Source organism: Paramisgurnus dabryanus, chromosome 3 (assembly GCF_030506205.2).
Source record: "Paramisgurnus dabryanus chromosome 3, PD_genome_1.1, whole genome shotgun sequence".
Lineage (NCBI taxonomy): Eukaryota > Metazoa > Chordata > Actinopteri > Cypriniformes > Cobitidae > Paramisgurnus > Paramisgurnus dabryanus.
Genome location: NC_133339.1, coordinates 27,346,901 through 27,418,314, shown reverse-complemented (window position 1 = coordinate 27,418,314; position 71,414 = coordinate 27,346,901). Strand labels below are relative to the sequence as shown.

Genomic DNA, 71,414 nt, shown 5'->3' with positions numbered 1-71,414 from the left:
CTACGTCTACACAACCGAACGTGTGCTTAAACTAATTCTGATGTAAACCAGTTGTTTGGTTATTTTGGAAGTGTTATTCACTTTGTACTGCAAAGTTTTGTCACTGGTGAATGAGACGTGACCGTCTGATCTGTGCGTGTTCATGTGTTTTTAAAGAGGCGTGACTTTGGATGGCGATTTGACTTGAGGGTGGGATCGGGATTTCATTGCTAGGCGGCTACCATTAGCATTTTTCAAAATGTGTTACCCTACCTATTAGAGTTATGAAAACAGCATTTAAACATGACTTATTGGGGTCTGACGGTAATAAAAGCGTGATTTTTAAGGTGAAAGTACTGACAGTTGTTCATATGACAGGAAGTTTCGTTTTATCAGGTATGTGCCTGTACCGTATTTTTCCACTGGCAGCACGATTAACATGGCAGGGCATCTCCGGGTTCAAGGTCAGATATTATATTTCATAAAAGTCTAGTCTCAAAATGGCATAGCATTTTTTGTGCTTTTAAATAAAATGTAAAAACCGAGAATCGAATAGTGACCTTAGAATTGAAAATGTAAGCGAATCGTGGCACCCCTAGTTAGTTGGCATGTTTATTTCAAACGATCCGACTGACCGCGACCCGTATATCATAAAAAATATTTTTGGATGACTTGTGACCACAGGCAACCGCTCATTTTGGATCAAACTGCGCCTCACTGTTAACCATTAAACCGTTATTCGTTATATCTCTAGTCATATACTGGATATCGTAGGACTTCAAGCTCTATAAGAGAATTTAAATATGGACATAACCCCAAAGTATAGTCTGTTTTTATGTGTTCACGAACGTACGTGCATGGTCGAACACACAACCTTGCAAACTATAGTTTATTTGACTTGTATGTGTACACAGATGTTCAATGCATGCGCATTGCAACAAAATGCAGTCCATCTCCTGTATGTACATGCACGACAAAAATTTCAAAAATTTGACAGTAGCAGTACGCATGCACTTTTGATGACAAAAATTGCGTCACACCCATTCAATTCAATACAATTTTATTTATGTAGTGCTTTTTAAAAAATTTTTATTGTTTCAAAGCAGCTTTACATCAATAAATGAAGGAGAAAACATATAAAAATCGATGGATAACATAAGCAGCAGAGTAAAGCAGCTAAGATTAAACCGTAACACATTGTACGCAGACCCTCGCATGCGTGTAAAAGGTTTACCACGCTTCGGCCTTTAAAGTATATTATTTTGTATAGCACTGCAAGAGTGTCATATCTAAGCAGACATCAGATATATTTGTATTTCTAATTTGCCTGTATTTTAAGGTGCTGGATCCCTGGAGCAGTGCAGAAAACTCTGTGTCCGGCAGCTGTCAGTCTCTGGACAGCAACTCTGAAAGGTGAGGAGATCCTGAGAGGTACAATGTAAGATGTATTTTAATGATGCTGTAATGATCAATGTTAATTTTACTAATCACCGGTCTCTCGTACCTCATAGCCCCTCACTCAGGAAACCTCGTACACACAGAATCAAGAGTTATCCTGACAACCGGCAGGACTGTTCAGGTGCGTTTAACAAAATAAACATTTAAATATAGAGATCGGTCTTGATCTGTGGTTTCGAAGTCATTTCTCCCAATCCCCCTTCTCTTTTTCTCCTTTTTTAGACCGGGAAAACCATGTTTATGATAAGATTGTGGGGAAGGGAGGGACGTACCCCCGGAGGTATCACGTGTCCCTGCACCATAAAGACCACAGTGAAGGTACAACCCACAGTCTGTATACAGTCAAATTTATCATTGCTCAAAAGCTGCGTTTCCTAAACTGTTCGCTCAGCGGAACCTCATGACCTAAATACATAACTTGAATTCCCCTGAGATTTAAAAACATGCTAACTTATCTATAAATATGCATTCCTGAAGCGTGTGGTTTTAGCATGGGCTTATTCACAGGAAACAAACTGATAAAATGTAAAAAATTACTATAAACGTGTTAAGTCACTTAAAGCATTGATAAAACACATATTAAAATATGATATATTTAGCTATTGCCAATCATTTTAGGCACCTTATCTAAGTCAAGCAGTTTAATTAATAATTTTGATAATGTGTTTGGAGTTTATTGTTTACTCCACGTCTGGAAAATATAAATATACATTTGTCTCAACTAAATGTATAACATATACATATTGTTTATCTATATAATGTTTGTCTAAATATAATGGTTATTCACAGGTCGGCGGACATTTCCACGGATCCGCCGTCCTCAGGGTAACCTCTTTACTTTGGTGCCATCACGGCGATCGCTAAACGGCAGTGAAGAGAGTGTGGGGAGCCGGCAGTTGGTTGATGCTCAGGCTAGACTCCGCCCACAGGACCGGCCAGTCCCTCATAAGTGTACGTATGATATAGATTATTCTGTTATTGGTATTTTTTTGTTTTGTGCTAAATATAAATGTTTAAAATATATACTTATCTAAATGAAATTCTGTGCATGTTTGTAGCCCCTTCAGCTCCGTTGACGTGGCGCAGAGGGAAATTGCTGGGTCAGGGGGCTTTTGGGAGAGTGTACCTATGCTATGATGTAGACACAGGCAGAGAACTTGCAGCAAAACAGGTTCATTTTGATCCGGCCAGTCCAGAGACCAGCAAGGTACCACACACACACATACACACACGATCAAACCTTTGAAGCTATTTTCAGGGTTCCCACGGGTCCTTGAAATCCATGAAAGTTTGTGAATCTGGGGGGGATTCAAGGCCCTGGGAAGTTTTTGCAAATATACATACATAGATACAGGTCATTGAAAGTGCTTGAATCTATTTTATGCAAGAAGTTTTCTGGAAAAAAAATCATTATTAAATCCTGTGTAGTGTAGGATAATATCATACAAATTCTAGACTTTTTAAGCACAGATGCTAAACTGTTCGCTTTAAATGCTTATATCTTCTGTATGCAAATGTGGATTCATACCAAAATGCTTTTTTGCATAGTTGTGTTTGACACATGAAAACGTCTCGGGTTATGTATGTAACTGTTGTTCCCTGAGAAGGGAACGAGACGCTACGTCTCCCTTGCCATACTTCCTGTGTCCCTGTAACGCCGTCTTTGGCAATATTTCAGATAGCGATATACTTCCTGGCTCCCACGTTACCCTGTCTTTGTCGTTAAGCCTCACCATTGGTTAAATTTGATATACACGTTCAAACGCACTTACCCCTGGAGGCGTCCTCAAAGGGACTCAGAGCGAGTTCCCGCAAAGGGAACTGTAACAATGTATCTTAAAAGGTAAACTTGCTCTCACTTGAAATATGTTCCCACATTTAGTCCTTGAATTTGAGGGTATTGGACCTGGAAAGTCCTTGAAAGGTCCTTGAATTTGAAGTTAACTAAAGTGTGGGAACCCTGTATTTTAGTTTATTAGTATGGCCTTCTTAAACCCAATTTATACGTGTGCGTCGATTGTGCGGTGTAGCCTACGAATAGATGCGACGCACACCTCTCCAAAAATGCAACGATGTGACAGTTTTACGCAGACTGTAAGTGTGGTGATTTGTCTGCTAGCTAGAACCCCCCTTATCAGGTCAAAAAAAAACCAATGGTAAAAACAAAGTTGGACCAAGTTGAGGAGCTATACAGTATTTAACAACTCAAGCTGCAGCAAAGGTGCTGTCTATTTACCTCCATCACTGCTGATGCTTCTCCAACAATGTACAAACTGCCTCTTCTTCGGCTTTTGCCTTGATACTTTAACATGCCTGTGGGCATTGCCTACTAGTGATCTGCATATGTTATTGCACTTTGACATGAACAGCGACTCAGTAGTATAAATGAAAACAGACGTGTGACCTACGGCATAGAGGCTGTTGTGTAGGTCAGATGCAAAGTTGTAAATCACCGTTTTTAGCTGCAATGGTTTTTAATGTTTTGGTAACATTATTTACTTTACTTTGTATTTAAATCTAACCTGCTGCCATTATTAGATTTGCATATAAACATGATTTGTATGACTTGCAACGTAAAACGTTCTAATAAATCATATTTTCCCCAGTGATCTGCTAGATTACAAGCTTGTTTTTTTCTTGTGATTCGTGTCTCTGTCTTTCTCAAACTTTTCCCCCACTCTTTAAATCTTTTCCTGTCTGCCATTGCAAAAACATGTACTGTCACTTCCTGTATCTGTGCGTGATTGTGTGTGTAGGACTGGAGGGGGTTGCAAGGCGAAGGGAAGCGAGTAGTCTAACAACACATTTCTCATAACTCATGCCCTCACTTGACACAAGCACATACACACACACACTCGGCTCAAAAGCAAACAATCTTAGTCTCCAGGATGTTCATGCTCTCTTAACCCCAAAAAACACAGACACTGAGGCCTGTTTGGGTTTTGTGTGCTGCGGTTTCAAATGTTTTTAAGAAGAACTTCCACCTATATGGTGCGGTCACAGCCGTTGGGTCATTGCGTGACTTTTGCCCCTCTTTCTGCAGGAGGTGAGCGCTTTGGAGTGTGAGATACAGCTGTTGAAGAACCTGCACCATGAGCGGATCGTCCAGTATTATGGTTGCCTTAGAGACCACAATGAGAAGACCCTTACCATTTTCATGGAGTATATGCCAGGGGTGAGTTTTGATCAGGGCTTTGAACCAGATTTTTTAGATATTTGAAGGGCATAGAGATAATCACGTTTGATTGGAGTTGGACCGGACACATTCAACCGCATGTGCGTCTGTTCATACAGAAAATTGCTCACTTTAGCGCCTTTTTGCGGTTAAATTCTTATTATTTTAAATAAACGATTCTGTTCCGGAACATTTATTTTTTGAAAGTTTCTGGTTTTGTTTCTTTTCCTTGCAAAACATCAAAATTTTCTGGTTTTCATTCCGTGAACCGGTTCAAAGTCTTGGTTTTGATGGCTATCAAGTGTTGTGTCATGGAAGGGTTAGACAATTTGGTAAAATCTGATATATTCAATTATTTTCTCCCTGTCTTTCACTCCACAGGGCTCAGTCAAAGACCAGCTAAAGGCCTATGGGGCTTTGACAGAAAATGTGACGCGCAAATACACCAGACAGATCCTGGAGGGCATGTCTTACCTGCACAGTAACATGATAGTCCACAGGGACATCAAAGGTACCGTCTACAAATAGACTTTGCTTTCAAAAGCTTTCCAGTTGTTTGTTGAAGCAAGTCAAATTGTTGCCGTTTTTAAACCTGCTGAGCATTGTCGTATCCTAAGAATAATATTAGTAAACAGGATATTTTCATGCCAAGATCTAAGTAGATGTTGTACCTCGTAAATCTTCATGTACACATACTAAAAGGACCATTGCATGCTAACTGCGCTCCTTCCTGTTGATGATTGTGCCTTCAGGTGCCAACATCCTGCGAGATTCAGCAGGCAACGTGAAGCTGGGAGATTTCGGCGCCAGTAAGCGGCTTCAAACCATCTGCATGTCCAGCACCGGGATCCGTTCTGTTACGGGAACACCGTACTGGATGAGTCCAGAGGTCATTAGTGGAGAAGGGTACGGTCGGAAGGCTGATGTTTGGTGAGAGCAATTTTATGTAAAATTAAGTAATGTGAAATAAAGAAATGCATTTGCTTGCATCTTAAGGAGGTTTTGTGTAAACCTTAGGGATGCTCCGATCAGGATTTTTGCAGTCGATACTGATTACCAATTTGTTATCTTCGTGATCGGCCGATACAGATTCCAATACCGATTATATTTTAAGCTCATATGCAAGCTCTTTGATGACTGTAACTGTTAACATTTTTTCTAGATAAATTAATACCACAGGTGCTGTCTTTATTATATTACTTACAGTAATTAGGTATATTATTGTTTTAATAGAGAATAAAATAAATAAGCACAACAAATATTGCATATATTAATATTTAATATCTCTTTAAGAAGGTTTATGTCTATTAAAAGTAATGAAAAAAAAACTTCAGTCTTTACTGTATGAATTAAATATACATGCATTCGTATGAAGTATAACGGTTCTTTAGTCAAGAGCAGAGAGTGATTTTATTGAGAGATGAATTAGGTTACTGTAGCTTTAAGACTTGAGAGAGATGTTAAGACGCGCTGTTGACCGGAGAGCGTCATCATAGAAAATACACACATCTCTGTAAAGGCAGAGAGAGAAATCCAAATCTGCACGTCGCACAATTATAAGGAGTTTATAGTTTTTACTTTAGAAAAAGTGCACTGTATTTTACGTTATTAATTATGGAATCTAAATCTCAAAGCTACATACCTTCAAAATCTTTTTTACTGGATTGGAGAAAACAGCTGGGGTATGTAGGAGTGAACATTTTTTGGTGTGATGATTGACATCTTATATAAACCACACCATGTATTATAGAGAATGAAAACGACGGATCTGTCCTGCTTAGATAAATTGTTTATTAAGCATTTTGCTTGAGAGCCACTATACTCACTTGATTGTGACACTAGACACACTTGCACATAATTGGGAGTGGTTAGGGATTCCCCAGCCTAAACTGATTGGACCATCTCCCATCAGGTCAAAGAGTGTTGTGATTGGCTAAAAGTCAGCTTGTAAGAGTGAGCTGGAAAGTTTGTTGCTGTCTGGGTCTGCGCACACACCAACCCCTCATTGGCTTTATCAGTACTTAGCGGTGCAGGCAGCAAAACCACACTTTAATTATCAACAGCACTGAATGTAATGGTTTCCATACTTACAGTCTACGGTTTAATAGGCTGCATGATGAAGTAACTGTTGAATGTTAAGCATTACTTTGTCATTTTTCCTAAATTTAAGGAGTCTCGGCTGCACTGTGGTGGAGATGTTAACGGAAAAGCCCCCATGGGCCGAATATGAGGCCATGGCAGCCATATTTAAGATCGCCACTCAGCCTACCAACCCTCAGCTTCCCTCTCACATCTCCGAGCACACGCGCGACTTTCTCCGCTGCATCTTCTTGGAGGCCAAGTACAGACCGAGTGCAGAGGAGTTGCTCAGACATCCCTTCTCCCAGATCTTGTGTTGAGGAGGTCAAATGTCAATCCAGCTGCTTCCACGACTTAAAAGGCCCTCGGAGGAACAAATGTACCTCTTACAAACATTTTAGGGGTCATTCGATGACTCAAGCCATGATAAGCTGAGTATCAAAGGCAATCTACTTTTCCAAAACTTGTGGCCTGCTAGCACCCAGTCAGCTGTTGGCAGGATGAGGTCACGCAAGTTTTATTTATAAGGGTCTCTGCAACAGCAGGGGGCACTACAGGATACTTTACACATTTCTGTTTGAGGAATAAACAGATCACTTAACAGGATAAGCAGATGCAACAAATATAATTTTGTTGGACTGAGCGGCTTTAAACTGCACTCTACATTATTAGAATTGCCAAACTTTTCTCTTTTAAAGCCTGCATGGTTTATCTCTCACACTTGAAAGAGTGTTTAAAGCAGACATCAAGAATGTCTCCCAGTAATGAATGTTGTACACCGGGACTATTCATCTTTGGTCTTGGAAGGCCCCTTCAGAGTTTAGTTTCAAATAAAACACACCTGCTTGTAATGTAAGTAACCCTGAAGGCCTTGTTTGATGAAACTCGGCAAGGTAGTGATTCTCCAGGACTAAGAGTGAATAAGTTCGGATCAATAACAGTCCAGATCAAAAACCTCAATTTTGCTCTTTTATACAGCCATTATCCCTTTGTCCCACTGTTTAAATCTCCATGGTTTAGTGTTACGGGAAATGTAATAAGTCTGCATTGAAGGTCCTTTGGAAGTCAGTGTATCTGTTGCACTTAAATTTGTAATTGCCTCGGGCTTGGATTCACTTCATGTCGATAAAAGCTAGGATTGCTCGAGGATTGTTTTTCACAGGAATTGTGTACCTCGATTTGTCCCTTCTCTGAAAAGGTTTTAGTCTGTTACAAAATGCAGATAACTGTTATTGATACAGAGGTTATAGTGTTAAGAAGAGTATTGTACATTAATGTTCCTTGTGCCTCCTCTCCTGTAGGGGGCAGCAGTTAAGTGTTTATCATGCAGCTATTCTCACTAATAATATTCTCTCAAAGAGATTCCCATGGTAATGAAATGTTAAATCGGGAGTCGTGTAGGGTGGTGGTCACCAACCATGTTGCTGGAGATCTACTTCCAACCCCAATCAAACACACCTGAACCTGCTAATCAAGCTTTTAGGGCTACCTAAATATTAGAGGCAGGTGGATCTTAAAGGAATATTCCATTTTCTTAAAAGAAAAATCCAGATAATTTACTCACCACCATGTCATCCAAAATGTTGATGTCTTTCTTTGTTCAGTCCAGAAGAAATTATGTTTTTTGCATAAAACATTGCAGGATTTTTCTCATTTTAATGGACTTTAATAGAGCCCAGCATTTAATACTTAACTCAACACAGAGTTTCAAAGGTCTATAAACGATCCCAAACGAGGCATAAGGGTCTTATCTAGCAATACGATTGTCATTTTTGACAAGAAAAATAAAAAATATGTACTTTTAAACCACAACTTTTCGTCCAGGTCCGCGGTCCAGCGCGACCTAACGTAAATGCGTAGTGACGTAGGGAGGTCACGTGTTACATATATAAAACGCACATTTGCGGACCATTTTAAACCATAAACTGCCACAAAGACATTAATTAGTATCAGTTGACATACAACAACGTAGGAACGGTCCTTGTAAACACTTGTAAACACTGGGGCGGAGTTTCACGTTCGTCCCTTGTGACCTCTTGACGTCATGACGTATTGCGTGGGGTCAGCTGGCGCATCACGACCGGATCTACATGACGAGAAGTTGTGCTTTAAAAGTGTATATTTGTTATTTTTATTGTCAAAAATGACAATCGTTTCGCTAGATAAGACCCTTATGCCTCGTTTGGGATTGTTTATAGTCCTTTGAAACTCAGTTGAAAAAAAACGTTAAGTGTTGAGTTAAGTGTTAATTGTTGGGCTCTATTAAAGTTCATTACAATGAGAAAAATCCTGCAATGTTTTCCTCAAAAAATATAATTTCTTCTCGACTGAACAAAGAAAGACATCAACATTTTGGATGACATGGTGGTGAGTAAATTATCTGGATTTTGCTTTTAAGAAAATGGACTAATCCTTTAAGTATGCAGGAGGGTAGATCTCCAGAAACAGGGTTGGTGGCCACTGGTGGTAGGGTGTTTTGTTATTGAACTGGTTATTTTATTGAGAGCATATTTAGATTTACATTAAAACTCAGCCAAAGGAAATTTCTATATTAAAGGTTGTGCCTTAAACGTATGGCAGTATATTAGACTCATTTGGATCAAATGCACTTTTGTTAAATGAATGTTGAATTTACAGATTTTTTTTTTTCATTTGTTACACAGAATGTGAAGACGTTTTCACTTATTTATATCCCTATGTTCAGCCATTTTATATACAAATATATATATATATATGTATGTATAAATCTATTTTTATATAGTGACTCCAGACCATTTGAAATCAAATTATGCCTTAGGAGCAGAAGATGAGTCATGGCTTAGTTAGAAACAAAATGAAAAAGCAGCTGGTTTTGCAGAGACTACAACATGGATTTTTACATGTGCTTATTTCTGACTGGAAAATTGATCTGTGCGAGTCAATGTTCGTCATACTCCATGTTTTATTTTTTTGTTGATTCACCAAAGAATCAGAGTATAGGCTTTTTTGGTGCCAAAAAAAATGCATATGCAGATATTAACAATGGCTGCCATTGACTTGCACAGCCGTAAGGCTGTTTGTGTTATTCAAAGTTTCAGAATAGGGAAGAGCTAAAGACGTGTTATAGAGAGATATAGACTGATAAGTGTAAAAGAAAGATTTAGATTGAGAATAGGAAATATGATGGTATTACTGATATATGTCAGAATTGCCCAGAATGTGTGGATTGTGATGAAATATGATGTTGTGTATAAGGCACTAAGCTTTCTTTTAAAAGATATTACGAGGTATTGCTTATGTAAAGGGTGGTTAGATGCTAAGAGATGAATTTCCAATCAGTTTGACGACTTTGTTTAGCTCAGGGTGCAAGTGACAGGTGTCCATCATATGGGCACACCAACGCTGAACACAGGACCAGTTGTTCTTGTTGTTTCGAAAGTATTTTGGCCTCTTTGAAACATAACACAAATGATCAAAAAGATAGCTGCTAGTATTTTTTAGGCAGCTAGAAAGCAGTATTGTACCAAATGTCAGTCGGTATAATTCGCGACCCTGGGATAAGCAAAAGAACCAATAGGTTAGATAAACAATATATGGTTATGGTTATGTATCTTGACGTGGGACTTGCAGTGCAAAGTCCAGTGTATCTATTATTTTCAAATAAAATAATATGCTCAAAACTTTACAGAAGTCTAGTTGTCTATTTTTATAACCGTATGCCTGTATGTTAGACTCTCGTAAAAGGGAAAACAAATGTGTGTTTATTCATGATTCTGGCTAATAGTGTTTCTCAGCATCTGTCTCTGTCTCTGTCTTGGAGTCAGTCTAAACCAGTCACAATATTAACTGCGTTTCTCTGTGAATACACACCATTGTGCCATCAAGGAAAAGAGCAAGTGAATTAATGTCTTTTCCTCCCCCGCTCTAACTCTCAGCAATAAAATAGTGCACATTGAGAAAGAAAATAAAACATTATGTTAAGGAAGGAATGAGGGCCATATAAAGAACTAAGTGATGTTCTTGCCTTATTTATTTATTTATGTGTTTATTTTTATAATCATTATTATTACTATTCTTTGTTTTTTTTCACTGACTATCTTCATTTATTTTCGCATTTAAGTTCCTGTTACTCACCTTGTAGTGCTTACAATGGGTTCCCATGAAACAAATGGACTAATAAAAGTGTATAGAGTACATACATTTGTACTTTACATAGGTTTGGATTAAAGAGTCAGCTAGATGCATGAATAAATATGTAGGTTAGTTCGTAACATTTTGTCCCCAATCAAGAGGATTTTATTTAATTTTTGCTGGGGGTGAGTTATAACTTGATATGTTGTTAGACAAGTCATAAGCGAGGAATGCTGCCTTCAATTCATCTGTAAGCTGAGAAACTTGTCTTTATAAAAGCACCGATTCAATACTCTTGCAGAATGTTCATGGCAGCTTACCGTAATTTGCTTCCTCATACAGTCATGTTTTCACACCGCTTATAAAGTGAACCACACAAAACCCAATAGATAGAAATCAAATTTTCCAATGCAAATAAGAAGATGTATAGACTTTTTTTACTGTTTGTACGCAATGATGACGTGGCAACGTAAGCCCTGCATTTTGGCAATGGAAGTATGGCAAGAATTAGCAGTGAAGCAACACAGACAGAGAAAGTTATTTTAAAAAGTTGACTTATCAACTTTTTCAACACAGCCACCATATCCTTGTATATAGTGGAAGGGATAGAAGATGTAAGCAGATGTATATATATAATGTATGTATATGTATATTTGTATATTATTAATGCAACCAAACACAACAACCAGACATTTTGATGCTGGGAAACTGTTTTGATAAACTTTTTGCTAACACGTTAGAACCAATGGGGAACAACACCACTTAGATGTGCACGCAGGCTATGTGGTCACGTGAGCTGTAAAAGGGTCTATTTATGTAAGAAGCAAAATGATACAAGATTTTGTCTTGCTTACAGAGATTTCAAAACAATATTTGGTGGTTTTGCTTAAAAAACCTCTGATGATTCTTCAAAAGGAAAACAATTATTTTTCAGACCCATTGGCAACAATTTTAAGCTTAAACTTCACAAAAACCAATGATTTTGCTTTTCAAAAAAATGTATCTTGCCGTGGCGGCTGGTGGCGTCTTTTCTCAAGGGCGCTCGATGCAAAGTTCTTCACAACATGTATGTAGCCCGTCATGTGTGTAGTTTGTAATTTTTAAAATATGTGTTGTTCTGCGAGTCGAGTGATCCTAAATAACAGCTGTATTCTGTAGCTAACACAAACAGTACATTGCTGTTAAAATAACAGTTGACTGCTGTAGTTAACAAAACAGTATCATGCTGTTTTTTCTAATAACAGTATCCCATTGTAAAACCTCAGCTCACCACAGCTTCCAGCATAATACCGTCTTTTTACAGGGACATTTTTTATAGTGTCTTGTCAAAATAAGTGCCTGCTGCAGATGCGTCTAAAGGGGGTCGCACACCGGCCGCGCAGCTCAGCGTCATGCCGCGCTGTGTCTAGGCCAACTCTGAGGTATTGTAAACCGGAAGTGCATATTAAAAAGCGCGAGCTTCTTCAGCGTCTACACCAAATGCAAAATATACGTTAGCAGCCAATGTTAATCGTTAATGATTTGTGACAAATATGATGATATTTAATGTTAAACTATGTAAGTGGGACAGGGATTTGAGCAACTTCCTGAGTCATAGCTGGGCGGCGCGGACAGGCGCCACCTGTCGGCGCCGGTGTGCGTATACTCGTAGAAAGCAATGTCTTTGAGTTTTTTTAGAACGGCGCGGCACTGAGCTGCGCTTCCTGTATGTGATCCCCTTAAGGGTTTATGATAAAAGAGACGCTCGCGTTTGCCAGATACTCGCATAATCTCATGCGTAATCTGAGTTTACTGTTAAGGGAGTGTCTTGCGTGTAATTTGTGAACGTGATTGGAACTCTTTTATCTTAAACGGTTTTGACCCGCGTGCAGCAGGCACTTATTTTGACAAAACATGTGATGCACATGGTTTACATGGCGCAACAAACACATATTTTGAAAACACAAGCAACACACATGACACTCTGAACACTTATTTTGACTTTGCGCCCCTCGGATGAGCAGTCAGGAGCCACCACTGGTATCTTGTTTAAAGGATATTAAGATAAAAGTATAGAGAATAAGACTCAATGAAAGGGGACATATCATGAAAATTTTACTTTTTCCATGTTTAAGTGCTTTAATTGGTTCACCAGTGCTTCTATCCACCTAGAAAATGTGAAAAAGATCAACCCAGTAACTTAGTTTTGATAAACCATTCTCTACAAGCATGTGAAAAAAATAGGTCATTGAAATTTGGCTCCCCCTGTGATGTCAGAAGGGGATAATACCTCCCCTTAATCTGCACTATCCAACCACGGCACTTTCATTTAGTGCAGAGTTCAGCTCATTTGCTTTTAAAAGAACACACACAAAAGACTTTTTACTTACACCTACAAAATTATCTATATGCGATTTTGAGCTTAAACTTCACATACGTTATCTAGGGAAACCAAAGATTTATTTTACATCTTAAAAAAGTTTTGTGAAATGTCCCCTTTAATTAAGGGAAAATGTTCCTTTTTTTGCATTCCTCACATCTGTGATACCGTGTACACATGCCCACACACACACACACACAAAACAACAGCACACAAATGTAGTCTGCCAGATGAGAGCAGTCTGGTTGTGGCTTTGTCTTGGCAAATGATCAGTCTGTAGAAAGCATTAAGATTCTGCCGTTCTCTCTTGCTCCATTACACCAGAGACATGAATCAGCTGTTTGACTCCTCTCAAAGTGAAAGAGTAGGAGCGTGCGGACCAATGAAAAGACAGACTGAGTAACACTAACAATGAGGAAGATCTGAAGAAAAAACAACTAGTTGAGCGTGAGCAAAGACATAAACACTTCTCATACACGGCCATAGACTTCCCACTTTGAACTTTACACCTCCTGAATGCTTTGTCTAGGACAGACTTTCCCCCAGTTACCGTGGCTCAGCAACCACACTCACCTCTTTAGACATTTACTAGGAGATTGTAATTATGCCTTCACCGTGTTAGTCCTGACACTAAACTTACATAACATAAATTACAACCGGGCTTACAGTGGAAACACTATTTCAGAGAAAAAAGGTGCTAGTCTGCACAATTAAATGGTCATTTGTATTCTAGTCGCACTGTGAACTCCAGTAGCCAACATTTATCCAATTCTCATATCTTGCCTAACCACTTCTATAAAGCTTATAAAGAAATACAACCAGTCCGAAATAATTAATGATGATGATTTTATTAAATGTTTAAAGTGCGTATGCTGATTTACTGATCAGTAAGGGATTACACTGTAATTTGATTAGTTATTATACATGTCTCATTTTTATGTATAATAAGGCTGTGTGTAGACATGTTCAACCACAGAAGTCTTCAGTGCAGCAGTAGACATTGACCTCGGGTGTACAAAACTCCTCACATGTACGGGACAAGTAAGTCGCTGCAAAGTGAAATATATATTTATTATAAACAATGGCTGAACTGTAGTGTTTTCTCCTTTATAATCATATATATATAATATATATATATATATATATATATATATATATATATATATATATATAAATCCCATACATTTACATAATGCATATACTATAGAATGGAATCTATTACAATAAAAAAGGTGCCTTGCAATGGTGTAATCAATTGTGCTCCAGTTGACATGTCATATTAAATAATATATTTATGTCTTTTTTTCTGTAAAAGTGATTTTCCATAATCAAAACACAATAGCAACTATGATCTAGCTCTGTTTCTGTATAGTCTCAGATATTTTACAGAGACAGTGGATGGAAATATTTTGGCACTTACCATTGGACACAGTCTTGCAGTAGTTGGCAGATGAGGGGCACACTGTTGCAACCTTGCAGTCGTCATCCTGACAGGTAAAGCATTCAAGTGAATGTACTGCAGAGACAAAACATCACAAATGCAGGCACAGTTAATGCCAAATACATGAGTACACATACAAAATAAGTGAAACAAAACCTGTCAGTAACTAAGAAGATTATTGATGTTTATTAGCAATTTCAGAATAGTTAAATAGACAAATGAATACAAAGCAACATTTCTGATCTTTCTTGCTTTCAAAATCTTTGTGCCCTTCTCAAAAATATTATGAGCTTTTAAAGTGATCTCTGTCCTCAATGTTCATACATTTTCTCTGAATAAATCCATAACTAAAGCCCATCCGTTATACTGCAGTTATAGATAAAATTACTCACCAGTTACACTGCACAAAAGCATCACAACAAGAGCACAGACAAGAGCCTTCATGATTTCAGCTTAAACCAAACTCTTTTGTAAAGCAACAAGTCAGAGGTTTGAATATCAGCCGTTTCTGGTAAACTGCAGGTGTGTCTTTTCATATATACATGGCTAATAATGAACCTGTACAACCTGTTGAGCTAATGGTAAGGCATGAAGAGCATGCTGTAATACAGGTCAGAAAAACTTAAAAACCCCTTCCTGGAAGATTTTCTTTTTGGTTTCTTTTTATTTCTGTGTTTAAGCATGATTGACAGCAAAAAGACTCATTCCTCAATGTGTTAAAGAGCTATTGGCCCACATTACTAGATAATCAGCCAACCAACCAACCATTACACACACACACACACACACACACACACACACACACACACACACACACACACACACACAGAGAAACACAGCACTCACTAAACATGACATCCATCACAACAAACCTACAGACTTCTGGAGAGCTCATGCTCTTGGTGTGTTTGTATTTTTGGCTGGCTTTGAATCTACTTTCCTAGTGTTATAGAGTTATATAAAGGTTACTGTTTGACAGAAGAAAGATAATTGTGGGTTATGGTGAGTAAACTATTCCCATAAACAAACAAATTATTACATTTTTCTGGTACGCATGATTCACCTGCACTAAAAGGTCAGTGTTTCATGTTCCCAAATCAGCAAGAAACACTAGACTAAACTATTTTTATAATGAAATACGCAATTATGTAATCAATCCAGTGTACAGTGACATCATTAAATTTCCCTTCGGATTGGCAGGAATTCAGATAAAGGCCGAGAGAACTCTAAATTAACTCACAAGAGGCACAAAAACACCACTTCAATATGGGTCGAGAGTCGAGACAGAATTAAACTAATGCGTAAATATCAGAGTTAAAGTATGACTCTCTCTCTCTTTCTCTCTCTCTTTCTCTCACAGCAGTGTAATGAATAGGATGTTTTTGAGTGCGCGTCCCTGAACACACACACACACACACACTCACTCACTGCACATCACACCAGTGACACAGACAGAATAGAATGAAAAGAGGCAGTCAGGAGACTGCACAAACAATTTCGGGCTCACACACACACACACACACACACACACACACACACACTGGCCTTTGCCCTTCCCATTGGACCCTCTCTCTTATCCTCTCCCCCTGTCCCACTCTCTCTCCCTTTCCCCACCTTCCTATAAAAGGCTGATTTCCACCTACTCTCGATCCCATTTCCCCATTTGTTCCAGCCATGGACACCCAACGAGCTTACTCATCCTACCGAAAACGTTTCGGGACTCTGGGAGGCTCCCCGTCCATGGGAGCCACCAGCCGTCTCAGCTCGAGCCGCCTGTCTCTCCACGGCAGCCCACGGCACCACACCTCCAGCCCCATGACCCTCTCCACCTCTCGCCTGTCCTTGGGCGGAGAGCGCCTGGACTTTCCAGCGGACTCCCTGCTGAAGGCCCAGTACCGAGAAACGCGCACCAATGAGAAGGTGGAGATGATGGGGCTGAACGACCGCTTCGCCAGCTACATCGAGAAAGTCCGCTTTCTGGAACAGCAGAACAAGATGCTGGTGGCCGAGCTGAACCAGCTGAGGGGAAAAGAGCCGAGCCGCCTGGGTGACATCTACCAGGAAGAGCTGAGGGAGCTTCGTAGGGAGGTGGACAGCCTTAATGCTGGTAAAGCCAGACTGGAGATAGAAAGAGACAACTTGGCATCTGACTTGGCCTCTGTTAAACAGAGGTAAGAACACTTGCACAGATTCATTTTTTATTATTATTGTAAGTATAGAAAAATTGTGTGAACCACAGAAAAAATGATCAGTTTATGCAACTAAATTTAGTGCGTCCAATTGGTTTGCATGTTTATCTGCTTATATGAAATGAAAACTAAATGAGATGTATACAACTGCACACTTTCAGAAATAAAGGTACAAACAGCGGCACCTCGTGACTGCTCTTCCGAGGGGCGCAAATTCAAAATATGTGTTTGTTGCATCATGTGAACCATGTGCATTACATGTTTTGTCAAAATAAGTGCCTGCTGCACACGCGTCAAAACCGTTTATGAAAAAAGAGACGCTCACGTTCACAAAATACATGCAAGACACTCCCTTAACAATAAACTCTGATAACACATTAGATTATACGAGTATCTGGCAAACGCGAGCGTCTCTTTTATCATAAACCCTTTAGATGCGTCTTATTTTGACAAAACACGTGATGCACATAGGGTCACTCGAAGCGCAGAACACATATTTTGAAATGACGAACCACACACATGACGGGCTACATACATGTTGTGACGAACTTCGCATAGAGTGCCCTCGAAAAAATAAGTCACCGACCACCACTGGGTACAAAAACTGTCACTGGGCTGGTACCCTTTCAAGAAGTACACCTGTGTACCTAAAGGGTGATATTAATACCTCAAAGGCACATGTTAGCAGCTCAAAGGTAGCCAACATGATGTACTAGGACCTTTTTAAGGGGGAATCATTACAGTACACTAACCGTACTGTATAAAAGTCTAGGCCACCATTAGATTAGACATTTAGGGTTTTTTTTGGCAATGTTCTAGCGACTATATATCATTATTTCTCAGCCTCTTTGTAAGAATACAACAAGAAATGTATTTATATATAGTATATATACAGAATAGAATTATAAGCTAAAGGGTCAAATATTTAGTGTGACCTCTCCTTACACTTTAGCAATAACAGGAACATGCATATGAAATGAAACCCTTATTTCTTATTTTAATTTTAAATGACTTAAGGACTTTAGTCTCCAAAAAAGATGTGCTTAGTGCCAGAGGAGGTCACACTAAATACTGAAAATAATTACAGTTAAAAATAGCTTTTTTGGCCATTTATCATCTTAACTAAGATAACAAGTGAGCCAGGAATGTCTTTTTTTGTAAAAGGTTCAACAAAAAGATACATAGTACTGTAGGTGTGCCTGGCTTTTGTGGAGAAAGACTATACATCACTTTCATGTCCACTCCCATTGAAATGAATAGGTTGAGTTATTTTATCTACACCCATTACCAATTACACATTAAATCAAGCCTATGGCCATTTAACCTCAGAGATTTCAATGAAATAGGGTGTAGTAAAGAGCTAATTACCTTTCAACGTGGCATTGGCGTAGAATACTAAACTGAAGAAAAGATGTCAAATCAACAAATATTGTTTATGTTACCTTAACTTCACAAATTAAGTCAACTTTCAACTTTTTTTATAAGTTATGTCAACTTATATGTCAAAACTTAAAATAGTATGTTAAATTGACTTGCAAAAACAAGTTGTCTTAACTTCATGCTGCCTTTTTTTTACAGTGTAGTAAAATAGTTTACTAAGAAAATGGCTAGCACACACACCTGAACCCCAGTACTTGGAGATTTTTTATAGCAGCAAAAGGTCCTCCTTTCTATCTATTCATCTTTCTATTAACCTGCATGCTTTAGAGATGTAATAATTAAAAACCACATGTGGGTGGGGTAATTGGTTCATGATTTTTTTTTTGGGTCACACAGTGTGACGTGCATTCGTGGTTAAATGCAGAGGAATGCTAACAGCATCAAAAGAACAACGTGACAAAAAAAGTTAAGAGCCTCGTCAAAAGAAACATATATTTTAAGTGTCCTTAAGGAAAGAACAGCTGTAATGAAACTTTTAAGGATGAGCGTCTCAGCGTCTAAAGCTATCACTGCAATGTTACCGTTGTAAAATGTGCTAAATTTATAGCTTGAAAGTGATTCATGGTTTCTCATTTTTCCTTTTCCCTCACTTTCTTTCTCATTTTATCCCACACTGCCTCTCTTTTCAAACTAAAGCTTGACACACAGAATGGTATGGGGGCAGGGAGGGGCACAATACATCAGTACAGCTTCCACAAAAGCCCCACACACCCCATGCAGTTGCCCTGTTGTTAGCCAGTGAGGGAGAGAAGATCCACATTTATAACCAAATTCCAAACACGCATATTTTTAATTTTTTGAAACCTGCAGCAGTCAGGATGTTACATATACCAATAGCGACCTAATTTTGTTTGAGAACCATAATGCAAATGAAAACATACTTGAATGAGTTAACGTTATCAGCCTAGTTTACAGAGGATGTCACTAAAGTACAGTTCTCTTTACAGCTTGTGTTAAATTTTGAAAAGATGCAAATTGATCACACAAACATAACATATATGTAGATAAAACACTGTAGTATCTAAAACACAAATTAGTCAAAATTTGTAAACACAACAAAGCTTTAACAAAATACCACTGGCATAATTTTTTTTACCTTTTCATGCCGCCATGATGTAATTTAAAAAAGGTCAGGAAATAAAACTGGTTTTGAATTATTTTGTTCTGCTCTATGTAAAGCATAAGTATAGAAGAACACACCCAAATTGCTTTTGAAATGCAGATAGAAATTCAAAGAGCTTCGTTGTGATCTACTTAAACACTCCTATACACTGTAAAAACTTTTAGGGGCCTTAAATTTAAGTTTAATCAAATTGTCTTTGCAAGTTATTTGAACTTGACTACCCTTAACAAATTAGCTTATAGGCAATTGAACTTGTTTTTCATATATAGCACAGATAAAAAAAAGAGATCTGTTCATGAAAATTGGGCGAAAAAACTCCAAATAATTTATTGTCCAGAGGCCACACAAAGTGCAAAGAGTCTTGTGGACGTTAAATTCTTTTGAGCTTGCTTTCATAGAAGTTGTTTATTGTTTGTGTTGATTTATATTGTAAGGCCTCTGTCAGGTGTATCTGTTCATTCTGGGATTCCTGCATCTCATATACAAGTGTGTACGTTTACTCCACCCCGTGGGAAACATGGTATCTGCAGGTTGTGTGTGTGCGTGCGTTTGTGTGTGGCAAATGAAGCATGAGTAAACCATTGAACTATAGGTCCAGCCCCCCGTCGCAGGTCTTAGCACACTGTGATAGATCACCTCTAACAAAATATTAACCTCACTGTGAGCATTTACCATTATGCACTATTAAGTCCGATGAACTTTATGACATCAGAACACATATTAAATGTTGTTGTTATGATATGTCCATTCATCATCACCATTTGCCACCACAGACACATCCTCCCATATGTATTCAAATCAGAGGTCAACCAATGTGGGTTTTCATTTGCTGTTTCAGTTATGCTACTAAATTGCTTCACCCCATGATGAATATATATATTTAGTCTTCTGTTAGTTTTGAAGCCTATTTCAGTTTGTGTATTTAACTGATTTAAAAGGAATAATTTACCCCAAAAGAAAAATTATGTCATCATTTATTCTCCCTCAAGTTGTTTTGAACCTGTTTAAATTTATTTGTTCCGTTGAACACAAAGGGAGATATTTTGAGCGATGTTTGTAACCAGACTGTTTTTTGAGCAGTATTTTTTCCTACTATGGAAGTCAATGGTGCTCCTGTTTTCTGCTTGAATACAAATATCTTCCTTTGAGCTCAGCAAAACAGAAATTTGTACATTATGGTAACAACATGAAGAATTTTCATTTTTGGGTGAACTATCCCTTTAAGAAATTGTCACACAACTTTTATATCATTCTTTCAGACTGCATGATGAAACTGCCCTGCGGCAAGACATAGAAAATAACCTCAACACCTTCAGACAAGTAAGTAACCCTTCCATCTCATTCATGTGAATCATAAAGAAGTTAGTTTATTACTTTTATGAATCGGTCATGTGACTCTTAATTCTAGGATGTGGATGAAGCAGCTCTGAACCGCATCCAGCTGGAGAGGAAGATTGAAGCTTTGCAGGATGAAATCAATTTTCTGAAGAAGGTCCATGATGAGGTTTGTTGGCTCTCTCACTCTTTTCTGTTCGGTACATCAGTCGCTTATATTTTTCTATAGTTTTGTTCAGACAGGGAGCGAAATCTCACCTTTTCGTGTATTGTCACTAATCTCACAAAAGTAGTTTTAAAGGGGCCATGTCACTAAACTTTTCTAAGATGTCAAATAAATCTGTGGTGTCCCCAGAGTACATATGTGAAGTTCTAGCTCAAAATACCATATAGACAATTTATTATAACCTCTTTAAATTGTCACTTTGTAGGTGTGAGCAAAAATGTGCCATTTTTGGGTGTGTCCCTTTAACATGCAAATGAGCTCATCTCTGCACTAAATAACAGTGCTGTGGTTGGATAGTGCAGATTAAGGGGCGGTATTATCACCTTCTGACATCACAAGGGGGGCCAAATTTCAATTACCTATTTTTTCACATGCTTGCAGATAAACTAATTTACTGGGTTGATCTTTTTCACATTTTCAAGGTTGATAGAAGCACTGGGGAATCAATAATAGCACTTAAAGAGTAACTAAACCCCAAACCAACTTTTTTTAGTTAATGATCTGTAAGAATGATGTTTTATTAGTGCTGTTTATTGATTTTAGTAATTTTTTTTACATTTGGATATAAAGTGTTTCAATACGGCAATATATGGTGTAAAAACGTCTGAGTGCTGCCCTCTTCAGGTTGAACGGTGGCTACTGCAGTTGAATTTTCCCATTGGATGTTGGGTCCAAAAAATGACTCGTGACGTAAGCAGGTTCAAGCTCACCACGCCCTTGTTACGATCTCACCACACACTTGGTACAAGCTTAGTTCGTCCCCTCTATCTTCGTAGGGATCTGCCCACTTTTCTTGCATTTTTCAAATATTGCCAGTGGGTGGAGTCAGCCTCTGACCAGGGGTTTAGTTACTCTTTAAAGATGAAAAAAGACAAATTTTCATGATATGTCCCCTTTAAGCCTGAAAGGTCAGATTTCAGCATACTGAAAAAAATGATTCATTCAATTTACTCAATTTTTTAAAGGTAAGTGGTTGCAATCAATTTATTTAAGCTACATCAAACAAAAGTTTTTTATTTTATTTTATTTTACTATTTTTTTTAAATATAGCTTAAATAAGTGGTTTGCAACTACTTACCTTAAAAAATTGAGTAAATTAAATGAATAATTTTTTTCAGTGTATTTTTTAAAACAAATCAGATTTCTGTGTCGCATGAACAAGATAAAGCTGCTCACAGACAAACAAACAATTAATCGTACGCATCACCGTTATATTCACCTTGAAACTTTCTTTCATTCCTCCTCATGGTTTTGTTTCTTTGTATAGGAGATCAGAGAACTGCAGGAGCAGCTGATGGCCCAACAGGTTCACGTGGATTTGGATGTATCTAAACCAGACTTAACTGCAGCACTGAAGGATATCAGAGCTCAGTTTGAAGCCATGGCCACCTCTAATATGCAGGAGACAGAGGAGTGGTATCGATCAAAGGTTGTATAAACACATTGCTCTCTAGTAGATTTAGTTTTTCCTCTAGTAAGCAATTTATGTTTTGTTTAAAATGTAAAAGCAAACTAAACTGCATTTGCCCCGCCCAGTTTGCTGATCTGACCGATGCGGCCACTCGAAATGCAGAGGCTCTCAGACAAGCCAAGCAGGAGGCCAATGACTATCGCCGACAGGTTCAGAGCCTGACCTGTGACCTGGAGTCTCTCCGTGGGACTGTGAGTATTACACTTCAATCCTATACCAAACTTGTTGAGAACATAAGTGAGAAGTTGATTCATAAGTGATACATTGATTCAATCTTTAAGAATGAGTCTCTGGAGCGCCAGCTGCGAGAGATGGAGGAGCGTTTTGCCATAGAAACGGCTGGTTACCAGGATACTGTTGCCCGTCTGGAAGATGAGATCCATATGCTGAAAGAGGAGATGGCCAGACACCTGCAGGAGTACCAGGACCTACTGAATGTAAAACTGGCCTTGGACATAGAGATTGCCACCTATAGGAAACTGCTTGAAGGGGAGGAGAGCAGGTGGGGAGATCGAACTGATCATCAAATAAAGTGATCCACAACAATAATAATACTAATAAATCTATGTTCTTGTAGAATAACTGTCCCGGTGCAGAACTTCACCAATTTACAGTTTAGAGGTAACTTTACTGAAGTTGTTATTTATACAGCTTTAATGTCTCTTTATTTAATACATTCTGCATTGTTTTGTTAGAGACCAGCATGGACACTAAACTGACTCCTGAAGCACACGTGAAGAGGAGCATAGTTGTGCGAACTGTTGAGACTCGTGATGGAGAGGTAAAGGCTATGTATTGAAGGACATCAATGCTTAGATTTCAACATTGTGTGCACATGAATGCACCTCTGGTACATTACCACCAGATGGCAGTACTTTCTTTTCCAACAATCTAGTTTAGGACGTTTCATTTAATGCAATGTTTTTGTTTCGGCTAAAACTAACCAATGAAATCTCTCTTTCAAAGATTATTAAAGAATCCACTACTGAGCGCAAGGATTTGCCATAATCATTCTCAGGCATTGGATTGGCTGCTTCTGGATGCTGTGATCAAGACTCACCATGATCAAATTTCAACCTTTCATGTTTATCCCTTACTAGTGTTTTGTTAGCATACAATACAATATTTGAATTAGGGCAACTATACTGTTTGCGCTGCTTTATCTTTTCTGTCTTTATCTCTGTCTCTCTGTTTTAGAGAAGAGTCTTAGCATGAGAGTAGACTAGTTTATCTTTGATTGTGCCGGTTGGACAGATGAATGTAGGAAGTAGAGTGTAGTTTGTGGCAAGAGTGAAGGATGGGCGAGCACTTAGAGAATTTAGAGAACAGGTTTTGAAAATGTATTGTAGTCTTAGATGAGGAAGAGAAGGATTGGAAATGGCAGTGTTGAAGTAAGGCAGAAGGAAACGGAAAAAAAAACTGGATCTTCTGTGAGTTTTAAATGGATGATTTGGTCAGTGGTGCATATGAACATTTTACCTGAAGTTTCTCACCACCTCACTGTGTACATACGTTGTTTTCACACAGTGGTTAACTTTTGTCTTTTTGGACCCAGGTTTAAATGCTTTGAAATGCAGTGAAGCTTGGTTGAGAGTTGATTGACTAATGATAGATAAGTAAATTCTAACCAAATCTTACCATTCTCCTTACAATTTTCAGTCATTTTACATCTAGTAACACACTGTTACCCTTCATGTAAACAGATGTGAAAATGATTTATGTTCAATTTGATCCTTTTTTTTGCGTATTGTTACTAATGCATTTTAATTGTCTTATTGTGAGATACTGTAATAATATGTTGTGTCCTGATGAGGGATAATATTAATACTACTTTTGTGCCACTTTGTGTGAGAGCTAATATTAATAACAATAAAAATGATTTTTTTTGTAGTGTCTGTCTATGGACTGTTTAACACAAGAACAGCGGATCCTTTTTTTACTGTGTCATGGTGAATGGCTGTCTAATAATGTCCAGGGAGTCAAGCCAATGAAAAGTGACAATGAATCTGCAGTCACATGAAGTTTCCTTACTAATATCTGACAAGAGCTCAATGTGTCAAGAGGTAAAAGACTTGAGTGACAGGAGTGTGTGTGATGGGGGATTGCATGCGTTTTTGTTTTTTCAGATGTTTGACTGTCATGCAAGAACTAGGCTTGATGTTATATAAGCTGTTATTCCAGACTAGCCTAAACTAACATCATAATCCATCCAAGGTTAAGCAGGTGCAATGAATGTTCTCACCCTAAAATCTATTCACAGGTCTAAAAGTGAAATATCTCACCTACACTTGCATAACTGAAGATATTTATTTGAGAGCAGAGATTCAGTCAGTTTGAAACCAATGAGACAAGGAATTTGCAAATATCTGCAAAGTAACTTATTCAGTGGATATACTTATAATATTTGCAATACCACAGAGTACCTTTTAGTTAAATTATTCTTTCTACAATAAAGCCAAAGAGATTAAAATGTGTAAAGCCAAGGTGACACTTCGAACTGTTAAATCACTTTGTGCAAAAAATGACTTTTGACAGAATGTGCAGAAATGGCGCTATTGAGGAATAAAAATGACCTTCCACAACTTAATTTCAATGTTCCAACTTGGTTAATTAAAAAAAGTAAAAGGCAAAATCCAAATTTATGATTTTACAGCAATGTTAGCAGTCACAGGGTGCATTTCACTGCTAAAGGTCACTATAACAAGGCGTAGCTTGATGGCCGTGGGAAGTTGCCGTTGCGTCACCTCCAATTTAAATGTTAAATAAATTCAATAGGACTCACAAAATAATCATGTTCATGGATGATGTTATGAAATAAAGTTTTATAACCGTTACATTATAGCGTACGTCAATATAGTGGCTTAAAAAACAACAACAATTTAGCGTGCTAGATGCTCAACTTAATGTTGCGCCGCAAGAACTGACAAGCGAATGAGTTCAAAGGAAAAAATAGTAAAAGTGGAAATTCGGGGGAAAAGCGGACATGACACCATGGACACGGGACTTAGGAGGGACAGGTTACACAGGTTAAAAATTGGAATATCATTTTTCTGGAATCAAACATTGCTGGAAACATTTTGGGATAATGTAAGCATGTGAACAAGACACAGTATATAAAACTGTGCTAGCCAATTTTTTGCATGATTTAAAGAGCACCTATTTCATTGCTAAAAACTATGTTATTTTGTGTATTTGGTATAAAACGTGTTTGCGTGGTTTATGGTTAAAAAACACATTATTTTCCACATACCCTACATTTTTGTAGCTCCAGATATCCTGCTTTCCTCAAATGCTCTAATAGGCTTTATGCCCAGCTGCACAACTTCCTGAACTTCAGCCAGCTCCTTGTTTCCTGTCTGCCATTATTGGACAAACTGATTAATCCAGGTGTTCCTGACCTCAGTAGTCACAAACAAACTGATTAATCCAGGTGTGCCTGACCTCAGTAGTCACAACAACAATAATCAGACACACCTGGGCTGCGTCCGAAACCGCATACTGTATAGTAGGTACTGAATTAGATGAAGTACCTACTTACTTGGCGTTAAAACAGTAGGTACTGTATAGTATGAATCCTGGTAGTATGAATGAGATTCGGACGTACTACATCCGCCATGTTGCTACATCACGTGACATACGTCGTCATCACGTCATGTCATTTCAGCGCGAAAACAGCCGCGTGCCTCTTCTTCTTCTTTGGATAACTCCTCGTCCGGGGCATCATGGGATAGTGAAGCGTCCATCGTATGCACACTGCAAAATCTAACCGGAAGTAGTAGGTCATCCGGGTACTTTTCGCATACTGTTTTTCGAATACTATGTATTCGGACATACTACTCGCCTCGCCTACTGCTTTTCGCGTACTATATAGTATGTAGTAGGCGGTTTCGGACGCAGCACTGGATTAATCAGTTTGTCCAATAATGGCAGACAGGAAACAAGGAGCTGGCTAAAGTTCAGGAAGTAGTGCAGCTGGCCATAAAGCCTATTATGTACAAAACTCATCCATCTGAATAGCGCTGTGTCCCTGATTGGCCAGCTAATCAGTACGTTGTGATTGGCCTGAATACCTCTGACATCAGCCAGAAATGTGATGCTCCTTACCATGTTTGAAAGATTCGCTCACAATGCAATGCTAACAGGAGTTAATTTACAGGCTGTGAGTCCGAAGCATGAGGAATTATGATAATGTCGGTCTTGTCTACATCACCAATCATAGAAAGTAAACTGTTTTCTACAATCTGTGTGTTTTTTGTAGTCCAAGAAAAGAGACTATAAGAGAGGATTTACATTGGAGACAATAACTCGCGTCATCATTGACTTTGGGATTTGTACCTTTTGCATATCGTTAACATGTACTAATACAGACTTACACACCAAAGGAAATGTAAAATCGTGAATCGGACCATAGGAGCTTTTTAATGCAAAAATTGTACATACTGTGCCTTTAATAGAATCCTATAGGAAAACAATTTGGGCATTTTGAATGAACTGTTTTGGAACGCCACTATTGTTACAAGGGCAACTGAGAGAAACAATCACATGCTGTCCACGCTGATGTATTACAAAGAAGTTTTAAAGGCAAACAACATCTCAGACATCTTAAAGGGAATCCTTAACACATAACAACGTGTCACAGATACTCTAATAACATCTAGATGTTAAAGTGCTTTCCAAGTTAAACACACTGTATAATAAATCATTAGGCAGCTTGGTGTATTTCTGGATCAGAGGGTAACATGGGCATGAGAAACTCCAGTTCAGTAAGCCCCTGCAGTTTTTCAATATGCCACATCACATTCATAGGAAAACACTGGCCATGGCCTAGAACCACAGGTTCATTTTAGGCATGCACAATAGCTAATATCTCTAATTTTTCTAAAGTTTCTAAAGAATTCAACGCTAAATATCAGACTGCATGGGGCTGTTTTATTATAAGTGCATGACTGTCTTTATTGGTAGCAGCACTTCTAAAAGACATGGCACTCTTGATTCGGGTGTGTAAAGAATAAGATAAGAACTCATTTCCCACATTTGTGAGGAATAAAGGAAGGTGTCAGAAGACCGCTGTGCCAATATCTCTGTAGTACCCTTCAGACACCACTGGATGTTACACAGAAATGTGTTGAGAGAGATGGATTAGGGTGGTTGTAAAGAGGTCTGATATTGAATGACAGACTTGGCAGATTGTGACATGCTTCGTGCGGATTCTCCGGGTGCCTGGTGGCACTGAGGGATCAGACAGGTTAAATAGGAGGAGATGTTTGATATAGCCCTGGAGAACCGCTGTGATTCACACGTATGTTAAAACTGCCATTCCCAAAGTTTATCTAACGGTTTTTTATATGAGCTTATGTGGAAGGTGAGACTTAGAGACAAAGACTTTAACGGGACTTATTTGGTAGAGCTGCGCTGGTCAGAATACGTGGAACATTTTTTGGGTGTTACAAGACGTAGCCTGTCATATTGTAAAGAAAGAAACAAGCTTGGGGTAGTAACTCAGTTGGTTAAGCAATTCACTAGCAATGCCAGCATCGTGTGTTTGATTCCAATGTAGTGAAAAGTTGCTTTGGATAAAAGCATCCAATTTATGAATGCGAAGTGTGTGCTTTTTCTCTGAGGTTAGACTCACACGAGTGTGTGTGTGTGTGTGTATATATATTTTTTATATGGTTGGAGTTATCAGGTCTGGGGCAGGGGTTCAGGCCTTTGAAACTAGAAGTATGTGGGCCAGATAAAACACTTCAGTAGAGATGTTCTCATCTGGCAGGACACAGATGGAGGATTTTCCATTCTGTTACTGAAACTACTTGAGATGAGATGAGAAAAGGACTCTCACCGTTATTTGTGCTGTTTGTTTCTATTATATTTTATATAAACGTGGATTGAGGGAGACATTTCATTTTGAGTGTCTGTGACTGGTGGAAGCCACTTAAATAAAGCTAAACGGATATACAGTAAACACTGATTCACAACATGTATCTACCATTGTATCAAAGCATTACAGGAAATGATAAACCGACATTTTCACCTCTGGTGTCTACGTTTAGCTTTATTTTCATCAAACCCACTCAAATAATGAGGGTGCCTTATACACAAGTCATAGATATACAGTACACTTAAGTGCTTTCTGAAAGCCCCATTAACTGCGTAACATGAGTTACCAAAACAGTATGCTTTATCTTTCTGTTTTACAAAAGGTTCTTATAGAACCTTTGACTAATGGTTCTTTGAGGAACCTAAATGGTTCTTGGCATCGCTGTAAGGAACCCTTTTAAACATCTTTATTTTTAAAAGTGTACAGAATTTACTGAAGTTAATCAAATCATACTTAATACAACATATTACTTTAGTATATACATTATCAAATTGTATTATCTATATACTATATTTACTATAGTAAATACTTAAAAATTTACAGCATGAATGGGGATAAATTTAGATGTTACTAAGCATCCTTAGGATGGTATGCATTTTGCCAGCCAGTTTAAGTCGCAGCAGCTGAATGCGTTAAATAAAGTGAATGACACAACAATGAATGTTACTAATCCGAAATCATATGATAAGGGTAAATTGAGTGAGGAACACTGTTTTGCTCCCCTTGTAAACTGGATCCCATTGGGACATAACCTACCTTTGAGAGAGAGAGAGAGAGAGAGAGAGAGAGAGAGAGAGAGAGAGAGAGAGAGAGAGAGAGAGAGAGAGAGATTGGGGAGCGCGCATCTGCCTTCTGTCAAAAGTGACAGCTGCGTCCAGCGGCTCCCCAGTGAACGCGGGCACCATTATCTATAACATACTGAGCTTGAAATATCCTGTTTGAGTCAGTTTACTCCATTTTAAGTTTTTTTTATTGTTTTAAGATGTTTCGATTGTTTTAAGTTAGCATCTCCGTGGGTGCGCAGCGACATTTTATCTAACGGCGCGGCGTTATTTCTGCTGCAATTAATTTTGGTGGGGTCGTGAGAAGAACACGCGCAAATTATTCGCCTCACTTTCATTCAGATCCGCTACATTCGCATCATTCGTCTGTGTTGTTTTATGCTGTTTCCCGTGCACCATGTGTTGGGGATCTAGCATATCCTCACCTTTCTTTCTCAGTCATTGAAACACCAATAGAGAAACCACGAGCTGCTCCATAAGTGTCTCGGCTCCGTCCACGTGTGAAAATGCCTGTGCGCCGTGGACACGTCGCTCTCCAGAACACCTATCTGGACACCATCATCAGGAAATTTGACGGACAAAGTGAGTGTAAAACCTTTTGTTTCAGTACTTTCGTAGTCCGGTAGCGTATATACTGTAGTGCGCTTTGTTTTACAGTGTACATATAGTAATGATTATTCAATAATAATCGATTTTTGGGGGTCAGGGTACGCGCGAGAAAGTTATTGTTATTTATATAAAGTCATCGGAAGGAAGCGTACATGTCAGACACGTGTTCATGTTTCACATCTAAACTGCGTGGCAGTTACCCGTCAGATATCCTCGGATAACTGACTGATTTTTATGAATTGTGCACATAGACAGTAGAAAATATTCACTTATAAATATAGCATTTATTATTAGTATGCTAATATAACCATCTGGCTGTTTTTCATTGTTTTTTTTGTGCACCTGCTTTGATCATTTTCTCATGTCGTCTAATATAAACACAGAAAATCCGTATACAGTTTCACCATAAGTTACATATTGTCTTTCTTAAAATTTTCATAGAAATGTTACAGATGGGACTGGGAAGATTTTATTTATCTGATCTGACAATGTACTTCTTGGGTTTTAAGAATAGGATATGAAGAAGTGTTCTTTGATAAACCCCCCCCCCATCTGAACCCTTACTCACATCCTAACCATAATCCATATCTTTGGTTTAAATCCCCAAATAAAATCTCAACCTAAACCTTACTTTAAATCCTTAGCCTGCCCTATGCCTGCTCTGTAAGCCCCTTAACATAAGGGTTTATATTAACAATTATCGTGACAAAAGATCTTTCATCATTTCTGGACACAATGCCTCTGCTTTTGACTTTTGGGTAATTTTTGTTTTAAACCTCTTGTTAGATGCAGTTTTACAACTTGCCATATATATTTTACCATTGTATCATAAAAAGGCCTAATTCATTTACATGCATAGCATACATCAGTTATGTGTTATGTTTTAAAATATTTGTCTTCATCTTTTAAGGATGTTTGCATATGTCTGCTAGTGCATGTAGATGTGTGAGCGGGAGTCTACAGCTCCTCCCTTGCTCTCTATCAGTTAAGGCTAAGTGTCATTTTGTGGCTGCTAGGCAACCATGTCAGTGCGTTGTGTTCTGTTCCTGAAGTAAAAAGGCGATAATGAGTTGGATGCTGAGGGGCATTAAAGTTCCTGTCACCAAACACAATTACTATTCAGAGATGATGAAGAGATTTAAGATTGAGATTTAAAGATAAAAGGAAGCTAGTGTCCTTAAAGGCACAGGTCCGATAAACACATATTGTCAGAAAGGACAACGAAACATTTATCTTCTGTTTAAAGCAAAGCTTCTAACCTTTCCACAGCATGTAGATGAACTGTGTTGCTCTCTGAAGTAAATTAGAGAGTCAAAGTCGGTGTTTTTAACATGTTGATGATACTTTTGCTGATAACACAGCTGTCAGCAGATTTCCTGTTTGCATAACACCAACCACCGGATGTACTGATGTCACGTGTCATGTATTAACAGTTAAAGCTTTGAATAACACTTATACCAAAAGATATACTGCATGTATGTATATAAATAAACTAAATATGCATATTTATATATATATATATATATATATATATATATATATATATATATATATATATATATATATATATATATATATATATATATATATACTTTGCTGTACTGACCAAAGCAAATTTGTGACACTGACCATTCCTTGTATTGAAGCACTTAATGCTTTAGTGATGGAACGTTCTCAGTTCATGCTGGAATAACATCATCTGGTTTTGCTCAAACTTGACTTTGGATTCAATGCCACCTCTAGTTTACACTGCCATGACAGCTAACGCGACACATAGCTAATACTAAAAATTTTTAATATTTGCACTCTTTCTGTTAGTGGTGTTTATCCTAGTCCTGTTCCTAATCAACCCAAATTTTTGTCTTCTTCCCATCACCAGACCGTAAATTCCTAATAGCCAATGCCCAGATGAAGAACTGCGGGATTATCTACTGCAATGAAGGCTTCTGTCAGATGTTTGGTTTCTCGCGATCGGAGATCATGCAGCAGTCCTGCACCTGTCAGTTTCTTGTGGGGCCGGGCACAATGAAGAGCGCCCTGGCACAGGTGGCACAGGCCCTTCTCGGATCAGAGGAGTGCAAAGTGGAGATCCTCTACTACTCTAAAGAAGGTATGCTGGGCTCAGTGAAAGAGATAAACAGTGTGGGGATACAAAGAAGAGACTTCATGTAAAAACATGAAAGAAGGTACATGTTAGCAATGTAGTAAAAGACAAAGGGTGACTACATGGCACGAGAAGATATATGACCCTGTGTGTGAATCCAAGCTTAGGTCTTATAATCTAATTATGAGATTATGAGCATTAAAGTTTGATTTCAGTAATTGAATTCAATTTCAATCTTTGACTTGACCTAAATCAGTCAATATTAAATAGACCAAGTGTACGTGCACATTCATACAGTGATTATGCTAACAACAGTGCAAGGCTGTGAAAGTGGCTAACTGTGTGGGCAGTCGTCCCAGCCGGACCAGTTTGAGTGCCCAACCTAGTACCCAGGCTGGCAGACCAGCTAACCAGACTGTTTTGAGTTGCTTTTTCTCGACAGAAAGAGGCCAGATAAGGTTGCACGGGAAGACCAGACGTCTGTCCGCCTCCCCCTTCCTGCCTTCTATCTTCTCATGCAGAAACAGATGAAGAGAGTAGCTGGCACTCCACACATTGTTAAGCTTGTTTGTGTGTTGTAGCTCAGCTAGAAAGTGGACAGGTGTTCTTTCGGCCGGGAAGCACTGATAACATTACCATGACAACAAGAATCCAAAGCCCCACACCCCTATTACTAAACTAATGCACCGAGCACAGATGTACGCATGAACCAACATGCACACGCTCGCTCTGTTTTTATCTTTATCATATTTTTAGCGTATGAAACTTCGAGATCCGTGTCATGGTTTAGCTGGGGACTGAAGTGCACCTTGATGTGTGATCGTGTATGTATGTGTGTCTTAGTGCAGGGTCTATATATAGAGTGGTTGATGGCCTGCTTTAGTCAAGAGCTGAGGGGGGTCTGGCTGACTTTAATCATGCCGTTATTCCTCTGGTTTTCTGTCCTCCTCTCCGTCACTCTATTTGTATTGCCGTGACTCATTACATAAGTTTGCATCCCCTGGTTCTTCTTATAATCGTTTTTTTTGTTGGTAGTTGTCTGTGGGTTAAAGTGTGATGCAGGTTGCATTGATTTCCTGAGAGCAGTGTGTCATTAAAGACGGTTTATCTTTTAGTGTCTCCTAGCCAAAATATAAGTGACCTCTAAATGTTATTATACATCTGTGTGTTTATCTGAGGTGAAGAAAAAACAAAAAGCTGAAGGTTTTCTCATGGGTTTTTATCTATTGCCTTGGGGAATTTGGGTCCCAGAAACGACAGCATCTGTGTGTGGGTGTCTTGTTGCATGTGTGTGTTTGAACTACGTATGGCCCTCTGGTATTTATAACAGTTTTTCATGAAAACTAAGTTAGATTAGGCATCAGTATTTATTTAAACATCTCACATTTATTATATGACCCATTAATATTAGTAAACTCTAAAACAGTGGTTCTCAACCTTTTTCACTTCAAGGCCCCCTTGTTGCCCACAACAATATTTTAAGCCACCACCCAACACTCACTCATTTTTTTTTTTCAAATAAAATGAACTAGAGCCTGATATAACTAAACAGATGTATATTCGCTACTAAAATGGCAAAACATAAGAAACTTCTTGATTGTTGCTTCTTTTAGCTTCTTTTAATGCTTGTTTTGTCTTATATTGAAAACATTTACGTCATCTTGGGGCCCCCTTGGAAGTCTGCTGAGGCCCCGGTCCCCTGGTGGATAATACACATAGATAAGAAATATTTTGACAATACATGGTCTGTGGCAACCCAGCTAAAGTGAGTTTTTTGCGTAATTTACTTTTTTTAAACATAAAATCATCCTACATAATGTAAAGAAAATTTTATGAAAATATAACCTTTATATCTTTAATATTGAGTAAAATTATGTCAAATATTGATATTAAAGTAAAATCAACGATTGAAATCAAACTTTGATGCTCCAAATCTCATAATTAGATTTTAGGTTGAATATAGGTTGATTTTAGGTTGAATTTCATTGACAGGGTCACAGACTGTATCTAAAACTAGAAGACTTTTACGTACTATGTAAATCATTGAGATATACAAATAATTATGAGTTTGAGGTACTGCATGACTGTTGATATTGTGAATGGATTCACTGTCTGGCCACACCACACACACACACACACACACACACACACACACACACACACACACACACACACACACACACACACACACACACACACACACACACACACACACACACACACACACACACACACACACACACACACACACACACACACACTTTGTATTATTTTCATGCAGATTACAAGCATAATTTTGGGGTTGAATTCTCTTTTTCTCTTTCAGGAACTTGTAGGCCATGTCTGGTGGATGTTATTCCAGTAAAGAATGAGGAAGGAGTTGTTATCATGTTCATCTTAAACTTTCAGGAGCTCTTAGACCCCTCCCTGAAGAAAGGTGGCATCAAACAGCGTGTGACAAATAGCTGGCTACGGGCAGGTGTGTGTTTGTCCTATCATATCTCTGTGTGGGAGAGATTCTAGACTTTTTTGTAAAACAACCTTATAAGGTAAAGACAGACAAACACAGCTGTCTTTGGTGTGACGGTTGGTGTGTAGGTGTAGCCTGAGGCGGCATTTGATAAAGGTGGTGGCAGATTTTCTGTTGCATATGTAAAGTGTATGTGCAAGCTTGACTCAGAAATATTGTATGGGTCAAGCCTGAACAGATAATAATTATTATTACACACACCCACTGATAAAATGTTTAGCTTGAATGCACTTTGGATAAAAGTGCCTCCAAATCCATGAATGTAAATTTAAATTGTAAAGATAAACATCTGGATAGCATCTCAAGATTTTTGTTTTTTAGTATATCCCACAAAAATCTTTTTAAAATCTCCTTAAAATAAACTCATATATTTCTCCCTAACTTTACATCATGTCAAGCGTTAAGAAAGCCCATTTTGAGCTATTAAAATTTCACTGGGTTTATGCGTTTTGTTTGTGAATCAGGTCAAAGACGTAAAATAAAGTTCAGAATGCCTTCGCTCCGTGTCAGACGCCAGTCATCTCTCCCAAAAGACCACTTTGAGGGCGTGGTGGTGGACTACTTACAGGTACATGGCTACATGCAGCTGAAATGCACATCCAAAATCACTTTCCTGATCTACAAACCCCCTTTGTGTATCCTGCAGCCCTCTACTGATGAGGTTGTGCTGAAGGACCTCCAGATGTCATCTCAGGAGAGCTGCTTAAAGTCAGAGACCCAGGCCTTGATTCAGCAGAACCCCTCCGCCTGTGACTTCCCTTCCCCAATGTCACGGCCGTCAGATCGGTTAGACCCCAACGTACCTCAGCTCAAACACAGCCGCTCCAGAGAGAGCATCCGCAGTCTGCGCCGGGCTTCCTCGCTTCATGACATAGACGGCATGAGGGACCAATGGAGCGGTAAGAACAATAGATATTGCATTGGATCTTGTAGCTCAACTGGTATAGAATTGCATTAGCAGTGCAAAGGACATATTCATAAAACAGATAACTCAAATGCACCGGTGCTTTGGAGTGTTTGCCAGATGTGTAAATATTATATTTATATCATCTGGATTGTTCTGTGAGACTGGCACCTTCTTCAGTTTTTTTGCACTTTCAAGCTCTTTCTTTAGCTATGAAAAAGGTGTGTAACAACTTACTTTGTGTGATTTGTGATTGAGTCAAATGGGAAAATGGGCCTTGAAACCTAGGCTCCACTTCACAATATCTAGTTTGCAGACTCTGGCTCAAAATGAGAGCACCATTCTCCTATATTGTATTTTCATTTTAAGTATTTTTTACCAGAGAAATACTGCACTTACTGCCACCTACTATTAGCACAGATAATTAACACAATACCAACTTGTTTCTAATACATATTTTAGAGCAGTGGTTCCCACCTTTTTTTCGAGATGGTTCCTACTGCGGAACACAACATCCAGGGGGCGGGGTTGGATCTAGATCCAACTCCTCCCACTTTATATACTTTGTTCCGCCAAATGAACCAATATATTTGCGTTGTTGCAGCCCGCAATTAGTTGCAACCTGTGGTTGCCAATGTTTGCTCTTATCAATTTAAGTGTACGTTTGATTTATAATATAGTCGAGAAAGATTCATAATTTAGAAAGTATTCCCGACAGTGTGATATCACTGAAGGGATTTATTTGTACATTATCCCACTTATTACACAGCTATTCCTATATGAGTAAATATAAAAACAAATGTATTTGATATCTTTTATTAGCAAATAAAAAAAAAGTAAACCATCTACGAGGGAAACCTGTTTCCTAATGGCTGTAAGCAAAGATGCGTTAAAACAAGTTCAAAGTCCATACAAGATAAACATTCAATTTATTCATTTCTAAATAACACGCCATAACCTATATATTTTAATAATTATGCATATTTATACTTATTCATAGGTCTAAAACTGCATGTGGTAAGATTACTCGTAGTAGGCTTACCCGAAATGTTTTACTCCAAAACATCATAGCAAAAAACTTACATTTCACCCTAAAGGCACTACTTTTATTGTAGCCATAAGTAAAGTAAATTTTTATGTCAAAAGAATAACTTAATGTAGTTACGACTTAATGCGGAAATGGTAACGCAGCAACACGTGTATGACGTGTCTTGTGGTAAAACTGCAAACCAATGGGATCTCTGGATCTGGATCCAGCTCCGCCCCTGGATCTGAATCCAACCCCGCCCCCTGGATGTTGTGTTCTGTAGGCGCTACTGTTTTTTTCTGGTAGCCCCCCAAGTACATACACGACAATCTGTGCGTTGACAAGCACGTTTATATGGAGCAAGCAAAACTGAAAAGAATTATTTCACACAAAAGAATATCATAACTAATCTTACCATATGATTTTTTTTAAATATGTTTAAATAAAATTATATGCATTTTTTTTTTACCTCAAAGGGTATCGAATCTAGCTGATGCTGCATCTGTTTGTTGTTTTTTTTCTGTCTCGCTTAAAGGGGACATATCATGGAAATCAGACTTTTTCCATGTTTAAGTGCTATAATTGGGTCTCCAATGCTTCTATCAACATAGAAAATGTGGAAAAGATCAATCCAGTAATTTTGTTTTGGTAAACCATTCTCTGCAAGCAGGTGGAAAAATAGGTCATTGACATTTGGCTCCCTTGTGATATCAGAAAGGGAATAATACAGCCCCTTAATCTGCACTATCCAACCAAGGCACTGCCATTTAGTGTAGAGATCAGCTCATTTGCAATTAAAAGGACATTTTTGCTCACACCTACAAAGTGGCAATTTTAATATGCTATAATAAATTATATATATGGTATGGACACCAAAGATTTATTTAACATTTTTTTTTAAATGTTTCCGTTAATAAAAATCACGCCGACGGAATTAAAAACTCAAGGATGAAAGAGTTATGTTTCTATTGATCCCTGAATACATTAAATCCGCAATCTAATTAGCCTAAATATGTAACGTTTGATGAAGTAAGCTAGTATTGTTTTCTAATGGTGGTTATGGAGTAACTCCAAAACGCAGCACAATGCTCAGTGTTATTATGAGCATAACAAAGCCATCCACTTGTGCATGTTAAATTCTGAAACGTTACATCTCAGACGTGTGCAATGAGACTTGATTGGTTCCCCAGTTAGTCGGCACATGTAGGAGCCTGACGGGCCTATTTCTGTAGCTGCAGTCCTAATCAATGCTTTTGTGACTGTGATTACCCCCAGCCACCCCTGATGTGTCTGCCGTGTGTGTGCGTGCTTTATAGGGTTTATTTCTGTTGCTGTACAGACGTCTGTAGGACTCAAAGATATTTAAAGCAATAGTTCAGCCACCCAAAAAGAGACAATTCTTTATTTTTGGCAAAAGGGCAAAAGTTTGTGGGTTCAAGTCCCAGTGAACACACAAAATGATAAAACGTATACATTGTGATACTTTGGATAAAAGCTCCTGCCAAATGCATAAATGTTACTTTTCATGGTACTGTATTCATCAACTGTACATATATCAATACATGTATTCGTTATAGTTTAAATAACTTGCTAAGATGAAAATGCATGTGCCCAAGAGTCATAATGGCTGAATGTATTTTTCTCAGATCTGAAGCCCAGTAATCTAAACTCCACTTCAGACTCTGATCTGATGCGGCACCGCATCCCTCAGGTGACGATATCATTTGGCTCTGACCGCCTCAGACCCCCGTCTCCCACAGAGATTGAGATCATAGCACCCAGCAAGATTAAAGATCGCACACAGAATGTCTCGGAAAAGGTTACGCAAGTTACCCAGGTAAGCTTTATAGTCTTTGATAGGTCATTATGATACCTTACATCCAGACTGAGGTGTTGTTATGATACTGTGCATGATGCAGTGTGATATCTCTATACGTTTTGTTTTGATATATAAGAGTATAGTAATATAATATATAATAAAGAATGTAATAGTGATGTTTTTGCAGTGCTAAAAGTGAAATAAATAAATAAAGTTTCATTAAGAATTTACATCCTGAATCCGTTGCAATCTAGTGCTTTTTGTGGCACGTCTGTGCCATTACTGGTCTTGCCTGATTTGCATTTCCTTTAGTGAATCGGATGCTAAAACAACACAGACATTGTGAGCAACTTGACAGCATAGCTCCAATTCCAACGTTTTTGAGTCAAAGTGAAAATAAACAACATGATTGATTGACTGACTGACTGAATTAAAAGATCAGCAGCCAATGAGAAGACTGTAGCTTAATGACATCATCTATATGATTAACTAATAAAAAAAAACTCAAGCAGTTTGTGACCTACTTAGAGTTTTATGGCGATGTAGGCAGTGTTTATTCAGATGTTCATGGAGTACACAGAGCGTGTATGGGCAAACTGACACACTTTCCTGCTTTAGTGACTTGCTTAACAATATATATGAATATTGGAACAGAGTTTGTGCAACTGTATGAATATATATCATATTTCATTATCACATATATTTCATAAGTATATAGAAGACTGTCTTTAAAGTTTTGAGGGCTGCAGTGCAATGGAGAGAAGAAAGTGTGAAAGAGATTATTGGTGACGTCACTCTTCATGGACACAAATAGGAGACTGTGTGTTTCCCTACCAGTGGAAAAATCAATCTTGCTGACACATCTACTGCTGATTTAAGCTTGCACATTTTAGTCATAAACCCTGCTTGTGTGTGTGTGTGATATTGTTTTTCAATTAACTTCACAATGAATATAGACAGGTGTACTGTTGAGATGTACTATATGGGTTTTGGTCACTTATTAAGGGTTTCCTTGGGGAAGGAAGTGTTTTGGCTAGGACATTTGCTCTGTATACAAAAAGATGAAGAGTGATGTGAAAAGAAGAGTCTTTGAATTGTTGCAGGTGTTGGATAGGTATCAATACTTGGAAACATTAAGATACAACAAAAACAAGAAAGCACATTTTTTTAAGCATGTACATTTTTTTTTAAAGTATGTTGTACATTAAACGTATTTTAAAGCTGTGAAAATTGGGGTTTCTGTAGCTCAGTTGGTGGAGTTCATGGGTTTGATCCCACACATACTGATAAATGTATAGTTTAATTGCCTTGAATAGAAGCATCTGCCAAATGCGTAAATGTTAAAAGTATTTTAATTTCGTAAGCTTGTCCTGTGTGTGCGCGTGCATAGGTGTTTGTGTGTGTGTGTGTGTGTGTGTGTGTGTGTGTGTGTGTGTGTGTGTGTGTGTGCGAGCATGTGTGTATTGGTGACCTTGGCCTCTGGGGCTAATGGATGTAGAGGGCAGTGACAACAGGGGTCAAATAGACTGTTTAATCTGCCCGTCTGTTTCTCTTTGCACATACACATCAACAAAAGTGCACATGCAATTTTTTTGCTTTCTCTCTATCTTACTCTCTTTCTTTCTCTCTTTGTAAGTTTCTTCTGATTACATCATTTCCTAACACACATTTCTATTGAATTCTAATAGTGTTTTTGTTTTGAAACTCTGAATTTAAGTATTCAATGTGAAGCTGATTGACCAGAAGGTAATTTGCGGTAATATTATGGTAATGGATAATGTTTTGAGGGTTGTGTGTATGTTAGGTTCTGTGGTAGATTATGTGGCAGTTCCTGGCTTGATAATTGGACTTCGATTTGACACTAAGCAAGAAGAGAAATAATCATCTGCATTGATCTTTCTCACCATTGATTTGTCTACATGACGTATCTTGTTATGTGAATGGCTGTGCTGTATTAAACAGTCTGGGTAGGAGGTATTTTAAAGAGCATTTGCTTTATGAAGGAGACAAGAAGTTAAGAGTGAAACAGGGTGGCACAACTTGGAAATATCAAAATGGTTCAAAGAAATCAGAATTAATTTCTAATTGGATTTCCAGGCCTGTATATCTATGGAAATGATGTGTTATAATAGATTACAACAATTAATATACATTCTGCTTGGCATAACAGATATCACAGATATCAACACAGCAGTAGTGTAGTGAAGCCCAAAATCTATCTGTCTGTTGAGTTTGGCTTGTACCTGTTGAGTTGTCAGACTGTGATAGGCTCAAATTAGAACAAAAGGGTGAAATTATTAATGTTCAACTTGTGCACATACAGTAATACTACAGTAACATACAGTTTAAAACATCATACACATACACTGTAAATATGTTTTAGCTGCCTTAATTCTTTAAGTGTAATTGGCTGTGCAAGTCATTATAATTTACTATTTAACTACACTTTAACGTATAAACTTCAACTTCTTATAAACTTCAACTTCTTTTTATCAATTGCGATAACTTAGACAGGATAAATTTGCTTTTTATAGTTAATGTAAAAATTGCAAATAAGTTCAGTTTACAGTGTATGTGTAGCGTAGTTTATCTCTTACGATGACTTGTATCAGCTCTTGTTTCGTCCACATAGGGTAATCTTTATGCAAATCGAATGGCCTCCATTCCGTACCTTTATCCGTATATGTGTGTGTGTGTGTGTGTGCAGTACGAAGGGAAAAGGGCGTGTTTCCCAATGTGTCAGTGCTCTGTAGTTCCCTGTCTCAGCTCAGAGTGCCATCATGAGCCTGAAACTTAAACCGGTAAGTGCTGCTACTTGTCTTGATCTTTATTTACAGTATATTCGCTTTATACACCCTGTTTTCTCAAAGCTCCGCTGCGTTGGGCATCTCGCTATCTCTCTCTGATCGTTTCCATCACACACCTGGTTGAAAATAAATGGGTCAGGACCTTAATGGGCTTGAGTGACAGCTGATGCCACACATGTCTCTGTTGACTCTGTTGCGAGTTACACGTTTGACATATGCCAAATGAAACGACTCTTGCTTTCTTTTCTTTTGTGTATTTATTTTTCTCTATTGTTTTGTCTAGTTATTGTTGGTTTAATTATTTATTTACTGCTTATTTTTCCTTTTTTCAGTTTAGTTAGTTGTTGTAGCCTCCCTTTTTTGTTTTATTAAACAAATAATATCGCTATTCACCATGTTTTTTGTTTTGTCTGTTGTAGCATGCAAACATGTCCCTTCCTTTGTTTCACTTTGTTTTTTTCCTTTTTTTGTTTTGCATGTGAGGGTGCAGTGTTGAATGTGTTCTTCTGAATAATTTTTTATGTATTTTTTTGTTGGTAGAAAGAACGCACATCGAACACATGGAAATGTTACAATGAACTGAGATAAAGTTAGCAGTAAAGTTTTGTGCCGTATATCTTTGTGCGACACCGTGTTCTGCTATCTTTGAGTTTGTGGCTGTGGTCGGCATGCAGACAGTCCGAATAGATTTGCTTAGTTTCACCATTATGAAACAGAGCGTTAGATTATATCAATAAGCACAGATATCTCGCTCCAGTGAATTCGTGTGTGTGCATGTGAGCTCCTTCTGTGGACATTAGGACATCAGCACATGGATTTGAATGTGCATCATGTTAGTTACATGAGTAGACTGATAAATGAAAAAAAACCTATTGGGAGAAACGTACTATTGTCCTTTTTGTTAATTTGGTAGTTAAATTGAGGACACAGGTATTTTGTTGAGGGCATATTGTATAAGGGTGACTAAGACTGAGCTTCTCATAACTACTTTAAATGCCTGTCACTGCCTTCTTAAAAGGTATTTCAACTGTGTATACTCTGATAGTGCCAGGAAAGACTGTTTTTCTGTTACCTACACTGTACATTTTGCAGCATTTTGCTGTAGTTATGCATCTGTTTGCCAGTAACTTACTTACTATTTACTGGCAACAGTTTGTTTAAAGTTAAATGAACATTAAACATTAACAAATCTTTCTCTTTACAGAGTACAACTTTAAAATAACACCCTCACGAAAAGCATTCTGGGAACAAGAAATCCTCATCAACGTTTAATTTTATTCCTTCAGGTTTTGATTCCCAAAATGCTTTTATGAGGCTGTTATTTTATAGTTGTACTCTGTAAGAGAAATATTTGTTAATGTTTAATGTTCATGTTAATGTTAATGCCAGTCAATAGCATACATTTCATTCTACAGTTAGCTACTGCCAAACAGCTGCCAGTAATACTGTAATTTCTAACAGTGTAGGAGAAGCATTTTAGAAATGTTACATTTTTGAAGTGTTTCTGCATACAGACAATGAATCTAGATACAACGATCAAAACTACGGTTAATATATTTATATTTGAGGGATTTTCTTTAATGCAAATTAATATGTAAAGGTCACTCGGGTGAAGATCAGGCGCTGCCTGTGACATTCATGGTGGAGTGGTACATTTTGACTGAAATTTGGGCTTCTTTGCATGTGGTGGAAAATAAAAGAGAAAAAGGAATATAGGGAGGAATAGAGTTATAATTTATACATAAATAAATAAATAATTATTTAATATACTTAATTAACGATAACAACCAGTGCCGGCTTATAAACTATCCCACTTATTACATGGCTATTTACCTCAAAAGTAAAGTAAGGAACTTTAAATATTGATTTGAAACATGCAAATATAGAAATACAGACCTTCGTTTAGATAAGACAAGACATTCAAATGTCACAAACACAATTTGGTTTAAAGGACAAGTTCGGTATTTTACACTTAAAGCCCTGTTTTCAGATTGTTTATGATGAAATAGAACGGTTTTGACTGAAATTTCGACATATGCTGCTGGCCCGAGAATTTTCGGGTGTTTGTTGTTTCACCTCCCACCTCTAACATGGGTGTATAGGTGCACTGGAACAACCCTTCCTAAAATGCATTAAACTTTTCGTTTACAAAGACGTGTTCACGGATATGCTCACACAAAAATCGCTGCAAAAGATGCTTTCCAACAGGTTTTATCATAGTTTTTGCCAACTCCATTGACTTGTATTAGATGTGCTGTGAGGTACGGTATTATTTTGCTCCGGGAACCTTGTTTGTATTCTTGCAATTGGCAAAGGCGGATTATCGCCACCACCTGGGCTGGAGTGTCTATTTTTCAAGCGCTCAACGGAAGAATATACGGGTGTGAGGCGTTTGGAAAAATAGGTCCACAAGTTTACAACGAATGCTAAAACACCTATTGGAAAGCATTTTTTTGCAGCAATTTTTGTGTGAGCATATCAGTGAACACCCCTGACCACTCGGTGAGTTTCACATCTTTGTAAACAAAAGTTATTTGCATTTTAGGAAGGATTGTTCCTGTGCACCTATTCAGCCATTGTAGAGGTGGGAGGTGAAACAACAAACACCCGAAAATTCTCGGGGCAGCCGCATATGTCGACATTTCAGTCAAAACCATTTCATTTCATCAAAAACAATCTGAAAACAGGACTTTAAGTGTAAATACCGAACTTATCCTTTAATTATTTGTAAATATAATGTCATATATGTTATCTAAGACATATTTATATAAAATTTTTGTTTTACATTAAACTTTACCTGTCAAAATGATTGGCAGCTTCCAGTTAACCTTGTATTATTAGTTTTGAGCGGTTGTTATCTGGGAATAACAAACCTTTAAATGTCGTGACTGGTCAGTCAGAATCAAGCCTTCCAACGAGTCGTGTAATCATTATTTTAATTTTTTGATGTGAAGAAACTTTTATAGCATGTTTATTATTAAGAGTGCAAAGTTATACTATGGATACCATTCAAGAACAATAGTATTCATAAGGAAAATGTGACTTAAAATTTTACATTGAGATACTTTACAAGTGTTACTACAGTATGAAATATGTCACATGTCACTCATATGATGAAGATTGGGTGCAGGGGTTAAACTTCGTCATCGTACTGTCAAATGCTGTACTTTGACTACTAATGTATGTGAAAGAGCCTTATGTGTTTTCTGATGGCTTTTAGCTCTGGATTGGTTTGACCTGCTGAAAATGTTCCAAAAACACTCCCTCATCCCCTACCAATCCTGTGTTACTTTTTTCTGTAAATTAGTGCATTTAACCAGCTAATCGTGTATGGTTCAGCAGTCTAGAATTTTGTCCCCTAGGTTTAGAGAAAGCCTCATACGCTGCTGCCTTCTCTCTTTAGGGTTAGTTCTTCTGGGGGTTGTGTACAGTGGTAAAGATGGCTGAGATGAAAAACTGTTGGGGTAGAGAAAAAGGAGTTTCTTGGGAAGGCACGTTGTGGATGTTTTGTGCATGATGACTTGAAGTTTCTGGACATGAATTCTCTTATTGTCGTACCGGTTAGTGCAGGAAAAACTGCCCTTAAGCTTTGTCAGGATGCACATAGAGTAAATGAAGTTTTTATTAATCTATTGATATGATTTTAGAAATTTGGTTACAGCTGCATGATTGTTCTTGTTGTGTTTGTCTTCTGTCTATAGGCCAGATGCTGTTATAATAGACTGTTTATCTTAGTTTTATTTAATATTCATATTTGATATATTTATGCGTAATAAATATTCTATGTTAATATTTGTATTTATTTGTGGAGTAACCTGTGCAAGATTATAAATAGTAATTCAACACCCACACTTTATCAACATTCAGACAGTTCAGTTATAAATAAGGACATTTTCTAATAAAAAAGTCTAAGCAAACAAAACCATTATATAAAATGCCATGTGTATGCACTGCAAGGTTGTTGAGATTTTGTGTTATCAGTAAAAGTATCTGTGAATATCATTGCAGTGGTCATGTGTTCAATGTCAAATGGTCATTTTCTGCTTTTGGTTAACAAAATTTCTTCCCACCAAAAATGAAAAGGTTTGAATCGACCAATTTTTCCACATGATTGATATTTACTGTTCAACTTGTAGTTTCCATGGCAGCCTGTGGTTGCCATGGTCTTTTGTGCCAGCCGTGATCATTGGTTACTAATGGTGTATTAGTAGCCTAAGTTGAAGTTTTATTGGAGAAAAGAAATGGGTTTCACTGTTAAATAGCAGCTATGTACAGCAGAACCCATGCTTTAAAGCTTCTTTAGTGTTAGTGCGGATATGACTTCTCTAGTTAGCTTCTTGTTGTCTGGGCTTGTGTCCAGAGATTGATCAGTGGCAGGGATGCTGGAGTTCACTGTGACATTGTGAATTGATGAACTGATACTGAACACGATGCAAAGCCCCTGAGTCACACAATACAAACTATATGTAAATGTTGTCTTTAAATCCACACTGCATTTACAGTGGCCAAGTGTCTGTCTTTGTATTTTTTTACAAGCCTTAAAAATATTTTTTTTGTGTGAAAGATATTTATAAAACAACTACTGATCCATTTTAATCCTGGTTTGAAAGATAGGATGTGATCTTAAAGGAATATTCCACTTTCTTAACAAAATCTAGATAATTTACTTAACTCACCCCCATGTCATCCAGAATGTTGATGTCTTTCTTTGTTCAGTCGAGAAGAAATTAAGTTTTGTAAAGAAAACAGACTTCTCGTCTTACACCAGCTGTGTGACTCGCCAGCGCGACCTTACATAATGCGTAATCACGTCGAAATCGCATCACGTATGCAAAACTACCGTCCCAGTGTTTACAAGTGTGAAGAAAGAGGACCGTTACGATGTTGTTGTATGTGAAATTATACTACCGTAATTCACATTTTTGAGTCAGTTTTTTGTTAAAATGGTCTGCAAATGTGCGTTTCACATATGTAAGGTAGGGGTGAGCAATATGGGAAAAATTTCATATCACGGTTGGTTTAGGCAAAATCACAATTTTTACGATTTTATCATGGTTCTTTTTCATGTTGTTTTTTTAAAGACTATTTTTGCCATTCATGAGCTTTAATACAGCCATACTAATGCCCCCATTTAAAAATACAGTCCTATAAGGTAATATATGCATGGAAAGTCAGCTGAAGTCATTCAAAATTTTAAAGTAAATATGGACTTATCTTTTTTTTTAGATATAGAAGATACAAAAGTTTTCTTTTTTCTTTTGGTATTTAATTAACTTTGATGACAGAGACTTTTATTCGTTTAAGGCGTACAGTAACCAAAAGTTTACTATGAAAATCACCAATGCTCACCATATGAGCATTTGTCTGTTTAAGCCAAAAAGATGCAAACATAAAGCCGGTTAAGCTCTGGCTGTGCATGCACTCTTTTGGTGGGTGTAATGTAGCCTGACTACGTCAGACTTCGTACTTCCGCTAAATTTCATTACGCTACTGTACTCAGTCTGAGATACCTCCCATTCAAACCGTTTTCCTCCGGCATCGAGACGGCCGTCAAATCAACGAACAGAGGGCAGGATGAGAGCCGTGACGTAGACGCTAAGCGCCGAATGTACAATTGTAGTTTGTAGTGGACATGGAGGCACAGAAAGCTATTTGCTCTGTTGTGGAGAACCGGCACTTGCCAACTTAAGCCCGAACAAGAGTATGTTTGTTAAACATTTTGAATGGAGATTATGTTGTTACCCTACTCCCGACAGGTTTTGGGAAAAGTTTAATTTATCAACTATTACCGATCGTCAGCGAGAAACTGTGTGCAGCACAGCTTGACGTGCACAACGATTGAGAAATCATGGAAGGGAATTTCATTGCTCATAGTTAATGGTGGAGGACGTGTGCGCAAACATTCTTTGTTGACATTCCTGATTAACTAGAAAATAAGGTAGGAAGATTTAATTTACATGTGGTTATGGCTGTCTGGTGGAAGAGTTTGAGACGAGAGAGGGGCGTTCCTCCACTTAGACGTAAGTGGAAAGACACCGTTAGGATAGTGTTCAACTAGCTCTGGCCCGATTTACTTAACATAATCTGCAAAAGTCGTTCATAGCCTTGTTAACTCCGGTATTTCGCTCTATGGTTTTTTTTTCACATCATACGTGTGTTTTACAGCAGAGATTTGATGCGGCTGAGCTGGCGCATAATGCACATCATATCCAAACGTTATGTGATTGGCTTATGTTTAGACCAGACAACCCCCTCCCACGAGAAGGAAAACGATTGTCAATTATGCCCAGCCAGACTCTGTCTATGAAGTGAAGCAAAATAGCAGAGGATGGTATTACCAGGCTAGGTGTAATGCACGTCGCGCTTTCAAGTTCAATGTGACAATCCAGTCCAATTAACAATCATACAGTAGCCTATAAAGATCACTTCAAGAATAAAAACACGATCAAATATCGTCATATCACACACCCCTAATAAGTGCGTGACCTTTCGGCGTCCTTATGCATTACGTAAGGTCGAGCTGGTGTATCACGTGGCTGGTGCAAGACGAGAAGTAGTGGTTTAACAGTGCATATTTTATATTTTTCTTGCCGAAAATGACAATAATTTTGCTAGATAACACTTTTGCTAGCTTATGCTTCGGTTGGGATAGTTTAGAGCCATTTGACGCTGCATTAAAAACTGCATTGAAACCGTAAACTGTTGGGGTCCAATAAAGTCTATTAAACTAAGAAAAATCCTGGAATGTTTTCGTAAAAAAAAAACTTAATTTCTTCTCGACTAAACAAAAACATAAAGATTTTGAATGACATGGTGGTAAGTGAATTATCGTGATTTTCTTATAAGAAAGTAGAGTATTCCTTTAACAAACAGTTTTGTATATTTCAGGCTTTTATCATTGAAAGCTGACAGTAGAAGAGCTATATTTGCATGACTAGTAACAGTTGCATGGGTTTGGCACCAATGTGGAGAGAAACTGATTTTGCCTTGTGAAACTAAGCTCTATAATTTCAGGTCAGTTTAGAAAGCTATCATTTGTTACATGAATGGCAACATTATAAAGTCTGGTTTAGTGGTTTGAAAAATCCAGGCTTAAGTCTCAATCTGATTAAGTTTGATTTCAATCATTGATTTGAATCTTTGACATGACCTTACACAGTCAATATTAAAGATATCATGGTTATATTTTCACTAAATGTAGGGGTTGAAACAACCCAGCACTTTTTGTAAGTGTGTAATTTCTCATCCTCCCTCTCTCTTTTATTCTCTTAGGTTCTATCACTTGGGGCAGATGTGCTCCCCGAATACAAGCTCCAAGCTCCACGCATCCACAAATGGACCATTCTTCACTACAGCCCGTTCAAGGCGGTATGGGACTGGATCATCTTGCTCCTGGTGCTCTACACGGCCGTCTTTACTCCATACTCTGCCGCCTTCCTCCTCAATGAGCAGGAGGATGAGAGGAGGCGCACCTGCGGCTACACCTGCAATCCTCTCAATGTAGTGGACTTGGTGGTGGATGTCATGTTCATCATTGACATCCTCATTAATTTCAGGACCACATATGTGAATCACAATGACGAGGTGGTCAGCAATCCAGCTCGGATAGCACAGCACTATTTCAAGGGCTGGTTCCTCATAGACATTGTTGCTGCGATACCATTCGATCTGCTCATTTTCAGATCGGGATCAGATGAGGTGAACAGATACTGAAGATATTCTGCTATGTTGATGATATATACAATACAGAAAGCATGAAGTAATCTTTATAGAATCGGGCTGTAATAGTATGATGGTTCCTATTAATAATGTTTTGTAGGACTTAAAAAATGTGTAAATTAATTTCCTCTCAAATTTCTCCTTTCAGCCTCAAACCACCACTCTGATTGGCCTGCTGAAGACCGCGCGACTGCTGCGATTGGTGCGCGTGGCGAGGAAACTGGACCGTTACTCTGAATACGGTGCGGCAGTGCTCTTCCTCCTCATGTGCACCTTCGCGCTCATCGCTCACTGGTTGGCATGCATCTGGTATGCCATCGGCAACGTGGAGCGAACCAGCTCCTCGCGCATCGGAGGTATGAAGATCGGCTGGCTGGACAACCTGGCCGACCAAATCGGCAAGCAGTACAACGAGAGCGATATCGCCTCTGGCCCCTCCATCAAGGATAAATATGTAACTGCACTGTATTTTACCTTCAGTAGCTTGACCAGTGTGGGATTCGGAAATGTGTCTCCGAACACCAACCCTGAGAAGATCTTTAGCATTTGCGTCATGCTCATTGGCTGTGAGTACACTGAACTCACAAAATGAAACATTGTGATATTAACGACATTAAGAGTATAATGAACAATCACTTATAATAAAGGTTGACACATAATGATCTTGAATCTTTTTCTTTCAGCTCTGATGTATGCCAGTATCTTCGGCAATGTTTCGGCTATAATTCAGAGGTTATATTCAGGAACAGCTCGCTACCACACTCAGATGCTACGTGTGAAAGAGTTTATCAGGTTTCATCAGATCCCTGGAGGTCTTAGGCAGCGGTTGGAGGAGTATTTTCAGCACGCCTGGTCCTACACTAATGGCATCGACATGAATGCGGTGAGTTACGCACACGTGATGTTCAAATATACCTGCAGTACTACATAAACATAACTTGGTACCCTAGACTAGAGGAACATTTTATTGCTCTGATGTTGCTCTTTCATAGCTCAGGCAGATTTAAGTTGTGTTTTATTTAAGTGTCAACTTAAACTCAAATGTTTCTGCTAAGAATGAGCCAATTGATGAGCTCAGATGCAAAAGCAGTTAAACACCTCCTCCGACAAAAATAAGATAACGATATTAGCAAAATGCTCTCTTTCGGCACATATTAAAGGTTCATCAAATACTTCTGCTTCAGATTTGCTTAAAGGTGCAGTGTGTAACTCTGACAGAAATGCAATATAAAATACAAAACTATATTATCAGGGGTGTATAAAGACCTTACAAAATGAACCGTTATGTTTTTATTACCTTAGAATGAGACGTTTTTATCTACATACATCGAGGGTCCCCTTACATGGAAGTCGCCATTTTGTGCCGCCATGTTTTTACAGAAGCTCTTAACGGACAAACTTTTTTATTAAGTTGTCTCCGAAGATGACATGTTTGTCCTGTGGCAGCTATCGTAGCTTCTCCATGCGTTTCAGTGAACGGTGGACTGAGCAATTCACAATCTCACTGCTAGATGCTGCTGAAATTTACACACTGCACCTTTAATCCCAGCCTCAGGTCTTTCTGAAATACTGGTTTGTTGGCAGAATTTATTAAGAGTCTGATGCAAAAATGCTAATTTACAAGAAAACGTCAGAGGCACATAGAGCGTTTTGCATCTGAGCTTTTCAGTTGTTAAAATACATTAAGAGTATGGATGTCGTGTGGGGAAGGACAGAACCCAATTGCAGACAGCTTTCGAACAAAAGACTTTAATTAAATAACAGAAACACCCTCGAGGGGGCAAACAAAGACAATACAATCAAAAAATAAACATGACAGGCAAGACATGGTGGACACACAACAGCGTCAAAGACACAACAATCCAGCATGAGACAGCAGACACAATTAAATTAGAGCTGGGCAAAAAAAAATTAAAAAATCACCTGCGATTCTTCGATTCTCATGCATGTCTCATCAGAAAAGCTGATTCAGTGATTACTAATAAATCGCAATCACCTGCTTTCATATTGAGAGGCATATACTACCCCAGAGCTGAATTTTACAGAGAAGATCACAAAATCAAGTTCATAATTGTGGGAAATCACCTCCGATATTGTATGCGATCTTCACAGTGAAATACAGCTCTGCGTAGTAAATGCCACTCCATCTGAACGCAGGTTATGGTGATTTACTACTAATCACCAAACCGGCTTTACTCATGAGATACGCATGAGAATCGCAGGCAATTTTTTGCCCATCTCTAAATTAAATAGGGGACAACTAAACTAGGGAACGAGGACAGACAGGTGTGGGGAGTTAGCTAATAATGAATAATTAACAAGGAAACAAGGGGGCGGGGCAAGACTTAGGACAGGAGAGCACGAGGTACACAAACACAAAACACAGGCCAAGTGACAAAACAAAACAACAATAGGGCATCCCATGATCCTATCGCATGAAACACATAAAAAGACATAGAGGGCTGACATGATCATGAAAATGGAGCTGTAGATAATCTGTTTTAAATAGTTTAACTTGTGACATTGTTTAGATCTCTTCTGAAACTCTAGTGGAGACATTTGTAAGGTTTCTGCTTAAGATAATTTGCTGGTCTTGGTTTGTATCTGGCCTTGGTCATGGCTTGTATGGTCTTCTGGTTTTAGAGGTGTTTTGGGCACTAGAAGGCTGACCATCTGCTAAACTTTAGTTTAGTGAAATAAAGTAAACCAGCTAAAACCAGTAAACCATTCCTGCCCACATTCAGTTGATAGGTCATTTCCAGGATCAAGTACAGGCTATTAAATAAAAAATGTGTTACTGGGTAAAACAAAAAATAATATGTCATTTTTTTCCCCATCTGCTTTAGGTGTTGAAGGGTTTTCCAGAGTGTCTTCAAGCTGACATCTGTCTGCATCTAAACCGCAGTCTGCTGCAGAACTGCAATGCCTTTCGCGGGGCGAGTAAAGGCTGCCTGCGAGCTCTTGCCATGCGATTTAGGACCACTCATGCACCACCTGGAGATACTCTAGTGCACAGCGGAGATGTACTGACTGCTCTATATTTCATCTCCAGAGGATCCATAGAGATCCTTAAAGACGACGTGGTGGTGGCCATTCTAGGTTTGAGAAGCATATTCTAGTTATTTGCTTTTTCAGTTATTAGTTTACTCCATCATGATTGGATGGATAAATACTCATTTTAAATTTGGTAATTGTTTTTTAGCTATGGCATACTTTGTTTATTTTAGAAGCATTATAGTAACTTTGGGTAAAATGTGTATCCCATATAAAATTCATGTCATTTCTTATGTTGCTGACTGTATTTTTTCTTTGTGTCTGAATAGATATTTTTCTGCTTTGATGTGCACAACATTGTGTCATATATCATTGATTCATTCTCATTGATTATTAACAGGACAGACAATCTGTCCCTGCAGCTCTTGGTATTGTAATGTGCCATGCGGATCAATACATAACAAAGCTTTTGCCATGTTTCTCAATACCAACAAAAGCCTACCACCACCTTACTTATGCTGGGTACTCACCAAAAGATAATCGGGCTGATTTTGTGTGTTAAAAGTGTCCGAACCTGATTGGAAGAACGTCGGAGCTGCCCCGATCTTGAATCGTAAATATTAAACATGTTTAATATTTACGATCAGAAATCGTGATGTGTGGGGGGAACCCCGAGGACAAACGCGCTCATGCTCTTGAGATTATCATGTGAAACGAAACAAAATCTAATCAGAAAGCGAAATGTCGGAAGAGGGAACAGTCATGGAGCAGCACACAGTGAAGTTGATGCAGAGTGAACTTGTACAGACTATGTTCCCGCTGTCTCCATGACTTCACCCAAACCATTTTCTTTTTTTTCCCCTTGAATATTCTGTGAAAATTATTCCAAACACTATCATTGATAATTCTTTCTGCATATCGTCTGCCATGCTTAATCTGAAGTCTCGCGAGATTTTCCGAGATTTCCTGTGTTCACATTTTAGACTCTGGTTGAAAATCTGTTTGTGTGTGGTGTGCCGTCTTTGACACATTATGGCACACCACACACTATAGGAGCAAAACGGTTAAATCTAGGATTTTTTTATCCTCATGTTTATGGTCTATCACATTTTGAAAATCTTATAAAATGTAAACAAATCTTTTGTTGTGTACCCTGCATTAGCAAAGTTGGTACCTGTGTTTTCAAAAATCTCAAAGTGCAGCTGTATAGCACCCCTTGGTGGTTCATCTCTCACACCATCAGCTACATAGGATATTTTGTCCTAGTTTTTCTTCTCCTGTAACTAATAGTAACCCCTTAACCCTTTATTTTCTCTCTGCAGGTAAGAATGATATTTTTGGAGAGCCTCTCAGTCTATACACAAGGCCAGGCAAATCAAGTTCAGACGTGAGGGCTTTGACCTACTGTGACCTACATAAGATCCTGAGAGACGACCTGCTGGAAGTGTTGGACATGTATCCTGATTTCTCCGACAGCTTCTGGAGCAACCTAGAGATCACATTCAACCTTAGAGATGTAAGCCACACCTTCACATACCTGAAATTATAATTGTTTGTATGCGATATTCGCATCCTTACGGAAATTAACCATGGTTTTACTATAGTAAACATGGTTAAACTATGGTGACTGTAGCAAAACTATGGTTAGTTTGGCTAACCTGGTTTAAGCAGCTGTTATATGAGTTACTGAAGCTTGTGTGTATCAGGCAGACAGAATCCTCCATCCAACCCCAAGCGAGGACTCACATTGTGGATTCCGTCGGCGCAGACACAGAAGGAACCCCTTGCAACGCAATCGACCTGGTAAAGATTGAATCGTTTTTCTAGTTAGGCCACAAGAAACCACTACAAGAGGAATGTAGTTTCATGCCTGTTCTGATCTCTGCTGTTACCCTATACAGACGGTATGGACCGAGATGGAATGAACACATACCCGGTCCAGAAGTGTTCTCCTGTGGGGAATCATCGGGAAACGATACCACACTCACACTGGGACGAGTTATGCAGTAATACCAGTGCTGCTTCCCTGTCCAGTCAGGAGGACATGAAGCCACTCGTATCTGGCCAAGAAGAGATCGATTCCCCAGAGTCAGAGAGACAAGAATACTCCCCTTCTGCAATCAGCCTTCTGCCACCCGGCAACAACACAGCTTCTGGCATAGATGGGCCACTGGGAGGGCCACATCCATACACAGGTAGCAACAGTACATTGATTTCTTACCAACACCAGTGAATGGGGTGACCCACCTCTCATTTTGGTTCTCTTTTAACTGATTCCTTATCCGTACAGCAGCTCCTCTCAACGTTTCTGGGTTATATGACTATTTGGCGGACCGCAGGGCCAGTCAGTTTTCAGAGAGTCAGAGACACTCATCCACAGTACAAGCATGTTTTCATCAACACAACCCCTGTACTGATTCTGAAAGACCAAACCACCTGCAGGTCCGCCTGGACAAATTACAGTCACAGCTCAACAGGTCAGAGACAAAACTAAGTCTTTTTCTTATTTTCTTGGTTTGTTTTATAGGCTTCACGTATACATGTCAGAGTGTTGGCAGAGATAGAATAAAAACAATATATAATAGTGACCAAAAGTGGTGTCTGGGGAAAAATACAAAAGTACAAAATTCGCTTTTGATGCCCCCTCAGGTTTGAAAAAAATATGAGAAAACTGGTACAAAATTGGCAAACCACTTAACTTTTAAGGTATTTATAATAAATAAGGCAAAAAAAGAATATACAAAGAATGCATAGGAAAACAAATCAAGCATACATTGACTAGTGAATTTAATCTGTTATTTAAAAAAAATTATTCTCGTTTTGTGGTAATATTTTGCTATGTGTAGTTTTTGGCAAGCCTCCGTAAATTCTTTCTTCTTTGCAAAGCAGAGCTTCAGTTTATAATCCAAACAGACAAATGCATCATTCATACAAAATATTTAATTCCTCTTTAATAAAATAATTGAATAAAGAACAAAGATGTCAAAGTTGGACATCACTGTTGGCCACTACTGTATATAATTTAATTATAGTAGAAAAAATTAGGGCTGTCAAAAGATTAATCACGATTAATCACATACAAAATAAAAGTTTGTTTTTGCAAATATATTTGTGTGCACTGTGTGTTATTATTTTGTATATATAAATACACACATGTATTTTAGAAATATTTACATGTGTATATTTTTTTTTTTTGGGCTGTCAAAAGATTAATCACATCCAAAATAAAAGTTTGTGTTTAGATAACATATGTGTGTGTACTGTGTGTAAATATTATGTGTATATATAAATACACACACATTAATTTATATATTTAAGAAATATTTTCATTTTTATACTGTATATACATTTATATAATTTATATTATATATAAATATTTTATATATAAATATAACACATTTTTCTTAAATATATACATGACTGTGTGTGTTTTTATATATAAATAATAATTATACACAGTACACATACACATGTTATGTAAACACAAACTTTTATTCTGGATACCATTAACTGCGATTAATCGCTTGACAGCCCTAACTTATTTAGATTTTGATATAATTGATATTATATATAAAAAATATACTATGTTTTGTAAAAAATATTTTTTTCTTAAATGTATACGTGTGTGTGTATTCATATATAATATATGAATAAAAGTTTGTGTTTGCTTTATATATTTGTATATATTTATATACAAATATATAAAGCAAACACAAACTTTTATTTTGTATGCGATTAATTGTGTTCGCTTTTGACAGCCCTGAAAACCAGATAATTAAAAAAATAAAGTAATATAAAAAAGAGCATAAAAATAGTTTTAAAAAAAATGGTGGTAACAGATTCTATATGGAGTTTCACAGTGTTTTTTCTTTGTGTATTTGTGCATCCTGTCAGAAAGTAGAGCTTTGCTTTTTGCCAGTTTAGCTTTGATCACAGTATGGCCTCAAACTTTCTCTCTCTCTGTCACTTTTCTGTCTCTAAAGACTAGAGACCAGGATGACAGCTGATATAAATGTGATCCTGCAGTTGCTACAGAGACAGATGGCACCTGTGCCCCCTGCTTATAGCGCCCTGACCCCTGAACCGCTAGTCCACCCAACTCACCCTACCAGCCTATACACCACAATACCTCACAACGCTACACCCTCTGTACAAATCACTGACAGCCAAGCATCACCTGGTAAGGTAGGTTGTGATGTCAGCAGTAATACAGAGAGGGGTTGATATTATTACCATACATTACATTAACCTTAGCATCTCTATTCATGTCATTGGCAGTAAAATAGTAAAAAAGTAGTATACCATTTTTCTAAATAAATTTCTTTTCCACAGAGCCCTGATGTGGATAGCTCCAAAAACAAGTCTCCAGACTCTTTGTCCAGTGGGATCCACCTGACAATAGCCTCAAACGACACCTTGTCCCCAGAAACTGAGACAGATCTGACTGTGCCCACAGGAGCGAGTCCTCCCTCTGAGCCTCATCTTGAGCCCACCAGACTGCTGTATAGAAGCCTGCACTTCCCCTCGCTCCCCGAAAACCTGGAGAGTCCAAATACGCAGGAGGGCTCGGCAGAAATCCTTAGGCACTTGTCTGATCCAGGCTTACCTGGCAGCTAGACGCCAAAACCAGACTTCTGTTTGTTCTGCTGTGTTTGGTTTGTGCCCTGAGCACAGCCTTCCTACAATGCATATATATTTACCACATTTTTATGGTTTTCAGCTTAACATTGCACTATTTGCAATACATCTGTGCTTGTCATGTTACTTGTCTTAGCAACATTAGGTCTAAAGACAATAGAGAAAATGGATCCAAATGGTGCATTTCTCTCAGTTTCTGAGATATTTTGTTTCATATCCCTTCTCTTTAGAAGCAGTTTTCCTCGGATGCAGTAAGAATTTGGTAACAAATCTCAGTATTTGTTATCGAATATGAAAAGAAGCACAATGCGCAGTAAAGACAAGATTACTGCATTATGATCGACCATCATTATAATTGTAAATGTAAAGGTTTTTTAGCATTCTTTATTTGTAGATAGTAAATTCTGAGGCTGAGACATTTCAATGACACATTTAAATGAAACATGTCTGGGCTTTTTTCAACACTTGTTTGTACTGATATAACAGAAGTGCAGGAAATTTCTCAATGTATATATTTTTTAAATTATACACTTTTGTGTCACATTAGGTATTTGACCCAAATCTAATGTATTGCTACATCAAATGACTGTACGACTGAAACCAAAAAACTATAGTAACCAAATGGGAGTGAAGCAGGGTAATGAAGTTGCATTTCACACTAAAGTGGTCATTGGATCAGCTGGACTTTTTAAGACTGTGTGTGTGTGTGTGTAGATCTGTTACAGATGCATCAATGGATGCGTGCTCTTCTAAAAAAAGCGATCATTTTATTTAAAGGACAGTCAAGACGCTCAGACTCTCAAAGACTGTTTTTGTAAATCTAAAGTGTAAAGTTTCTTTTACCTCTGCAGTGTAAGCAGATGAATGTACGTAAAGTTCTTGAAAACCTTTATTGGACTGTAAAGGTTTCTAAAAGCACAGTTTTTTTTAGATTAAATATTATTTATGACTGAATGTACTGGGTTCAAGATATCATTGTTCATGGTTTCTCTCCTTTAATTTAAGTTTGAGGCATGATGCTTTAAAGACAGCACTGAAAGCTTTATGAAACATCAGAAGTTTATTATTAATAGAAAAGCATTATGGCAGGACACACAGAACTACTTACATTATAAACACTCTATTGAAGAGTGTGATGAACTCACTTCTGATTTCAGTCGTGACCAAAAATAGCGACATTACTACTACAATGTATTTGTATAACAGAACAATTCATGGACAGACCAAATGACTTGCAATGGAAAATTATTTTGAAAAAAGTGACACCTTCGTCCTACCTTGTACATAATATTTTATATATGTATATAGTTCACATTTCACTTCGAGCACAAGCATGCTGCAAGGGAACTGACATTTTTTGGGGAAAAACATGACAAAAGTTCAGAGAATCTTCTCACTGTTAGTGAGCAATAATATATATCTTCAAATATAGTGTCCACTGACACCAACACTACAACTAAACTCTAGTGAGTATGAGAGATTGAGGAGCAGTTATGAAGGTTTTGCATTTATCCGCATTTTACCCAAAACTTTTAACCAGGAATATAAAAATGGCACCTTCTTGAAATGACAAATGAAAAATATGTCTGATGTCAATTTTAAGAAGATCTGGAGTTTAGAGAACCCTTACGCCATACGTTTTGAAATGTTAACAACCTAATAAAGGTTGTCTGCATTGGCAAATCTGTATATCTTCACAATCCTGATAGTTTAAATACCGGTTAAACACAAACATAACTAATCTTACCTACACAAATGGCCATAGAATAATAGTGAATTACCTGTCCCATTATAAAGACTTTATATGGGGCATCATCAAATAGGAAAACAGACCAATATGATATATTGTGCAGAAATACAGACAGACACTGCCTCATTCGTCCACACCAAAGATTCACACACATTTCTCAGAGCGTTATTCCCACAGGCCCGTTTATATCCGCTCCTGCTTGAAACCCCGGACCTCAGGAACTTTAGAAAACAAGTCTTTACTCCGTTCACCTCAAGACTCGCGCCTGAACTCGGCGACCGGGAAACACAGGGGTGCTTTATACCCTCAGGATCTCCAGACAGTTGTTGTAGCAGATGGCGATCCAGTCGGGCTGAGTGGAGGCCCACTGCACGTTGTTGATCTCTCCCTCGGCTGTGTAGGCAAGGATGGGGTCTTCGATAGCCCGGGGCATCTGCTGAATGTCCCAGATCAGAGCCTGGTGATCGTCCGCTACAGTGGGAGTTAAAGAAAAGAGCGCAAGGTAAAGACGACTTATATGTTTGGGATTAGCTGGTGTGAGTGTGCATGTGGCTGGGTTGGTTTCTAACCTGCTGTACATATGTGGCAGGAGGAGTGAGGAGCCCACGCAATGCCGTTTACACAGGCACGGTGGTTATTGAGACGAGCCACTGGCGTGCATGGCACACGCACATCCAGTATCACAACCTGACAATGATGCAACAACATTAGTAAATCAATATTAAGACATAGAAAGAATGACTTGTTTACCCCTTTACCAGCGCACACCAAAAAATGTGTTACGACTAAACTCTCATTAAACTTAATATAAATCAGCATTATCATAAAAATCACTATGCTATATATATATATATATATATATATATATATATATATATATATATATATATATATATATATATATATATATATATATATATATATATATATATATATATATATATGAAGCGATTAAAAAGAGAGACCTCCATGCCGTCCATGGCCATGGTGGCCAGGTAGTTGGGGTCCTGTTTGTTCCAGCAGAGGCGCAGAAGCGGGTGATGCTGAGGGTCCTCATAGATGATGGTGCTGTGCTCCAGATGCCGCAGATCAAACATGCGCACAGAACCATCTGCCCCCACAGACGCAAACATATCCCGTCCACCACCCGCACGGCTGAACGCGATGTCATACACCTGCAAGCCGATACAAATGCATATACTGAGATGATGGACACCAATCACTAAATGTGAATCTCAGGGATTAGGACAAAATTCTTCTCACCTCTTTGTCATGAGCGATTAGCTGCGTTTTGACATGGCCTGAAACAAGGTTGACCCTTCCCAGCACCTGTCCTGTCTCTAAACCCCAGATTGTGCAGGTGGTATCAATACTGGATGTGCCTACATACATAAAATGATAGGGATAGAGTTTGACATATGCATGCATTGAAAGACAATTTTTGTCGTCATATGCACAGGTTAACTGTGCGGTCTCTTACCCAGAAGATTGGGGTCCACTTCATTCCAGTCAAAAGAGGTCAGAGGTGCGCAGAAATCGGAATTCTTGTTATTATTCAGAAGGCATTCCAGTCGGGTCTCTGTGTCATTTACCTGATCACAAAATAAAATAAAAATCACTAAATCTATCTATATGTGTAGTGGGCTTTCTTACTTTTGTGTGTTTGAATAGTTTTGTATCATAATATTAAAGCTAGCCAATGTGAAATGGATTTTTGCTGCCCTTTTAATACACCCTGGCTTGAAACGTTAATGAATCACCAGGCAGTGCAATATTATAAGGAAATGCTTGACTTTACGATCTTCATTAAAATGTAATAACATGCTTTGTCCTTAAAATGACTTTGCTTTTTGGCCGACATCCAACCACCTGTTATACAGAAACCAACTTTTCATAATCCCATTTCCCATACATATAATCAAACCTGATTTTCCCCTAATTGAGCATTTTCTTATTAAAAGTTGTAGATCTTTAAATTGCCCACCAATTAACGCATTACAATCTGATGTGATACAGCAGCTGTAAATGCATGGTTTTGTCTTCTGCGTACCCTCCATATGCGCAGGTAGTCTCCACTGGTGGCCAAAAGGTCTGGGTAAACTCCCTTGGTGTCAGGAATCCACATGATCTTGGTAGTGGGGTACGGGTGATCAAAAGTATTCCTGCATACAAACTCTGAGCTCTCCTCCTCAAGACCCACCAGCTGGACCTGAACATCACACAACAAACATGATGTAGTCCACATCCACTTCAATTTCACAAAGAATTAATGATATAAATAAAAGAAAAACCTTTGAGAAATCAAAGAGAAACTCATTACAGATTCTGACAGTTGTCAGTCTTGGGGGACACATTTTATGGATTAAAATAAAATGTGTATTTATTTAAAGTGGTCAAAGTAGACCTTGATTAATTTTTGTAAACTATGTCACAGTAATTAGCGCTGTGAAACAATATAGATATCGTTTATGTCAGGTTCATTCCTGCTGACTGTCAAATATTAGAGTAATAGTGTAAATATATGTATATTATATATATGTAATAGTGTATTTTATTTCTCTATAATAATTGTGTGGATTTTGTGGCCATTTTGAGTGAAACGTTACTATTATAAACGAACACACATGCCGCATTCTGTAATTACATCACGTCCTTATGCATCTGACATGTTACTATAAATTGTCAAGCAGGGGCTGTTGTTATGATAGGAAACAGCAGCAGTTGGACTAAAGAACAAATGAAAGGCATAATTCATGAATATCCGGGATTGCTTCTTGTAATTGTTTACCTTGTTGTTATATTCCTCGACGAAGCTACCGAGTGCCAGCCGAAAGCGCTTGTCGGGTCTGACGCTCCAGTTCATGGCATAGACGGTCCATGGCGCCTCGTATTTGTAGATCTCTTTTCGTTTCCCGTGCAACGACATTTTCCAGTGTCTTGATCAGATCGGTAGAAACAAAAGAAAAATTGGTCGTTAAAATACTTTGTTTGCACAGGTCGTTGATAGGAGGATATTTCAGCAAGGGATATGCTCTTGGGTTCGTGCAGCGCGAGACAAAGAGAATGTCATAACAATCTCCCTCCGCAACAACCGCGAATCCGACGGGCTACCGTCTGATACAACACAAAACCAACACTAAAAACCCCCCGATCACGATTGATCATGCGATATTATTTGTAACTAAAGGCCCATGATTTGCTTTCTCTCGACGGTTTAAAATCTAACTTTAGAAAGCCCCAAATAGGCCCGACCGCTCATCTGCACATTTGTGCTGAAGATGTGTGCATTTCAAAATAAAAGTCTGATCTAGAAAATGGGGATGGACCGGACTGTTGGGGTTATTTATAGATTCTAAGAAATGTTTTAAATGCGTAAATTTAGCTATTTTACAGTAACTTCGTTAGCTTTTCATCGCATTGAATTTATTCGTAAACATTTCGCAGTTCCTAAAAAATAGCAACTCACATAAGGTACATTAAAGATTAAAAAAATTAAAGGTCAAAAGAAAAACAGAAGTAAAAGCAATCATCAAAATGCCAAAATACCTAAAATACAGAATGATTTATAAAATTCTGATGGATAAATAATGCAACTAAAATGTTCAAATCAATGCAATGTAAAGTGTTTAATTCAAATCAGACTTTATTACATATTTTAAACCATTAAAGCACCAATTTATAATTTAATATATTAAATATACATTACAAATATTATAATATAATTTTTTCCCTTTAATTTATGATAAGCTAACTAAATAACAATAATTGTCTAACTAAATGATTATTGTATAGTTCAGATTTAATCCATTTCTATCATATATTACTTAAATGCAATTGTACTTAAATTTAATAGCGTTTATTATTATACAGTTAATCAATAGCGCACTAAACCTCCGTTCTTTACTTATCCTTGCTGTCAGGCTGCGCAAAGCATTGTGGGAGAACTCGATCAGATGACCCTCGGCTCTCCCGTGAGAGCTGTTGCTGCTTCTGTTACACTGTTAGCCACTGAAGAATATCTGGAATATTTAAAGGTACGTGTTTCTAATGTATGTGTATTTCTTGATTTTTTTGCTTTAAACATGTGTGATGAAACGATCAACGCTGGCAGAGTGCAGCATAAAAGTTGTGTTTGTAATTTTAAGGTAATTTGTGTAGCGACCGTTGCTAACGAGCTAATACGCTATCATCAGCATGAATGTGTCATATGGGGGATGGGTGGTTAGCTGGATAGCTTATTTTCCTTCAAATGTCGAATATGTTTTTCCTTAACATGTTACATGTGAAAAATATGTAAGTTATTGGTTTTTAACCAGTTGTTTTTTGGTGGATGATATAAGAAGTGTTCAGTCTGGAGAAAGATCGGCGCTGGCACGGGTAACAACCGCTCTGCCAAACATTTCCTAACCTTTGCCAAGTTTAGAGGTTAAAGTCGGTTAAAATTTAATAACAATTCATAAAACGCAATCATCACCCCTCTAAATGTGCAGCTTACTATTTCGAGAACTCTCTCCATTACCAGGCTGTGACAGATGGAGAATGACTTGACAGCCTGTCATAGCACTGTTAACTGACATTACAAGGTGCATGAAACTGGTTGTCTAGGAAAAGCAATGGCTGTGAGACATCTGCTCTCTCAACTTATTCTGTTCTGTCAGCATTTACACTCAATAGAAAAACTGTTATATGCCTAAAATCCTATTGTTTACATGTTTAAAGTATTCTATAAATAAATTATGTTTCTGTGTGGAATTGATTTTATTTTGGTGAAGTAGACATTGCTTTTAAAATACTACTTGGTGTTTACTATTTTTGTGGGCACCTGTTGTTTGCATATAAGTTATATAATTTATACTTGCAGCTGTTTGACAATGCTTGGTAAAAAAAAGTTTGAGAATGCCTATTGTCATCCATAGGAAAAGAGCAAAGCAGCTTAATGTATAACCAATCAGACTGGGTTATGTGATTAATAATGACTTAAGGTTCAGCCAATTAAATGCACTCATTTCAGTCCACATCTCAGGCTTAGGCTTTAGCTATAAGCCTATATAAAGATGGACGGTCTTCCCGCTACCACAACACTCTTAGTCTTTGTTTATTTCTTATGTCTCACAAGAACACTTTGCGTTTAAGTCATAACACAAGCATTACAATTGCGACTAGGACTAGTACGTTTTATTACAGAAATATGTGAAGGAAACTTGCTTGTAGACTTAATTAGTTTGCAATATAAATAGTAGCTTTTCTTACTGGTTATAAATGAGAAACCAGAAAGCCACGTTTTGTTTGTATGTGCTACTTCTGCCCTTAAGCATTAAATACTGAAAGCCCCATTGACCGCTGCTTGTTGGCTGAAGTGTTTATGTACATTCATCCTTTAATGTGTTAAGTTGTATTATCATCCACTTAATCATTCATCAGGCTATTCTCATATTTAAGTTGTTTGTTTACACCAACATTCTTGCTTGTTTACCAATATGTACTGCTATAAACAAAGCTGAGAATGTTATTATGTAATTTAAACACAAGGGTTCAGTTTGGTTGTCATTTCTGTTCGATTCAGGCTGAGCCATGAGGCACCTGCTCTTCCTTCTCCCGGCCCTGCTGGTGCTCCTGGCCCTGCCAGACACAAGGGGGCGCTACAACGATGACTTTGATGACGGCGAGGACATCGCAGAGTTTGATGACAACGACTTTGCCGAGTTTGAGGATGTCAACGAGGACCCGGGAGTTGATACGGAGAAAGAACCGCCTCAGCGAGTGGTCCCTTCATCCACACCTGTGGAGGATGATGAAGATGAAGCTACAGTGGAGAATGAGGACGGACAGGACGAGTTTGAGGATGCTGATGGGCAGGTATAATGTTAGCTTCATATCACCGTACTTGGAAAAAACATTGAAGATTGTGCAATGAAGCATGCATGATATTATTTTGGATCATGCTGGGATTACATGTTACAGCTTGGAGATATTGTGCATGCCATTGTTAATAAAAAAAGTTTTAACTTTAATAGCTATAGTGATGATAGTTTCATTTTAATTACAAAGGGCTTTTTTGTGTTTTATTCTTATCTACCCTGGTTATTTTTTACAGGATCAAGACATGTACAGCAAGTATGACAACGAGGAGTTTGAGGGCTACGAAAAGACCAACCCATCTTTTAAAGACACACTAATATACAGAGAGGTGAAAACCAATTTGCAATCATATGTGTGTATAATGTGTTTGGGACGTGATTCCTGATACTGAACTGACTTTGTGTCTGCTACAGGTCCCAGCACACCTTCAAAATAGCTGGGAGAGTTACTACATGGAGATCTTGATGGTCACGGGTCTCCTTGCCTACATTATGAACTACATAATTGGAAAAAACAAGAACAGCAGACTCGCCCAGGCTTGGTTTAATTCCCACAGAGAACTTCTAGAGAGCAACTTTGCCCTTGTGGGTAAGTAGACCTCCTCATGTGATCTAGTTTGTATCCTTTTTAATTTTATTCTGTGTCCATTAATGTCTGTATTTTCAGGGGATGATGGCACCAGTAAGGAGGCCACCAGTACAGGGAAGTTGAATCAGGAGAACGAGCACATCTATAACTTGTGGTGCTCAGGACGTGTCTGCTGTGAAGGGATGCTGATCCAGCTTAAGGTAATGTGCGTGTGCGAATGTTAGAGAGAAAATGTTTGGTAAATATTTGTGTATTCACCACCATGTTTTTTTTGTTCTGCAGTTTCTGAAAAGACAGGACCTGCTGAATGTGCTGGCAAGAATGATGAGACCTGTCTGTGATCAAGTGGTAAGTATACATGAGCCCTCACATACACTCAGGCCTGGTTTCACAGACAAGACTTCGCTAAAGCCAAGACTAGGCCTTGGTTAAATGAAGATTTAAACATGCCTTAGAAAAAGACATTACTGGTGTGTGTCTTGACACAAATCAATTGCACTGGCTTATTTTCAGTTCTGTCAGTAAAAGTTATTTTTAGTTGAGACGGCTCCAACACATTTTAGTCTAGGACTAGCCTTAAGGGCGATTTATAGTCGTGCGTAGGTGCTACGCCGTAGCTACGGCTATCCGTAGCCTGTGCGTAGCTCTGCGTAGCCTGACGTGCACCTCACAAAATTCCTAACAGCGCGTCGGCTCTACGCGGACCGCAAGCTCTGTGATTGGTCCACCAGAACCCCTCCCGTCAGGTAAAAAAACTGCGTCATAGGTATTTCCGGTTGAGACGGTGAAAACAAAGATGAGCCAAGTTGAGGAGTGATTTAACTCAAACTGCAACATAAGTCGCTGTTTATTTACTTCCATCATTGCTGGTCTTCTCAAATTATACACAACAAGTTGCTATTTCTTCTTCGTTTGTGGGTTAACTTGCTTAGCTTCTTCTTCTCTGACGACTTCTGCTGCTACTGTGGTTACACGCGTGATTACTGCCAACCAGCGGTTTCGCGTGTGTTTGCACGTCGACGCGGACGGCGACGCACAAGTATAAATGAAAACCTACGCGGAACCTACGCCGTAGCTGCTACGCCGTAGGACCTACGCACGACTATAAATCGCCCTTAAAGCCTTGTCTGTGAAACCGGGGGTCAGTGTTACTGTAACACCAGAGGCACGGGTTCAGCCCCCTGAGAATTTGCATACACTGTTTAAACATAATTTTACATAATTCAATCTAAATAGTAGATATTGTTTCTTTGAATTAAATACCGCTTTGTGCATTTCATTCTCTTCACCTCATTCTCCACAGCAAATTAAAGTGACTCTAAATGATGACGACATGGATACTTTTGTTTTTGCGGTTGGGAGTCGGAAGGCCATGGCACGGATGCAGAAAGAGATGCAGGACCTTGTGAGTCATTAGTTTCTCTTCTTATGTAGCTGTATATGTGTTTATGGGTGTGTATGTGTACTAAACTTTCTCTTTCTTTTCACAGAGTGAGTTCTGTGGGGATAAGCCCAAGTCGGGGGCAAAATATGGCATCCCTGACTCTCTGTCCATCTTAGCAGAGATGGGAGAGGTCACGGATGGAGTGATGGACAGCAAGGTGAGAGCTGAATTGCTTTAGTTTTAACTAGCTGTGATTTTACTGCCAAACGAATTTGCTCTACATTATTTATATTTTGTATATTTTTCCTCCATTTCAGTGGCATGGTTCAGTGATTTCATTTTGCTTTGTTTTTTTCAGATGGTGCATTACCTCACTAATCACGCTGACAAGATCGAGTCCATCCATTTTTCGGACCAATTCTCTGGTCCAAAAGTTATGCAAGAGTAAGAATTTTTTATGCATTTTAGTGTCAGGTTCATGAAGTCATTATGCTAATTGATTATTAATGATTTCTTTAGGGAGGGTCAGCCCTTAAAGCTGCCTGAGACCAAGAAAACACTGCTGTTTACATTTAATGGTAAGACAGATTCATATTCTACAGATGGCAATCAGGAATCAGTATATTAATCACTTTACTGATATGATTTCTGTCCGTCCTGTGTAGTGCCTGGGATGGGTAACACATCTCCCAAAGATATGGACGGTCTGCTTCCTTTGATGAACATGGTGATCTACAGCATTGACAAAGTCAAGAAGCTTCGTCTCAATAGAGAGGTGAGTGCACAATATTACATAAGGAGAAACAGCCACAAATGCATCCGTTAAGTGTCACATGAACCAGAAAAGATCTTGTTTTGCACATCCCTAATGTTTACCTGTACTTGTGTGTTTAGGGCAAGCAGAAAGCTGACAGGAACCGTGCTCGTGTGGAGGAGAACTTCCTGAAGCAGACTCACGCTCAACGCCAGGAGGCCGCTCAAACTCGCCGGGAAGAGAAGAAGAGAGCGGAAAAAGAGAGGATCATGAATGAGGAGGATCCAGAGAGACAGCGCCGCCTAGAGGTGTGTGTGTGTGCTTAGAGGTGTTTTGTGGCATTGCCTGTTTAATTTTGTTGTGTTTAATGCTTGTTGTGTTTTTTGCTCCCTTCATGATGTAGGAAGCCGCTCAGCGTCGTGAGCAGAAGAAGCTTGAGAAGAAGCAGATGAAAATGAAGCAGATCAAAGTAAAAGCCATGTGAAAAGAGAGACGCTCACAAACACTCATTGTCATTAGAGACATATTGTACTACTACTACTTCCGTAGTTCATGCTTGCACCTGCCAGTGTACACTCTACATACAAAGTCTTATATGAATGTGCATGCCATCCTATTGGCTGCTACTTTACTAGTAGAAAATAAATGCATTCTCTGTTCAATCAGGAGAAGGCAGTTGGTTGTTAAGGAGTAAATCTGATCTTTAAAAGACAACTGGATTGGCGATCTGTTTGAAAATGTTTTACTGTAGCAGTAATTTAAAGCATGGGTGTTGGTAAATAATTGCATGGCAGATTTTATTTCATTAGGATCAGTGCCAAGCATGTTGCTTTTCTCGCAGGCTTTGCCAAAATTTAACATTTGATCTTCATCAACCCAACCTTTTCCAATCAGTTGTCTCCTAAAGTTCAGTAAGGATCCTTCAGGACCTTCGCGCATCTGATTCTTTAAGAATTTCCTTTGAATTTCTTGTCAAGATTTTCAGCTGTGCTTCTTTTAAAAGTAAAATCAGGAAGTGTTTTTAAAAGGAACTGAATTCTAAAAAAATGCTGGAATATTTTAAACCTCTAGTTGTGCCATAAAGGGGCACACCCAACCGTTGAGTTATAAGGTTATTAATTAACCTATGCTGGGTTGTTTCAACCTATGGTTGTGTCTGATATAGGGTTTGTCCCTTTTTGACCCAGTCATGAGTTAAAAGCAGCATTTTTTGAGAGTATAGCTGGATCAGAAACCTTTTTGTAATGCAGTGCTTCCTTCTTTTTGACATTTCATGATTGCAGCTGTTTTATAGATTAATAATAGCCACATTGTTATGTAGTGTCTATTTTTCTCCTTTTTTATTGAGCAAAAGCCAACGGTAAATTATCACTGTTTAAGCAGCACAAAATCCTCCTTTATATGTATTTAATAGTGAATTTTTAATTTATCTATAAATTAAAGGTCGATCAGACCGTAACCATGAGCTTATGTCATATTAAAAAGTGAACATTGACTGTAACCCTTTTTCTGTAAGATTTTCTGTTCATAATACGGTGCACAACTTAATAAAACTGAAAACCTTTATTGATTGCTTTAGTTTGCCTGTATTTTTATACAAAATGCAGTTGCATATTTATTTTAGGTACATTCATATACTTGGGTAAATGAATGTTTCTTTAAACAATGTTATGTTGCAATGTCCTGAAATGGGAAGCACGTAGCAATGTAATTTAACGGGCACAACAGTGAGTTTATAATCTGGTCACACATCTGTATCTGCTTTTAAAGAGATAAGAATACTAATACTATGCATTTAAATTCTCATGTATTAAGTGTTACATTTGTACAATTGAATTGAACAGGGTTAAAGATATTTTATTTACAGCTTCAATTTTGTCATTATAAACAAATATAACAGCAGATTACTAAAACAAAATTGAAATAAAGTGCAATCCACATCCTTTAAACAGTTAATATAATACAACAGATTAACAGATATGATTCTGAAATACAGATGAACAACATGTAGCAATTACTTTAAGTCTTCCTGTGTTATAAAAAAAGAGCGGGGTTGCCAAGAATTCAGCAATCTGGCCATATAACAAAAAAGGTAAAGCCTGACATGGCAAATTTTCCCATTCAATCTTATTTATTGCAGTATAAACTGATAAACAGCTGAGAGGAACGATGTAAAATGTTAATGCAACCAGGCTGTACAAAATGAACCGGATAGCACGCTGTTTGGTTTTATCCCTCTTTGAAGTTTGGCTGCTTTTTCCAGGCCCAGAGGTGCGTAAGGTTTTCACCATAAGAATGCAGCAAATGATAATAATCGGTACTGTGACGTAAAAAGACGCCAGGGGTAATGGATCATACATACTAATATTAAAAATGACTTCTACTATTCCCAAGGCAATGGAATACAGCCAAATCAATGTGCAGTATATGTGTGCTATTATTTTCTTTGTGGAAATCTTGTAGCCCACATACGCTATTGGATAAACCACAGCCATGTACATATCTACCACCATGCCAGCAAAAATGAAGGCTGCTCCGATCAGACTGGTGCTATGGAAGGCCATGATGTATTCCTCTCTGATTCCTGTTACTTCTCCAAAGTTCCGAACAATTGTGAGCAGATTTCTGGTGTAATAGAACATTTCTAGGCAGCATAGATGGAGAAAAAAGATTTCGCTCATGGAGAAGGGAGATGAATTTGAAGGTGCCTGGCATTGTCTCAGTAGTAGCTCTGCAATCACCCAGACGCTTATTGGAAGATTAACAACAACCATAAGGATATCAAGAACAGCAAGGGCTGGATGGTAAGATCCTGTGCAAAGCTGGTTATGAGATGAAAGGTTTGACAAATTCCTATCTACGCCCAAAAGTGTGTCGATGGAAGAGTTGTTTGTTGTCCACATCTCCATTTTTTCATCCTCTGATGCCAAGTGTGGTGCTCCATGAAGGTGGAGTTGAAGAGACAGATTTTTATAGCAGGACATTTGTCCATATTTTGTCTGTTACCTTGGAAATGTTGTAGATTTGCATTATTGAGATCAATCGCCCATTTGCAAAACCAGATAATTTACAACCTTCTGCTTCACATAATACACCTGCTTCATTTATTCACCATAATTTGACTTAAAGACACAACCACACTGAGACTGCCATGAATGTTGGTTAAAGGAACAGTATGTAAGAAATTTATATAAATTAATCATTAAATGGCCCTGAAATGTCACTAGACATTAAGAAATCATTTTCATTTCAAATACTTATATCACTGACAACAGTGGTATAACCAGGATATTATCATTGAAAAAGTGGAGTTGCAGCCCTCAACTGATGTTAATGTGGTTATTTTTTATATTGGCCACCAGCTGTGTGATTGCAGTACCAGTTTTAGCCACATGTTTTGTAATTGCAATACCAGTTTTGGCCACAATCCTACTGTTCCTTTAATGCTGGTGGACCATAATATCTATATGTTACCAATTCACTGAAAACCCAGTGAACCCAATTAACTGATTTTCTACAGTAATTTGTCATAAAATGTGATCTGATCCTCATCTAGGTCACAACAATAGACAAACACAATGTGTATAAGCTGACAACACACAAATAATTCTAGTTTCTTGTGTCTTTTTTTGAAAACAACCATTAAACATTCCCAGTGCTGAAAGAAAATGTAAGTGAACCAAGGCTTTGAACCGGTTCACGGAACGAAAACGAAAACTAGAAACTTTTGATGTTTTGCAAGGAACCGAAACGAAACCAGAAACTTTAAAAAAATATATGTTCTGGAACAGAAATGTAAAATATTTAAAATAATGGTAACCGGTTAAAACCGTTATTTTTTCCCTTTCATTTTTTGACAAGATTTCTGTGCAATATGACTCGGTGAATTACTCAAGCCCAAGTCTCTAATGCTCAATCATAAGAGGTAAATATTGTAGGCTACCAAGTATCTCAAGATGTTTTTTAATACTAATTAGTGGTGTAACGGATCAGAGTTGATCCGTGATCCGTACAGATCACGACCCACGGCTCGGCTCGCATGCGATTCGCAGATTAATATGCAAATTTAAATAGGGAAAGTTTATCATTTACACGCATTTCAAGGACAAATGTTTACACTTAAGTGATTTTAAACAATTTAACCGCAAAAAGGCGCTAAAGCGAGCATTTTACTGTACGCACAGACGCACATGCGGTGAATGTGTCTGGCCAAAATCAAACGTGATCATCCCTATGCCCTTTAAAGATCAGAACTCTTAGGGGTGGTTTCGCGGACAGGGATTAGTTTAAACCAGGACTAGGCCTTAGTTTAATTAGGAAATATAACTAGTTTAAACAAACATGCCTTACTGAAAACATTACTGGCGTGCATTTTGAGGCAAAACAAAGGGCACTGATGTATTTTAAGATATGTCACTGCAAGTTGTTTTCAGTTTGGACAGCTCTAACATTTATTTTAATCTAGGACTAGTCTAATCCCTGTTCGGGAAACCACCCCTAGATGTATAAACTTGAGAGAGACTTCTGTGTCTCATATTGTAGTCCATTAAACACATTTGGTGTATAAAGCACTGAAAAATAACGTAACGTAAGAAGCATCAGCTATTATTACCCATACCTCTCTAAAGATATCTGATCAAGAGTTGTTGCACTCCATAAGGCTGAAAAGGGATACAAAACAATCTCAAAATGTTTAGACATCCATCAGTCGACAGTTAGACAAATTGTCTATAAATGGAGACAGTTTAAAACAGACGGATCTTAGAAAGTCGTGTTACAATCACGAAACATTTGATTAATTTATTCGTGTCCATGGCATGAAATTCAGCACAAATTTCAATAAATAGTTGTTCGTGTCCGTTGCACAACTTTCTTTTTCGTTT

The 71,414-nt window shown here is 38.2% G+C and overlaps 5 protein-coding genes across 7 annotated transcripts in view; 4 read left to right on the top strand and 1 right to left on the bottom strand.

Moving 5' to 3' along the window:
* The window catches only part of map3k3 (mitogen-activated protein kinase kinase kinase 3), a 23,488-nt gene extending 15,241 nt beyond the window's left edge, over positions 1 to 8,247 (top strand). Inside the window, exons 10-18 of the mRNA XM_065277793.1 lie at positions 1,319 to 1,392; positions 1,491 to 1,558; positions 1,660 to 1,755; positions 2,227 to 2,388; positions 2,496 to 2,644; positions 4,481 to 4,612; positions 4,994 to 5,123; positions 5,365 to 5,542; positions 6,783 to 8,247. Of these exons, the coding sequence (XP_065133865.1) occupies positions 1,319 to 1,392; positions 1,491 to 1,558; positions 1,660 to 1,755; positions 2,227 to 2,388; positions 2,496 to 2,644; positions 4,481 to 4,612; positions 4,994 to 5,123; positions 5,365 to 5,542; positions 6,783 to 7,011 (1,218 nt within the window). The 3' untranslated portion in view covers positions 7,012 to 8,247. The remainder of the gene's footprint in view (positions 1 to 1,318; positions 1,393 to 1,490; positions 1,559 to 1,659; positions 1,756 to 2,226; positions 2,389 to 2,495; positions 2,645 to 4,480; positions 4,613 to 4,993; positions 5,124 to 5,364; positions 5,543 to 6,782) is intronic.
* A 7,978-nt stretch (positions 8,248 to 16,225) lies between these two features.
* gfap (glial fibrillary acidic protein) lies at positions 16,226 to 24,275 on the top strand. Its single transcript, XM_065277817.2, has 9 exons — positions 16,226 to 16,772; positions 20,613 to 20,673; positions 20,762 to 20,857; positions 22,182 to 22,343; positions 22,451 to 22,576; positions 22,667 to 22,887; positions 22,963 to 23,006; positions 23,081 to 23,166; positions 23,352 to 24,275. The coding sequence occupies exons 1-9, from the start codon at positions 16,276 to 16,278 to the stop codon at positions 23,391 to 23,393; spliced, it is 1,335 nt and encodes a 444-aa protein (XP_065133889.1). The 5' UTR covers positions 16,226 to 16,275; the 3' UTR covers positions 23,394 to 24,275.
* A 4,859-nt stretch (positions 24,276 to 29,134) lies between these two features.
* On the top strand, positions 29,135 to 57,140 carry kcnh6a (potassium voltage-gated channel, subfamily H (eag-related), member 6a). 2 transcript variants are annotated; one of them, XM_065277852.2, is made up of 16 exons: positions 29,135 to 29,627; positions 31,534 to 31,764; positions 34,085 to 34,237; positions 34,753 to 34,856; positions 34,935 to 35,187; positions 37,866 to 38,056; positions 48,118 to 48,543; positions 48,713 to 49,130; positions 49,248 to 49,447; positions 51,411 to 51,663; positions 52,881 to 53,074; positions 53,265 to 53,361; positions 53,460 to 53,753; positions 53,852 to 54,035; positions 55,542 to 55,743; positions 55,891 to 57,140. In XM_065277852.2, the coding sequence occupies exons 1-16, from the start codon at positions 29,552 to 29,554 to the stop codon at positions 56,173 to 56,175; spliced, it is 3,561 nt and encodes a 1,186-aa protein (XP_065133924.1). In that variant the 5' UTR covers positions 29,135 to 29,551; the 3' UTR covers positions 56,176 to 57,140. The 2 variants fall into 2 exon arrangements, with proteins under 2 accessions (XP_065133924.1, XP_065133915.1); XM_065277843.2 differs by having other exon boundaries at positions 53,849 to 54,035; positions 55,891 to 57,139.
* A 96-nt stretch (positions 57,141 to 57,236) lies between these two features.
* Positions 57,237 to 61,245, bottom strand: dcaf7 (ddb1 and cul4 associated factor 7). Of its 2 annotated transcripts, none has more exons than XM_065277872.2 (7): positions 60,735 to 61,245; positions 59,997 to 60,155; positions 59,427 to 59,538; positions 59,210 to 59,328; positions 58,912 to 59,121; positions 58,516 to 58,633; positions 57,237 to 58,417 (listed from the first exon to the last, which is right to left on the bottom strand). In XM_065277872.2, the coding sequence occupies exons 1-7, from the start codon at positions 60,870 to 60,872 to the stop codon at positions 58,245 to 58,247; spliced, it is 1,029 nt and encodes a 342-aa protein (XP_065133944.1). In that variant the 5' UTR covers positions 60,873 to 61,245; the 3' UTR covers positions 57,237 to 58,244. The 2 variants fall into 2 exon arrangements, with proteins under 2 accessions (XP_065133944.1, XP_073670056.1); XM_073813955.1 differs by having other exon boundaries at positions 57,237 to 58,421; positions 58,517 to 58,633.
* A 589-nt stretch (positions 61,246 to 61,834) lies between these two features.
* On the top strand, positions 61,835 to 68,101 carry ccdc47 (coiled-coil domain containing 47). Its single transcript, XM_065277884.1, has 13 exons — positions 61,835 to 61,980; positions 63,510 to 63,802; positions 64,041 to 64,133; positions 64,219 to 64,393; positions 64,472 to 64,593; positions 64,676 to 64,741; positions 65,697 to 65,798; positions 65,884 to 65,994; positions 66,136 to 66,221; positions 66,297 to 66,355; positions 66,443 to 66,552; positions 66,672 to 66,839; positions 66,935 to 68,101. Exons 2-13 carry the CDS (start codon positions 63,518 to 63,520, stop codon positions 67,013 to 67,015), a joined length of 1,458 nt encoding a protein of 485 aa, XP_065133956.1. The 5' UTR covers positions 61,835 to 61,980; positions 63,510 to 63,517; the 3' UTR covers positions 67,016 to 68,101.
* The last annotated feature ends 3,313 nt before the right edge of the window (positions 68,102 to 71,414 follow it).

Excerpts from the sequence above, each read along its gene's own strand:
- ccdc47 (XM_065277884.1), top strand. The coding sequence starts at position 63,518 with ATGAGGCACCTGCTCTTCCTTCTCCCGGCCCTGCTGGTGCTCCTGGCC. Across the intron at positions 64,394-64,471 it reads GAGCAACTTTGCCCTTGTGG|GGGATGATGGCACCAGTAAG; the intron begins GTAAGTAGACCT and ends CTGTATTTTCAG. Across the intron at positions 65,799-65,883 it reads AGAAAGAGATGCAGGACCTT|AGTGAGTTCTGTGGGGATAA; the intron begins GTGAGTCATTAG and ends TTCTTTTCACAG.
- dcaf7 (XM_073813955.1), bottom strand. The coding sequence starts at position 60,872 with ATGTCGTTGCACGGGAAACGAAAAGAGATCTACAAATACGAGGCGCCA. Across the intron at positions 60,156-60,734 it reads TCGAGGAATATAACAACAAG|GTCCAGCTGGTGGGTCTTGA; the intron begins GTAAACAATTAC and ends TGTGATGTTCAG. Across the intron at positions 59,329-59,426 it reads AGTGGACCCCAATCTTCTGG|GCACATCCAGTATTGATACC; the intron begins GTAAGAGACCGC and ends TTATGTATGTAG.
- gfap (XM_065277817.2), top strand. The coding sequence starts at position 16,276 with ATGGACACCCAACGAGCTTACTCATCCTACCGAAAACGTTTCGGGACT. Across the intron at positions 22,888-22,962 it reads CTTGAAGGGGAGGAGAGCAG|AATAACTGTCCCGGTGCAGA; the intron begins GTGGGGAGATCG and ends ATGTTCTTGTAG. Across the intron at positions 23,007-23,080 it reads CACCAATTTACAGTTTAGAG|AGACCAGCATGGACACTAAA; the intron begins GTAACTTTACTG and ends TTGTTTTGTTAG.
- kcnh6a (XM_065277843.2), top strand. The coding sequence starts at position 29,552 with ATGCCTGTGCGCCGTGGACACGTCGCTCTCCAGAACACCTATCTGGAC. Across the intron at positions 34,238-34,752 it reads AAATAGCTGGCTACGGGCAG|GTCAAAGACGTAAAATAAAG; the intron begins GTGTGTGTTTGT and ends TTTGTGAATCAG. Across the intron at positions 51,664-52,880 it reads CGTGGTGGTGGCCATTCTAG|GTAAGAATGATATTTTTGGA; the intron begins GTTTGAGAAGCA and ends TTCTCTCTGCAG.